The sequence below is a fragment of the Hemiscyllium ocellatum genome, chromosome 8, assembly GCF_020745735.1.
Source record: "Hemiscyllium ocellatum isolate sHemOce1 chromosome 8, sHemOce1.pat.X.cur, whole genome shotgun sequence".
NCBI classification, from domain to species: Eukaryota; Metazoa; Chordata; class Chondrichthyes; order Orectolobiformes; family Hemiscylliidae; genus Hemiscyllium; species Hemiscyllium ocellatum.
The window spans coordinates 45,074,597-45,146,685 of record NC_083408.1 but is presented as its reverse complement, the minus strand read 5'-3'; the positions used below and the strand labels follow the sequence as shown (position 1 = coordinate 45,146,685).

At 40.6% G+C, this 72,089-nt stretch overlaps 1 protein-coding gene across 1 annotated transcript; it reads right to left on the bottom strand.

Annotated features, from left to right (window-relative positions):
- Window positions 1-12,825: 12,825 nt before the first annotated feature.
- Window positions 12,826-59,571, bottom strand: gpr176 (G protein-coupled receptor 176). Its single transcript, XM_060828954.1, has 3 exons — window positions 59,367-59,571; window positions 40,392-40,644; window positions 12,826-13,936 (listed from the first exon to the last, which is right to left on the bottom strand). Exons 1-3 carry the CDS (start codon window positions 59,569-59,571, stop codon window positions 12,826-12,828), a joined length of 1,569 nt encoding a protein of 522 aa, XP_060684937.1.
- Between the last annotated feature and the right edge of the window lie 12,518 nt (window positions 59,572-72,089).

The following is a 72,089-nucleotide window of genomic DNA, read 5'->3' as shown; positions in this document are numbered from 1 at the left end:
AAAAGGCTTTGTCTATTTATCCTATCCATGCCCCTCATAATTTTGTAAACCTCTATACAGTCATCCTTCAGCCTCCGACGCTCCAGGGAACACAGCCCCAGCCTGTTCAGCCTCTCCCTGTAGCTCAAATTTCACAACATCTTTCCGATAGGAAGGTGACTAGAATTGCACTCAATATTCCATTACTTCTGGCAAATACTGTACAAAGATACCCATGTTTAATTACTACTCTCCCTTCCCAATCTATCGCCATTCAAATAATAATCTGCCTTCCTATTTTTGCAATCAAAGGCGATAACCTATATTTATTATTACATACTTCATCGGCCATTCATATGCCCATTTATCCAAATCACACTGAAGCATCTCTGCATCCTCGCAGTTCACCCTCCCACAACTTTGTGTTATCTGTAAATCTGGAGACATTATATTTCATTGTCTCACACAAATCATTGATAAATATTATGAATAACTAAGATCTTAGCACTGATCCTTGTGGTACCCACCAGTCATGTGCTGCCATTTGGAAAAAGATACATTTATTCCTCCTCTATTTTCTGTCTGCCAAACAGTTCTCTATCAATGTCTGCACACCACCCACAATCCCATATGCTTTAGTTTTATATGTTAATCTCTTATGGGAAATCTTATTGAAAATCTCCGAGAACTCCAAGTAAACCATTCCACTGGCTCCCCCTTATCAATGCTATTAGTTACATCCTCAAAACATTCCAATACATTTGTCAAGCATGATTTCCCTTTTATAAATTCATGAATTTCATAAATGCTGGCTCTGTTTAATCTTGTCACTGTTTGCCAACTTATTAAATAATGTATAATGGATTCTAGTCTTTTCCTCATTATCAATTTCAAGACAACCAGTCTATTATTCCTGTTTCCTCTTTACCAGCTTTTCTTTAAATAGAGGGGTTAAATTAGCTACCCTCTAAACCACAGGAACTGTTCCAGAGTATTTGATCCAATGACTTCCAATGCATTAAAACTTAATGTTTGCTGTTCCTGCCATATAAGTGCACCACTGTGAGTATGTTTTACTTTCAGCTAGAGGATTCCAGGTTCTACTTGTGTCACTGTTGAACTTTCAGCGGGACACTTATGCAGGTCCTACATTTGACCTTAATTACCTTGGGCAAAAAAACCCAATAATTCTTGCCCCAATACTTGTCAACTAGTGAAACGTGCATAAAGATACTTGCATGCAGACTACTGATAAATATAAGACTGGGTGCAGATTTCACATTGAGAATGGCCCCCTTGGTAATAATTAAGAAATCTGGCAGACCCTAATCCATTATCTCCGAAGGTGAATCAATCCTTTCAAAAAAGCAAAGACAAATACAAGAGAAATCTGGCAATGAGATGCTACTCCATTCAGTGGCAACTATATTATTCTTCTGAGTGAGACATCATTGTTCCTTTACTAGTTACTCTTATTAATAGTAAAAGCTGACATCCTGTAATTCAGGCCCAACACAGATCCTGGGCATGCTGAAAATTTGTTCCTCTCATCAATTTGTCCAAACTCAAACTCTAACCAGAAAGCAATGTCTGTTCGCTTTATTTTAAAAATCTACAGATTTACACCTACAGAGAGACTACTGACGTATGTGTCACAATGTGATGAAAGCAGAATGGTTTGTTGGTAAGCAGAGCTTATCTTGAATACTGAAGCTGCAAACACAAGATGTTACAACTGCCTTCACAGAGCATGAGGTAGTTGCCAAATCAGAGAAAGATTACGGAGATTATCTTTGACCTACATGTTTTCTCAGAGATGGGAATTAGCAGAGCAGATTTTTATAGAGTCCCGACATTGCAGAAAGAGGTCATGCAGCCCATCTAGTCTGCACAAACCCTCCAAAGAGCATCTCACCCAGACCCTCACCCTATTCCCGTAAACCCACATTTACCATGGCAATCCACCTAGCCTGCTCCCCCGAACTACAGATAATTTTGATTTGGTGATGCCGGTGTTGGACTAGGGTGTACAAAGTTAAAAATCACACAACACCAAGTTATAGTCCAACAGGAGCAGTGCTCCAAAAGCTAGTGCTTCCAAGTAAACCTGTTGGACTATAGCCTGGGGTTGTGTGATTTTTAACTTTGTTTAATTTAGCATGGCCAATCCACCTAACATATACATCTTTGGACAGTGAGAGGAAACCTGAGCACCTGGTGGAAACCGACGAAGAAGTTAGGAGAACATGCAAACTCGATACACATTGTCACTCAAAGTTGGAATCCAAACCTGGGTCCCTGGTGCTATGAGGCAGCAAAGCCACCATGCCACCCATTTTCACTGCATCAGAGTTATCTTCTAGCTTCAAGAATCACCAGCAACATCAATTTGCTTTTGGTCTGCATATAGACTTATAGACACTTATAGCATAGAAGGAAACCATTCAATCCAACCTGTCAATGCTGGTTAGCAAAGGTCTGACTACTCTATTCCCATTCTCTATCTCTAGGCCCATAGCCCAGGAAGCTGTGTAATACAAGTGAATATTGAATCACGTCTGAAATGTACATGAGTTTCCAATGCAAGCACTCTTTTAAGTAGTGAGTTCCAGATTCTCACCATCCTCGGTGAAAAAGATTCTCATCAACAGTCTACTTAGCCCATATTTTACTCTAAATCTATGTTCCCTGGTGCTGACTCCTCTACTAATGGAAAAAAATGCCTTCCTAACCATTCAGACTGTCCTGAAATTTCAACATCACACTAGGAATTCAAATTGGCCAAATTCATTCTGCATTATGATGTAACTGTTAACTTCATCTTTTACAAAATAGAATTGATTACATTTTCAGTGCTGTCATCAGGATATAATTAAAACATACATACTATTTAGCCAATATGATTCGTTATTTTGTTATTTCATGGGATGTGGACATTGCTGATAAAGTTCATTTTTGTTGCCCAAATGTAGTTGGCCTTGAGAAGGTGTTGGTGAGTTGAAATGCATGTGCCGTAGTTATACAGCGCTATTAATATTACGGACCAGACCAGACTCCCTCAAAACATTTCAAGAAAGTAGCCCAGACTCTGATTTTGCTCGTTGTTTTCGGCAGGTGTAGAGAAGATATTCCAGGAGTGGTGCAGCTTGCCCATTTCCTTCATTCTAAACAAAACAGAAGTTATTTGCAAAATTACTGAATGGAACACAAACAGAAGAGAACAGAATATAGAATCTGAACACGATCTGAAAATCCAACAGACTATTCCAACTTAAACAAGCTATTTCAAAGTCCTGCAACAATTCCCATAAACACCCCTTGGCAAAAAGGGTAAAATCAAATACAGAGTCCTACAGGAGAGAGAGACAGAGAGAGAGAGATGGCAGAGAGATTCAGCATGAAAAACCTTCTTCCAGGAAGCTGTTTCTTTTTATTCCCCAAGCTTAAACTGACCAGCAGCTCTGAACAGCAAGACTGCTAAAACCAAAACAAAAAGCTGAGTTGGGAGAACTGACCACCCCCCTTTCATTGTACAAGTATTTTTTTAACTTGAACACCTTTTCCCTGAGGCAGTATCTATTAGCTATAGTCAAATTGGCCCTAAAACTCATCCAAACCAGACACATCGGAAGCGATATGTTAATGACTCCTCTGATTAAAAAAAACAGGGACAACCTAACCTTATCAATGCAGCAGCATCGTCACATTAGAAAGGAGTTCGAAGATTTTCATGTGAAGACATAGTGATACCTGGAGTTTGGTGCCGCCAGGAACTTGCAGGTGGTGGCACTTCCATGCATCTACTGCCCTTATCAAGCTACATTCTAGAGGTTGCCAGTTTTGAAGATGATAACTTGCAGTGCATAACTTGCAGATGATACACTGCTGCCACAGTGGACAGCAGTGATGGATGGAGTAGCAATGGCGTGGGCTGCTTTACAGAAACGAAAGTGACTTTTCTTTCAGGTAACTGAGACAATTAGCTGAATCTAAGTGCATCAAATGTCTCTTTTTATACAACCGCTGTGTTTAGAAATAGAGGAACTGGTGAGTACGGGTTGCATCACTATTTTCTCAAAACAGAAGGGCAGAGAATTAACTTCAAACGTAAATTTAAAATTATGGAATATTTTGACAAGGTAGAGAGAGAAAATACTTCTGCTTAGAATCATACACTTTTATAGGAAAGAAAGAGGCCCTCTGGTCTGTCATGTGCATCAAACACTATCTAGTACAATTTCCCAACACTTGGTCCACAGCCTTTTATGCTATGGTACTTCAAATATTTATCCATATATTTCTTAAATGTTGGGATAGCTCCCACCTCTACCACTCTCTCAGGCAGTAAATTCCAAAAGTCCACCATCATGTGGGTGAAAGAAATCCTTCCTAATTCCCTTCCAAACCACACACTCTTTAACCTTAACTGTCTGATTACTGCCCCTCTGCTATGGGAAAAAGGTTTCTTCCTATCTACCTCTCCCCACCCCAACCACCTTCATAATTTTGTATACCTCAATCAAGTCACTGTTCAGCATCTTTTGCTGTAAAGATTTTGACCTCACCCTATTTAATATCTTTTCATAGCTGAAAAGATCAGTGCTTGGCAAATCCTGGTGAATTTTCTCAAGTTCAATCACATCTTTCTGATAGTGTGGCAACCAGAACTGGTGCAACAGATGTCTTATACAGTTCCATCATAAGCTCATGTGCTTGTATTCAATGCCTTGACTAATAAAGATAGGTTTGTCAAATGTCTTCTTAACATCTTGTCCACCTGCACTGATGCCTTCCCTACTTGTGAGGAAAAAATAAAACTAGAGACTATTGATAGACAAAGAAACCAAATATTAAAAATCAGAAGAAACCTCTATTGTCAGAGATTGGTGAGAATGCAGGACTCACCACCACAAGGAGTAATTAAATTGCATTTAAGGAGAACATAAATAAGCATATGAGGGAAAAGGGATTAGAGACAGAGCCCTGTTTACCAAGTTATATTGTCATAGAGTTGGATGAGTAACGATAGTGGAAGGTTCAAACAAAGCATGAGTTGGTCCAGTCAATCATATACTCCATGAAAATCTATGCAAACAAACGTGCACCTTCAAAATTTTTTCATATATTAGAAAATAAACAAAATGTTGAAAAGCTAACCCCCTGTTTGTCTTCCTTCCCACCTATCTGCTCCACCCTTCGCTCTGACCTATCACCACCACCCAAACCTTCATCTACCTATCACCTTCCTAGCGCCTACGCAATCTAAAAGAATAATCTAGCAACTTCAGTGTATTGAGTGGATTAGCCTTTTAAATAGTGCTGCAGAAGACTCCTTCCTTCCATTTGCACCACAAATTGTTTTTGGATGAGTTTACCAGATTGCACATAAGATCTTGAGGTGTCCAATGTCAGAAAAGAGTTGTACAATAACCCATAAAACCTTATTTAAATACTTTAGTCATTATTTAACAAGCTTCAGATGTGCAACTAAGAAGCAGCCTGATTTAATTTAGCATGGAGTACAGAATGACAGACTGCATGCCACTGGTATGTTGAATTCATAGGCACCCCTTGTGCACCTAATAAATGGTGGGATAGCTATAGTATTTTAATGAATAACATTGAGGTACTGGTTTAAAAAACAAAAATTACTTCTATTAAATGTTTTCAGATTAAAATAACCCTGATAACTTCAGTACCGCATTGAAAATGATCACAATCAGTTGATAATACATTAAAAAACACAGGCACTAATCAGGAATTATAATCACACTTGGGAAATTTTATGAAATAAGAAGAGATTTTTAAAAATTCAAATGCATATGATTTTATTTTCTTTATAATAGAAGTAAAATCCAGAGCTTTCATTCAGCTGAATTTCCATTCAGTTCATTTTTAATTTTAATTAGTCCTTGGAGATTCTGTATTATATTATGTTGAAATGACTTTGAATTCTATCTGAAAAAAAGCTTCTCAATTAAGAGTGTCTGATTAAAGAAGTGGATCTAAAGATATTTTTCACCCGAGCAATCTACATTAAATGAAATAAAACTCAAGATTTCAAGAAAGGATTGAATATGATGGCCAATTCAAAAGGGACAGCAAAAGTTAATGAAACATCTTTAGGCTTGTCTTAGCCATTATACACATAATGGAAAGAGGGATCTGGCATTGTGCCAAGTCAAAATCTTTAATCATGGCAATGATATGGGAAAGTAAAATTAAAGTACTGTGGATACCAAATAGACAACCATTAATGACTGAAAAATGTGTTACTGGAAAAGCGCAGCAGGTCAGGCAGCATCCAAGGAGCAGGAGAATCGACATTTCGGGCATAAGCCCTTTTTCATGACTGACAATTGTCGCCCTTGATTGTACTAAGGACTACTCTTTTAGACGTCTAGGTATGGCCATTTAGTTACACCACATGCAGAGTGATTGCCATGTAAGTTTCTGCCATATGCTGTGTAACATTGAAGTAATGCAATGCCATACACCAATATGTCCACTCGCTGATTGTTCAGAGCAGGTTGGATGAATAAAAGCAAAATACTGTGAATGCTGAAAATCTGAAACACATGGAGAAAATGCTGGAGAAACACAATCAGTCTGGCAGCATCTGTGAAAGAGAATCCGTTAACCTTTTGAGTCCAAAATGATTCTTTGGAACTGAAAATACGGTGAAGTGTGATGGATTTTATGTTGTTGAAAACGCGGGGGAGGGTTAGGTGGAACAAAAGAGAAGGTCCAGATAAAGCAGGAAAATTGCTGGATAGACTGCTGAAAAGGACAAACCAATGCTGAGTGATAGAAATAAAAGTAAACAAATGTTTCAAGTAAAGAATGACAGCCTCTACTGGCACAGGTAATAATTAACTATTTTATTTCTACAGATTTTGTTTTCAATTCCAAATAGTCTTGACTACTCAGGAAGGATTCTCAGGGGAGAATTTCTTGGGTTAAGACTGACGGACAGGAAATCTGAGGATGCGAAAACATCTGAATCAGTAGTAGTTTCCCATCAAAATGAACTAGGGCTTTATTTAAATTTTAATATTCTTTGAAATGAAACCAATTGTCCATCAGGCTGATGAATGGACTAGAGAGCGGGTAACAAACACTGATTTCACCTGCGATAACAAGATACTACTGAAGATTTCTTTTTAAAAAAACAAATGTGGATTTTTTTTTGCTATGGGAAAACACATAGAATAAATCTTTAATCAGAATTGGCTTCTTCGAAATTCAACCATTCAGGAACATAACCTAATCAGAGATATACAAGTAAAAACTACCAAAGTGCAGCAAAACCAAAATAGAAGTTCCTTCAGTATAGACTTCAACGGTTTAAATAGAATTTAAATGAAAAGATTTTTATTTAGCACAGCAACATATTCATTGTTCTTGAAAGTACTTTATTTACAAAATGCAAGTCAATGTGTTCATAAACATATGAAATACTTGATCGTATGTGCGTCATATGAATGAGATGATCCACATTGGGAATACAGAATCTTGACCAATTACTCCATAATCTGTGTAAACAAGTCATAAGTATCTCGTTCTCGAATTTCTCCTTAATACATCTTGCAGATATCTGATTAGTTGCAGCTTCAGGTGGCAAAAAACCTTTACCTGTCTACTCCAGTGTGGCACCTTTTTTAGATAGCTGACAATAACCTGTTTCGGTAAGTAGATCACTGATAATAAATGTTATCACCAATACTGTGGCCTAGATTTTCACAGAGTCGCAATGACACCACAGCCATTTAAAAATGGCAGGCAAGACCCAATTCTGGGGTTCCTGCTTCTGTTTCTCGTGCTCCCAGTTTTCACACTGGTATTTTATAACCATGTAGGATTCCTGTACAGGTTGTTCTACTATAGCGCAAAATCACTGTGATGCAATTGACGGATTGGGGACACTTCCTAAAACGTGAACTTTTAAGACATGTTGGTTGTAATGCAATTACATTGCCAACACTTTAAGCGCTGTTTCTAATGCGCGATTTTTCTATAACGCATAGTTGCACAAGAATGCAACCTACAGGTTACAGAAGAGCCACCTGTAATCCCAAACTGACCTCACCCCATTGTGAGGATCAGTATCTTCTAGCCCACAAAACTTTCATAAAATCCTGACCAATTACTCTGTAACCTGTGGGAACATTTTGAAAGGTAAGGTCAAATATTCTTACCCATGTCTTCCATTTCAACTCGAAGCCAATTCACGCCCTTTATAGCTCCATGCTAAGTCCGTATGGCCCTCTGTACCTATCCACCCAGTAAATACCATATAACAAGACAATGTAAAAATAGCATATGGAACTGCTCAAGAGTTAAAAAAAATCAACAATTCTAGCTGTTCATGCAATGTTATAAAAATGTGATTTTTATAAAGATATGCAGGTTACATGGATTGTCTGTGCCTAAATTGCCCTGTAGGATCTAGGGATGTGTAAGTTAGGTGTTAACCATGGAAAATGCAAGGTTACCGTGATAGAGTCGTGGGATCAGTTTGGGTGGGATGCTCTTCAGAGGGTAGGTGTGGATTTGATGGGCTGAATGGCATGTTTCTACATTGAATGATTTCTAATGAAACAAAATAACAAAAAGAACAGCCTATTATAAGTTCTTATAAAGACATCAATGGAATAAAATTTCCTCCAGTTGTCAAAACAGAATGCACTATTGTGATAGTCTGGAGACTTAGGCAAATCTTTTCAGTCTAATCAACCTGCCCCAACATTAGTCATACCTATGGGCATTTAGAATCCATTTCTGTGGTTGGCAGAGCTGACTACATTCAAGATCTGCCTTGGAGCAAAGTTCAAGACTCAGTGGGCCCTTCTATCAGGGCAGATCGAATGAGACAACAAATCTGTTGATACAAGCTTGATAAAAAGAAATTTTACCCTGTATATCCAGGATGCTCAGTGGTCTCTCAAGACAGACTCGTGTGTAACATTGGGGCAGATATTTGAGTTAGTTCTGGGATGCAGACTGCCATTGGGCAGGCATGGAGTTTAACATGACTGGGCTATGTTCTGGTTCACCATACCAGCCCAACTCCAAGCCATTTTCAAACGAACTAGGAATGACTGATAATTGCAGGACCATTCCTGGACTGTCTGAAAGCTCCATGATAAGGTATTAGGGGCTGCAGCAATCATGCAAGGGACACACAGCTTGTGCTAACTTCCCCTCCTTGCCAGCTCACTCCATTAATTAGTCATGTACTGGGTAGGTATGTCTGAAACATAGTGTGCGGATTAAGGACGTTAACTCACTTTACAGAGTTGCAATGAAAAATTTCCGAAAAGAATCTTGCCCATCAATCTAATCCTTTCCAATGGCAACTAAACATAATCAATGTTTTCTCTAGCAAAAACAAACTCCAGTGACTTACTAATAAATGAAACTTCTTTAAAACATGCACAGATATGAACGTGAACAGGAATTTAAACATGAATCTTATCAGACGTGAACTTAAACTTGACAACTTGCCACAAATTCTGATGAAGAGTCACTGGACTCAAGAGGTCAACTCTGCTTTCTGCCCACCTCCCTAGTTTCTCCACCAATTTCTGTTTTTGTTTCAGATCTCCAGCATCCACAGTTGGACTTCTAGTGGTTTGAAAGGATTCAAAGGTTTCAGGTTTGAGGCCCAACAGAGTTGGTACTGAAGGGTGGCACAGTGGCTCAATGGTTAGCATTGCTACCACATAACACCAGGGAGTCAGGTTCAATTCCAGCCTCAGGCAATTGTCTGTGTGGAGTTTGCCCATTGTCCCTGTGTCTGTGTGGGTTTCCTCCCACAGCCCGAGGATGTGCAAGTTAGATGAATTGGCCATGCTAAATTGCCCATAGTATTCAGAGGCGTGTAAGTTAGCTGCATTAGTCAGGGGTAAATATAGTGTACGGAGATGGGTTACTCTTTGGAGGGTCAATGTGGACTTGTTGGGCTGAAGGGCCTGTTTCCATACTGTAGGGATTCTATGATTCTTGTCATGAAATGCTTTGTTTTATGATGGATCAGAGTCCAAGTTCTCTCCCTTAAAATCACCTCCTCCACTTTGTGCCTTTGGAATTCTTCTTTCTTCCTGCCTTGTAATTTATTTCCAGTGCCATTTCACCATTCTAGAAGATGTGCCACACTTGGAAAAATCTTCCTGACAATTTACCCAAGAACAACGGTTCCCAATTAAAGAGACCGGTCCTGGAAGAAGTGAAAGTGCTGACAATTTGCATTTATAGAAGCACCATTAATGGAAACAAGAAAGACCCCTATTCCCTCACCTCCCTAGTGTTGCTGTAATAGTCACAATCAACTAATTTGTTTGAAAGGGTTCCATTTTGAAAGAAAACTTTTATCTCCTATAAACTCACATTAATATTTGCCTTGGCTTCAGATACTTGAAATTGTTTTTGGTAATACTGATCTTTGAATTGCTTGTCACTTACTGCATATTGAATAAGAATCAAACAAAAGCACATTGCAACAGCATAAACAGAAATCTCTTTAGACAGATCTACATTTTCAAACAGAAATGAACATAGTTCTACCTAAGCACACGATATTAAATAAATCGAACAAAGGTGGGATGCTCTTGCCATGAATGCTTATATTAAATCCAATGTGTTGTACTGAACTGTCACGTAAGGAATATTTGAAGAATAATCTGGAACACAGAGAATGGCACTGCATTAAAGTTAATAAAAATTTCTTACAGAACAGTCGATTGTCAGTCAATTTAAAGTTGTGCTTTGGCACATCCCCAAATGTTTCACCTTTCCCTTACACGAATTCAGCGATGTTGCACTCCTAGGGAGATCTGGGAAATTCTCCAGAAGAGTTGAATGTTTCCAATAACAATAAGGTATGTGTTTTATAATATGTGAAGTGTACTCATTTAAATGTATGTTTATATAAAAATAGATATGTTATCAAAGGAAGTGACACAATATTATGCCCACAAATCTGATATCACTCTAAAAATCAAACTATACAATGGTTTTAACGTAAAGCAATATACATTGATTCATCTTCAAAGTGTGACTTGCAAAGATACAACATCAGGACAACAACTTCTTTTAATACCACATCCATGAGGTTTATGGCAAGGACATGGAGTTATACGTGGCTGTTCCAGTAATGCGAATTGCAAATACACAGAAGGTAATAAACACATTCATGCTGCTTAAAAGCTGGCTAAAATCTCTGCCAGTCAACTGTTTCAGGCCAATAAAAAAAGGATAAAAATATTTTTACATTAGAAACTATTAACAACTTGAAATGTAGAGCACAACTATTTGTTTCACATTATTTTATCATAAAAATACTGACCACATAACATCATGACAATGACATTGTGGAAATTTTTATACCAAAGATGCAATACAGTAACTAGATTAATGAAAAACTGAAGTTTCTTTCATAAAACATAACACTGTAATACTAATAGTATTGAAAAATGATTGAAATAATTCAGCTGCTCAATACAGTTCAATCTGCACTCTCTTTTGGTTACGTTAGAGGTCACATACCAGACAGACATGTCACTTTACAGATAAATTTATGGTCAAGTTGGTCTGTCAGAAATGGTGCCTCAAAATAGAAAAGTGATGGCTTTGCAATGCATCAAAAAAACTACAATTTGGGGATAAAAAAAGTTGGCAGGAACTTGAAGAAAATATATTTGCATGGCTGTGTGGACAGTGCAAGGGAATGATACTGACCAGATTGGATTACTCTGTAAACAGCGAACATGGGCTTCTTCGGATGAATGGACTTTCCTGTGCTTTTCCGATGACCCTATAACTGGGTAAAGTACTGTGTTGGTTATGCTACTGGACTAGTACTCCAGAGCCTGGAGTAATAATGCAACTCGTGTGAGTTCAAATATCAGCCTGGCAATTTGAAAATTTGAGTTCAGTCACAAATAAAGCTAGAAATAAAACAGCTGCCTCAATAAAAGTGACCCCGAAGCTGTTGGATTGTCACAACAATCCTAATAGGCTCGGTAATGTCTTTGAGCAGGAAAACTTCCATCCTACTCAGACCTATGTGTGACTCCATCCCTACACCCGTGCCATTGATTCTGAACTGTCCTCTGGTGTCACTAGCTTGCAACAACCCACTCAAGAAGAATGGCCTCCACCGTTTTTGCAGGGAAATGGGTAATAAATGCCATTGATACCCACATTCAGGAGACAAATTTTAAAAACTGCTGCAAAGCTTTGAATGGTAAGAGAACCACAAATACTGCCCTCACATGAACTTTTAAATTCTACTTTAAATGATTACAAATTGAGTCTCTGTGTCATTACGGGCATGTTAATGATGATGTGATGATGGTTCGCAGGAAGGAGCTCAAATAAGATGCACGTTCAAATATTCCAGAGAATCCAAAAAAATTGCTGATTCTCCCACATTGTCACAACAAACGAAACACCAGTTTAAAAAAAAGGTTAAGCAATCCTCTATAAATTGTGTATGAAAATAAATATTTTTCAAACACTTGGTAGTTCATTCACTTTTGAAGTGTTACAGTTTAAACCAAAGTACTATCCACTTATTCTTTCATATCAAAATATGAAACATATGCACAATTTTGAAGGTGGTGAAGAGAATTCTTCAGCTGAAGTTGAACAACTTTAGAGACAAATCCTTCTAATAAGAATGCTCAAGAATGTTGCTTTCCATCGAAAGAAATATCTGGTATGAAGCTCGTTCTTTTCTTTATATATAATTTGTTTGACACACAACACATTACAATGACACTCTGTGCTGTGGTGTTCCAGGGCAGTGAGTTTCCAGAACGCCAGCTGGATTTATTCGAAGGACTAAGTGTCCACTTTCGGAAAAATGCTAACTTTGTTATTTCGACTTATTTTCCATTCGGTTCTGAACTTTGGTGGCTTTTCAGCCGTTTGAATCAGTTCCTCAGGTGTGTTGCCCAAGGGAGGCAACAGTCTTTTCTTGCTGTTCCGTGTCTCCGAAAGCCATTGCGGGGGCAGCTCGAATGGGCCAAAGCCGAACTGCAATGCATACTTGTCGGAGATTACATCTGAATCTAGAGGTGGTGCAGCTGCCGCTCCAGCTGCTGTAGGGGAGTCACTGGTGTGTGCAGTAAATTTTTCCACTACAGTCTGTTCAACAGAGGTGGCTATGTCTTTCTGCCGGCAGTCTGCCGACCCAAGTGACTTAATCTCGTTTTCGTCATCCTCCTCAGAGGGTTTGAAGATCTGCCGCTGTCCAATGTGGAACATTTCCAGCAACTGACTACCTGAACGGACGCCAGGTTCAAGAGTAGCGTCCGTGAGGCCACCAGAGTTGACAATGTTGCGTCTACTGTACCTGCGATGGAGCTGAACCACAGTGCCTACTAAACATTTCCGAACAGATTTGTTCACCGTCAGAAAGAGTAACGGGTTAGTCAGCAGGGAGACCTTCGGCAGCCAGACTGCGGTCAGCATCAAAAAGACAGAGATGTCAGCGATGTTCAGAATGGTTCGATAAATCACAAAAACCACATAAGGAACACTGCAAACAATGAAGATCAGCACCATCGAGAGAAGCATGGCATGCAGTTCAGCTTCCCGCTGGGAAACGTACGGAATAGAAATTGTGTTTTGCGGAGTTCGTAATGCAGCAATGATTACTTTCTTCTTCTGGCTGGCACTGAGAGCTCTCCGGATCAGAATCATAAACAAGAACACCACAGCAATGGGCAGGATCACTGTAGTGATGTTATACACAATTACATAAGCCAAGTGCCCAAAGGAATAGCTCCATGAACTACTGCATGTAGACATGGCATAGATGTCTGAGACATTGGTCACTGCAAAAACTGGAATGCTTGCCAAAATGGCATGAATCCAGATGTAGATCACCAAATCCCGGGATTTTGTCTCCGAGATCTTCCTTTCTAAAGGATACAAGACAGAGTAATACCTATAATTGAAACAAAAGACAATCAATGAATGCATAAATTTCTCCATCACTTTCATTCAAATTATATCGAAATGCAGTAAAAGTCCTGCTATATTTCAAACACCTTTAGCATCACTTGTAATTATAAAACTTACAGATCCAACATCATGATTTTCCACTGCACTATTGACCAGCTTGATAATTTATTAGCTATTATACTGGGCTGCCGACTTGACAACTGTTCCTCTGAGCTCAGTCATCCTACACCTTTTGTTATAATTATTCTAATTGGCTGATTCATGGCATGAAATTCACTCTCTAGCTGGTCCTCTGAATCACACCTGCCAGGTTTATTTTTGGCAGAATCAAAGCCCTTACCTTTGACAAATGATTTAGCCAATCAAAGAAGTCCCAGTAAGTGTTCTCCAGTACAATTTAGCTTCTGCTCTAGATTTTCGTCTGATAAAATTGATCACTTTCAAAATTAAAAATAAAATCCAAACAAACAGTGTCCTGTGTGAAAATACATAACTTGGTCTTTGAGTCAATTGGTAGAAAGTTGAATTTTATCTTTGCACAGAAACATAGTGACAAGAATTGAACATTCAACTCCTCTAAAACCTGTTTCTCTATGCAGTGAGTTTATAGTTGTTCACTGCTCTGTTGGCTAACTGCACCCAGCTGTCTTGGATCCATAACCTATTATGCCTTTATGTATCAAAAACCTATCACTCACAGATTTGAAATCATTGGTAGAGAGTGTAATTACGAATTCTAGTAAAGAATTCCACATTTCTCACGCACTCTATACAAAGAAGTGGATCTTTGACTTGCAAGGTTGCTCAATGTTACCTAACCAGCAAAGAATAAAAGCTCCAAATATCTCAAAACCTCCTCACAAAATGTCGCCTGAAAAAAACACTCAATCCATTCACCGTAAGCTAACTATAATGCAAGCATTTTATATTCATTCATGGACTCTGAGCATCATTTGCAAGGTCAGCATTCATTGCCCTTCCCTAAAGGCCCTTGAGATGACAAGTTTAGTCATTTCTCCTCTTAATCTATTCACTGATGGTCTGATAACCTTCCTGTGACCCAGAGCAGTGCTCTTACCAAAGTCAGTATAGAATTTTATAGGGGCCTGAGCATAGTGGGCTATGATAAGAATTCACGCAAGAAATTCAGCCTGAATCAACTTTAGGAACAACTCGCTGCTATTTTTAACTAGTTTCAGGCATCAAGCTGAGATTCTAGGCAGCAGCAAGGTGACTATCAAAAGCAAGATTGTTTGTTAACAGTCTTATTCACTGCACATAAAAACAAAATACTGCGAATGCTGGAAATCTCAAATAAGAAAATAAAGAAACTCTGACAGTATCTATAAAGAGAAAAACAGTTTAATGTTACAAGTCTGATATGACTCTTGTTCAGAACCCCAACCTTTTGTGTTTTCGTTTATTGCACACTCATTAATACACTGCTTCCTATCTTAACAACCACCACGAGCAAACTAGATGAACATATGAAAGTCAGAGTGGGTAGCTCATCACTTCATCTTCCTGCTGGCTGTGAGAATCTTCCATGTTGGTCATCACACAACAGATTATCAGGACACCCTCCATGGGTACGGATCACAGACATCAGAATCCATCATTTACCAGCCTCTAAGACCACTATGGCACATTTCTGAATCTTCTGCACTTCAATTATGCACCTCAGGCTGCACTGGCAACTATCATTGTAATGGTGCAGCAAGGTCACTTACCCAGCTCATGAACTGGTCCATGCTGCATTTGCAAGCAGTTCCCTTGCTCTGTTAGCACTCACTCACAATGAACCCCTTAGGATGCTCATAGCACTTCTCCTCATCCAAATACCAGGGCTCACACAACTAACTGACAATTGGCACAAACATAATTGTCAGTGTTGGGAAGCTTGTCATGGCTGGCAGCAGTCCTCAGTCAAATTAAGGTAAATAGCCTTCCGTCATGGGGTCCAGGCATAGTAACTCAAGGGCAGACTCTGATATCAGCCACTTGGGGTAGATAGAGTTAGAGCCTGTTCCACATGAAGGCTAAGGAAACAACTGTGAGAAAGGCCAATACCCACATTGATTCTATCTGCTCTATTGAAGCTGCTTTCCTCCTGGAACAAAAGAGAGACAAATATGAAGGGAGAAGAAAGTGGGTGGCATAGCTGTTACACCTGGTGCAGTTGGAGAATAGGCAGTGTGAAAGGTATGCAGGGTTAGTGGTGCCAGGGCTTTGGATGGGTGAGAGAGAGATGCAGAAAACGAGTAGTTGAGCATGTGGATATATAGCAGAGACAGAGTGAGTGAGTGTGAGGTATTGGAGAGAAGATAGTGGCACTCACACTGGCAGAGTGGGCAATGTCGTTGATCTTCTTTTGACATTGCAGGGCATCCCTTCAGACAGCTGAGACTGCACTGGCCCAGGTGGTAACGTTGGACTGGGCTTGCATGGTCTGGTGTTGTAGCCTCCTCTGCTGATCCTGAGAGAACAGAATGTCCCACCTCTGTCCATTCAGCAGGAGATCCAGGTCCTTGCCTGCAAAGCAAGGTGCCAATTTCCCCTTCTCGGCCATATCAGTGACCAATGTCTAAAACGGTTTAGGACAGCTCCGGACTGAAATGCTTATCTGAGAGGTGCACGATGGTGTTTTAAATGTATTGCTGGAAACAGGGATGCCAGTCCATTCCAGGATAATCTAGCAATAGCAAGCTGTACCAAGGATGTGGTGAGTAAAATGGAGCTTGAATCAGACAAGAGGGATGCCATAGAGGTGGAGGGATAGTTAGCGAGGTACAGTTGGTAAAATGGGGAGACAAAGCTCACTAGGCCTCACAGAGAGTAACTGTCCAGGACACTAGGAGGCTCAAAGGAACCGAAGAATCTTGGCGTGTTTCACCACAAATCCCTGAAGGCAGCAGGCCAGATTAATAGGGTACTTCAATTGGCATATGGGACACTTGCCTTTATCCTGATGAAGGTCTTATGCCCAAAATGTCGACGCTCCTGCTCCTCAGATGCTGCCTGACCTGCTGTGCTTTTCCAGCACCACACTTTTTGACGCTTGCCTTTAACAGTCATGGCATACATTATAAGAGCAGGGAGGTTATGTTGGATCTGCACAGGACTTTGGTTTGGCCACAGCTGGAGTAGTGTGTGCAGTTCTGGTCACCACACTCGAGGAAGGATGTGATTCCACTGGAGGGAGTACAGAGGAGATTCACCAAGAAGTAGCCTCGGTTGGAGCAATTTAGCTTGAGAAGAGGCTGGATAAGCTAAGTTTGCAGATGGCACAAAGATAGGTGAGGGGGGGGCATGTAGTATTGAGGAGGCAGGGATGCTGGAGAAAGATTTAGACAGGTTAGGAGAGTGGGCAAAGAAACGTTAGATGAAATGTGTGATGTCATGCACTTTGATAAGAAGAACAGAGGCATGGACTATTTTCTAAATGGAGAAAAAAATTTGTAAATCTGAAGTGCAAAGGAACTTGGAAGTCCTAGTTCAGGATTCTCTTCAGGTAAACTTGGAGGTTGAGCAGTAGTTAGGAAGGCAAATAAAATGTTGTCATTCATCTTGACAGGACTAGAATACAAAAGCAAGGATGTACTTCTGATGCCTTATAAGGCTCTGGTCAGACCACATTTAGAGTATTGTGAGCAATTTTGGGCCCCATACTTCAGGAAGGATGTTTTGGCTCTGGAGCCAGTCCAGAGGTGGTTCACAAGAATGATCCCAGGAATGAATGGCTTAACATATGAGGAATGATTGAGGATTCTGAGACTATACCCAATGGAGTTTAGAAAGATGAGGGGGATCTGAATGAAACATGCAGAATACTGAATGGCCTGAACATAGTGGACCTTGGAAAGATGCTTCCATTGGCAGGAGAGACAGGGCCCTGAAGGCACAGCCTTAGAGTAAAGGGAATACCTTTTAGAACAGAGATAAGGAGAATCTTCTTTATCTGAAGAGTGGTGTATCTGTGGAATTCATTGCTACAGAAGGCTGTGGAGGCCAGGTCATTGAGTATATTTAAAACAGAGATAAATAAGTTCTTGATTGTCAAGGGTATCAAAGGTTATGGGAAGAAAGAGGGAAAATGTGGTTGAAAAACCTATCAGCCTTGACTGAATAGCAGAGCAGACCTGATGGGCTGAATGACCTAATCTCTGCTCCTTTTTTGTGGTCTTATGGATTGGTTTCATTAGAAACACAGAAACATGGAAGATAGGAGCAGGAGGAGGCCATTTGGCCCTTTGTGCCTGGTCCACCATTCATCACGATCATGGCTGATTGTCTAACCCAATAGCCTAACCCTGCTTTCACCTCATAAACTTTGATTCTACTCGACGCAAGTGCTGTATCTAGCTGTCTCTTGAATACATTCAATATTTTGGTGTCAACTACTTGTTGTGGTAGTGAATTCCACAGGCTCACCATTCTTTAGATGAGTAAATGTCTCCTCATTTCCTTCCTAAATGGTCCACCCCAAATCCACAGACCGTGTCCCCTTGTTCTGGACGCAGCCACTATCAGGGACAGCCTCCCTGCATCTACCCTGTCTAGTCCTGTTAGAAAGTTATAAATCTCTATGACATCCCCCTCACTTGTCTGAACTCCAGTCAGAGATGAGGAGGCTGAGAGAGCACTTGATTGAGATGTACAAGATTATGATGCGTATGGTGGATGGTAAACAGCTGTTCCTCTTTGTTGAAGGATCAATAATGTTGAGGGGTAGGGGAAAGAGTTTTAGGGTGAAGGGCAGGAGATTTACAGGAGATTTAAGGAAAAGGTTTTGCAGCCAGAGGGAATCTGGAATAGTGTCTGGGAGGATAGTTGAGGGAGGAAACCTCAAAGTATTTGACAAGCACTTGAATGAGGACTTGAAATGTCATAACATTCAAGGCTATGTTGGAATGTGGCACTGGTGTAGATTTAGAATAGTTTTTTTTTGTCAGTGCAAACTCAGTAGGCTGAATGATTCTATCAAACTCAACAAAAAAAGAGTTGAAGGTTCAGCCTGCGCAGTGTTTGTAGGCAGACTGAAACCAGTTATCACGAGGTGGCATAATTTTAAGGTGATTGGAGGAAGGTTTGGGGAGATGTCAGAGGAACGTTCTTTATTGAGAGAATGGTGGGTGCGTGGAATGCACTGTCAGCAGAGTCAGACACATTAAGGACATTTAAGCGACTCTTGGATAGGCACATGGGTGATAGTACAATGTCGGGTATGTAGGTTAGTTTGATCTTAGTGTAGAATAAAAGGTTGGCACAACATCCAGGGCAAAAGGGGCTGTACTGTTCCATGTTCTATTTGGTCCAGCAACCTGCTATCACCACTTTGCAAAAATGATTTTCCTGCTCACATTCAAAAGAACTAGCCACCAAGTAAGCCCTAGATTTTTTTGATTTTTTTCACTCGTGGGGCATGGGCATCGCTGGCTGGTCAGCATTTATTGCCCATCGTTAGGTACCCTTGAAAAAATGGTGGTGAGCTTCCTTCTTGAACTGTTTCAGTCCACCTGCTGTACACTGAACCATAATGCCCTGAGGGATAGAATTTCATGATATTGACCCAGCAAAGGAACAGTGTGAGTTGACGTTGCAGAGAACCACTACAGACATAATGGTTTAAATGGCCTTCTTCTATGTTATAACTATTCTATGATGAGCAACAAAATAACCTGAACTGTCATTGTAGATTTATTTGAGAGGATAAACATGGAAGGAGCAATTTGATGACAATTAGCCCACATGATTTAAAGGAGTGCATCTGTCATTTTTATTTCTCCAGACAAATTATTACACCACCAACTTTTCCACAAGTATCACTGTGCATCCATGAGCTGCTGTGGAAAGAAATGGAGCTAGCTTTGGCCCCTTGTGTCATCGCTGATGGGAGAATTACATTGCTGTGGCTGCATTATCAATATTTCCTCACCTTCTGGCAAAGTGCATTGATATGATTATTCATAGACTGGCCATGAACCAATGCATCTTTGAAATGTACAACTGCAGCTATAGGAATTTCCAGCTACCTTTCAACAAAAGACCATAGAGTGGAAGTACTCCTCATTCAGCCCATCAAGTCCACTCCGCTATTTAATTGTGGCTGATGGGCATTTCAATTACTGAAGGGTCTGTTTCTGTTCTGTACATCTCTATAACTCTATGACTCTGTACTCACACTCACGCCGTAGCCCTTAGCTCCTTGCGAGATCAAGAATTTATCAATCTCTGCCTTGAAGACATTTAATGTCCCGGCCTCCGCTGTGCACCATGGCAATGAATTCCATAGGCCCACCACTCACTGACTGAAGAAATGTGTCCTCATTTCCATTCTACATTGACTCCCTCTAACTCTAAGGCTGTGCCCACCTGTCCTAGTCTCCCCGCTTAATGGAAACAAATTCCCAGCATCCACCCTTTCCAAGCCATATATTATCTTGTAAGTTTCTATCAGATCTCCTCTTAACCTTCTAAACTCTAATGATTACAATCCCAGGATCCTCAGCCATTCATCGTAGGTTAGGCCTACCATTCCAGGGATCATCCGTGTGAATCTCCACTGGACATGCTCCAGTGCCAGTATGACCTTCCTGAGGTTTGGGGTCCAAAAACTGGACACGGTATTCTAAATGGGGCCTAATAAAGTCTCAGAAGTACATCGCTGCTTTTATATTCCAACCCTCTTGAGATAAATGACATGACATTTGCTTTCTTAATCACGGACTCAACCTGCAAGTCAACCTTTAGAGAATCCTGGACTAGTACTCCCAGATCCCTTTGTACTTTGGCTTTATGAATTTTCCCACTGTTTAGTCCATGCCTGTATTCTTTCTTCCAAAGTGCAAGACCTCGCATTTGCTCGCATTGAATTTCATCAACCACTCTCCTAAACGGTCTAAATCTTTCTGCAGCCTCCCCATCTCCTCACTACTACCTGCTTGTCCACCTAATTTTGTATCATTGGCGAACTTTGCCAGAATGCCCCCAGTCCCTTCATCCCGATCATTAATATATAAAGTGAACAGCTGCGGCCCCAACACCAAACCCTGCGGGACACCATTTGTCACCAGCTGCCGTTCCATAAAAAACCTTTTATCCCAACTCTCTGCCTTTTGTCAGACAGCCAAACCTCAATCTATGCCAGTAACTTACCTCAAACACCATGGAACCTCACCTTACTCAGCAGCCTCCCTTGAGGCACCTTATCAAAGGCCTTTTGGAAGTCTAGATAGATAACATCCACTGGGTTTCCCTGGTCTAACCTACTTGTTACCTCTTCAAAGAATTCTAACAGGTTTGTCAGGCAGGACCTCCCCTTACTAAATCAATGCTGACTTGTTCTAATCTGACCCTGCACTAGAAGAATTTAGAAATCTCATCCTTAACGGTGGATTCTAGAATTTTACCGATAGCCGAGGTTAGGCTAATGGGTCTATAATTTTCCATCTTTTGTCTTCATCCTTTCTTGAACAAGGGGGTTACAACAGCGATTTTCCAATCATCTGGGACTTTCCCTGACTCCAGTGATTTTTGAAAGATTATAACCACCACCTTCGCTATTTCCTCAGCCACCTCCCTCAGAACTCTAGGATGTAGCCCATCAGGGCCTGGAAGTTTATCAATTTTTAGATCTTTTAGCTTTTCTCGCACTTTCTCTTTTGTAATGGCTACCATACTCAACTCTGCCCCTGACTCTCATTTATTGTTGATATATTACTCATGCCTTCCACTGTGAAGACTGACACAAAGTACTTATTAAGTTCTTCAGCTATTTCCTTATCTTCCATCACTAGCCTTTTTGCATCAATTTGGAGCAGCCCAATTCCTACTTTTGCCTCTTGTTTGTTTCTTATGTATTAAAATAAACTTTTACTATCATTTCTAATATTACTGGCTAGTTTACCTTCATATTTGATCCTCTCATTGCTCATTTCTCTCTTTGTTATCCTCTGCTTATTTTTGTGTTCTTCCCAATCTTCTGAATTCCCATACTCTTGGCCACATTATAGGCTCTCTCACTTTCTTTGATACATTTCCTGACTTCCTTTGTCAGCCATGGCTGTCTAACCACTTCCTCCCCCACCTTGGGTAATTTTTTTTTGCTTTGGGATGAACCTCTGTACTGTGTCCTCAATTACACTTCAATTATAAATTGCTAGTTATTTTGTCATGTGGTTCCCATCACTGTTCTCAAGATTGTCCCTGTGGAGAAGCAAAGGAAACTCAAGCACATCATGTTCTTGAGTCAAAAAGAATGCTTTCAATCAACCTGGTATGTAGCACCTCTGGGACTAGTACACTCGCTCAGTGATGGTGACACTGCCACTGTACCATAATGGTCTGTCAGTGTGAACTAGCCAGAATCTGTAGACCAATCATTTAAAAACAGACATCTTTCACTTGTGTCTTTGTTCAAATGATAAAAACAAGCATGTTGCATCCTATCATGGATTACGCTGTTGCTGTGGTCATCCTCCTGGACTAATACTGCAGAAGGATAGATTGATAAACCTCTCTTCCTCAAGAGCTTATTCACAAAACAAGCTGGGACAGGAGAAAAATCAGTTGGAAAGATAACCCATTTGAAGTCTCATTTTTGTACGAATGCCCTCAGCTCATAGTGTGTGCGCCAGCAGAAGCCACAGATCACTGTGAACCTCCTTAGCACAGCATAGGTTCGGAATCCCTTCCCTGGTGATCAGGACTTGGGGCTTCTCTCTCTAGTTTTGCTTCTTAAAGGATGTGGGAAAAAAGGTATTTAATTAGTTAGATCTGCTGCCTGGCACTTTCTTTGATGGCCATTTTTATTAATTACTCACTAATGCAAATTATCAGCTTGTTGCTTTGGAATTGTTATACAGTCAGATTTCATTTTACTATGATAGAATCCCTATGGGGTGAAAGCAGACCATTCAGCTCAGCGAGTCCACATCGACCCTTTGAACAGCATTCCCCCCCTCCCCATCCTGTATTTTCCATGGCTAATCCACACAGCTTGCACATCCGTGGACACTATGAGCAAGTTAGCTTGGCCAATCCACCTAACCTCCACATCTTTGAACTGTGGGAGGAAACCCACATATACAAACTCCACACAGTCACCTGAGGGTGGAATTGAACTGAGATCCCTGGCTCTGTGAGGCAGCAGTGTGAACTGCTGAATCACCCTGCTGTCTGGTATTGTTCTGAAATTTGATCATTGGTTGCTGAAGAAAGAAAAAAAACTTGAAATGGATCAATTCAAGGAGTCTGGACAAGCCTGTTTAAGTGTATTTTCTCCAAAATTTGATATTATCAGACTGATGTAATGCCAAGACCAGTGTACATGTGGCTACACTTCATAGAAAATCAGAAAGATATGGTTTCAAACATCTGAGGGGATTGGAGAGTGATTTTCTAGAGTATTAGTTTCCTTAATATGTCCTTTTATTGGAGATTTTGATGATCCCAGGACAGTTAAAAAAGGGGAAAAGTTATTAATAATGACCATTTAACTCAAAAGTTGTGTACCAGGCTCGATGGTCAAGTTGTCTTTGACTGCCCATCAGTTTGTCTATGCAAGCTCCACTGGAAAATAGTTTTAGCGCTTGAGGAATGATAGGCTATCTCAATTCATCAAGACTGTCCAGTAATTACTCACAATGTCACGGACTGCGTATTGAAATAATTCTCAATCTGTTTGCCTGCATTGTATGGCCAACAGGTCCTGAAGGAGTGATTCAACCTGGAGTTTCTGGCTCATGGTCAGGGCAGTTACTACTGAACCACCAGATATTGCCCAAGAGTAAAATACAACACTCAAATTTAAGTAAACAGAAATGTTACTTCTTCTCTTGAATATGTAACTTATGCTGTGAAAGCTGAGTAAAGCTAAGGAGTTTAAATATCCCCAAAGTCATTAGCAGGAAGCAAGAAACATCAACCAGAGTATTTTGAAAAGGGCTGGTTGCTGTTACAGACCTTAGAGAAACCTGCATATCTAGTATCCAATGCAGAAAGATATTTTAATGATTTTACCAGGATGTCAGATAAAAGAATTTTATTCCACTCCATTAATTCAGCATGCCAAGCACAACAATATTTACAATTATCTTCCATTGCACTATCTCGAATTGCATTCAGTGTTTGTTATGAATGCCCATTAAGCACATAGTACGATTAGCTCTCTAAAGGGTCTGATGGTGCAGAGGTAGCCTGAACCAGGAGGCATGGGTTCAAGTCCCACTTACTCCAGAGGTATGTAATATCATCTCTAAACAGGATGGTTATAAAGTAACTGCACTTAGCATCCTTTCACACAATCTTTACAGAGATGCAGGCTGCAATAATAATCCCTTTTAATGTAGATGAATGATGCAAGTAAATGTCAACACATCCATTATGAGCTGCAATGAAAACACTTGGTTATCACTCTCATTCAGAGGAATTCAGCCTGTTATTTCTGTTCTATTCACAGAAGGCAACTTATAACAACAAAGAAAGAATACACTCAGAAAGTGGACTCCCAGTAGTCAACTGCAAAGAGGAGAAAACCCAGAAAATGCTGGAAATAAAGAGCAATGAAAGGAGGGAAGTTGCCCAACATCGGGGTTCAAGCCAACTTCTCTCTATTACCCTCTTTGTTCATTTTAAATCCATCATTCATTCAACAGAAACAAACAATGCATGAGAGACTTCATCATAAAATCTTGGAATAGTTACAGCACAGGAAGCTGCCATTCAGTCTACTTTGATATGATAGCTTTCAGCAAGTGAAAAGTTGCTCCCCCAGTCCTATCCCATTGTATGTCATTTTCTCTCTTCAGATGTTAGCACAAATCCATTGAGTATATTTAAGACTATGACAGATATGTTCTTGAGATTCAAGGGGATCGAGGGTTATGGGGAGAAAGTGGGAGAATGGAGCTGAGAAACTTATCAGCTATGATTAAATGGCGAAGCGGCCATAAGTGAATGGTCTAATTTCTGCTCCTACGTATTCTGGTCCTATGATGGAATTTACCTTTCTCTTCCTCTCCGCGGCATTGTCAACAGGCGGTAATCTCATTCAGCATGCGCAAGGTGATGAGTGAGCAGATGCAAGTTGGAATAAGGACACCAGAGTTTTGGCTCAGCTGAAGTCAACGGAGGTGCATGATGGGAGATCAGCCAAGAATGTTTTGATGTATCCAATCTGAAGGTCCTGAAGATAGTTCTATCTCAATATTACATCAGGCATGGAAGGAGGAGCAAAAAACATTTTCAAGGGTGATTTCATAATGGGGAGGTCATAACTCTCAGGAAAGACTTAAATAAACTGCTTTTATTTCTTTTGGAAACAGAAGACTGAGAGGTGAACTGATAGAAATCTTTAAAATTTTCAAGAGACAAAATAGGGTGGATTGGAAAAGATGTTTCTCCTTATAAGTTAGCCATGATATCATCACTAATAACTCCAAGAATGAGTTGCAGAGAAACCCCTGTGACCAGACAGGTATGAGAATGTGGAGTCAACTACCAAATCAACAAGGATAAAGACTAGCCCATTCAGCCCTTCAATTTGCTCCATCTTTCAATAGGTTTGTGGCTGATCTGATTTTAACCTCAATTCTACATTCTTGCAAACCACTGGTAATCTTTCATCTCCCAGGTAATCAAGAATCTATATAAAAACTTAAAGAACTGCAAATGCTGTAAATCAGAAACAAAAACAGAAGTTGCTGAGAAACCGGATCAGGAATCCCACATGGAGTGTTGCCTGCCTGGTGCCAGGGTGCAGGACATCTCTGACTGGCATGAAAGGATACTGGAGTGGGAGAGGGAGGATCCAGTTGTTGTGGTCCATGTTGGGACTAACAACATAGGCAAGGAGGACATGTTTGGGGATTATCAAGCACTAGGAACAATATTAAGGGACAGGTCCTCAATGGTCATAATCGCCAGATTACTGCCCAAGCCACATGTAAATTGGCTTAGGGATAAGGAAATTAGAGAAGTAAACATGTGCCTAAGGGAGTGCTGTGGGAAAGAGGGGTTCCATTTCATGGGGCATTGGCATCAGATTTGGAACTGGGGCTGGGCGGGGGATGGAATCTGTACCGATGGGACAGTCTCCACCTCAACCGATCTGGAACCAGTGCTCTCGCAAAGCAGGTGGTCACTAGGACTTTAAACCTGTGAGTTGGGGGGGGAAGGGAAAGGGAAAACAACTGGGAATATGATGGTAAATAAAAAGGTAAGCAGCAGGTTAGCATGTGTGCAGGAGGGTTTAAGTACAAGGCAGAGTATGAAAGAAGCAAAAAGGGAGGATAACTCAGGAGATATTAGAGATGTTAAATATCCAGGGGTACCAGACTATTCAGAAGAACAGACAGCAAGGTAAGGGAGGTGGTGTAGCTCTGATATTCTAGGATGACATCAGGGTGGTGATGAGGGATGATATAGGATCTACAGAGAATGAGGGTGAATCCACTTGGATGGAAATTAGAAATTCTAAGAGGATAAAGTCACTAATAGTTGCTGTCTATAAGCCACCAAATAATAACAACACATTGGGGCAGGCAATAAACAAAGAAATAGCTAATGCCTGTTAAAATGGTATAGCAATTATCATAGGGGATTTTAATCTACATGTAGATGGTCCAACCAGTTCAGTCAGGGTAGCCTGGAGGTGGAGCGCATTGAATGTATCCATGATAGTTTTCCTGAACAGTATGTAATGGAACTGACGAGGGAGCAAGCTATCATAGATCTGGTCCTATGTAAATGAGCCAGGCTTAATTAATGTCCTCATAGTTAAGGATCCTCTTGGAAGGGGTGATCACAGATTGGTTGAGTTTAGAATACAGATGGAGAGTGTGAAGATAAAATCCAATACCAGGGTCCTGTGGTTGAACAAGGGAGACTACAATACAATGAGAGAGGACTTGGCTAAAGTAGACTGGAAACAAATATTTTATGGTGGGACAGTTAACGAGCAGTGGAGGACTTTCAAAGCATCTGCCATGGGTGTCTAAGAAAATAAGGGAGGCTATCAAATTTAAAGAGAAGACATACAAAGTGGCCAAAACAGCATGACACTAGAAGATTGAGAAAACTTTAAAGGTCAACAGAAAGCCACAAAACAAACTATAAAGAAAAGTGGCATGGAATATAAAGACAGATAGCAAAAGTTTCTATAAATATATAGAACAAAAAAAAGTGGCTAAAGTAAACATTGGCCCTTTAGAGGATGAGAAGGGGAATTTAGTTATAGGATATGATGAAATGGCTGAGACATTGAACAGGTATTTTGTATTGGTCTTCACAGTGGAGGACACTAATAACATTGTGCACTAATAACTTCTTAGCCTGCTTGGCTACTCTCTCTCATTCCTGATGAAGGGCTTATGCTCGAAACGTCGAATTCCCTATTCCTGAGATGCTGCCTGGCCTGCTGTGCTTTGACCAGCAACACATTTTCAGCTGTGATCTCCAGCATCTGCAGACCTCATTTTTTACTTTTGACACTAATAACATGCCAATAACTGACAAAGAGACGAACATAGGCGATGACCTAGAAACAATCATTATTACAAAAGAATTAGTGTTGGGCAAGCTAACAGAGCTAAGGATTGATAATTCTCCTGGGTCTAACGGAATGCACCCCAGGGTACTAAAAGAGATGGTGGGAGAAATAGCAGGTGCACAAGTGGTAATTTTCCAAAATTCACTGGACTCTGCAGAAGTCCTAGCAGATTGGAAAACAGCAAATGTGACGCCACTGTTTAAAAAGTGATGTAGACAAAAGATGGGAAATTATAGACCAGTGAGCTTAACCTCTGAAGTGGAGAAGATGCTTAAGTCTATTATCAAGGAAGAAATAGTATGGCATCTCGATAGAAATTGTCCCATTGGACAGAAGCAGCACGGGTTCATGAAGGGCAGGTCATGCTTGACAAATCTTTTGGAATTTTATGAAGGCATTATGAGCAAGGTGGACAATGAGGACCTAGTCGAAGTTGTGTATCTAGATTGCCAAAAGGCCTTCAACAAGATGCCACACATGAGGCTGTTGCATTATATAAGGATGCATGGCGTTAGGGGTAAAGTATTAGCATGTATAGAGGGTTGGTTGACTGACAGGAAGCAAAAAGTGGGGATAAATGAGTGCTATTCCGGCTGGCAAACAGTGACCAGTGGTGTGCCTCAGGGATCAGTGTTGGGACCACAATTATTTACAATTTATATAGATGATTTGGAGTTAGGGACCACGTGTAAGGTGTCAAAGTTTGCCAATTATACTAAGATGAGTAGCAGAGCAAAGTGTGCAGAGGTCTGTGAAACTTTGCAGAGGAACATAGATGCATTATGTGAGTGGGCAAAGGTCTGGCAGATGGAATATAATGTGAATTCATAATTTTGGTAGGAGTAAAAGTAAAAAGGATTATGAGTTTAATGGTAAGAAGTTACAGCATGCAGATATGCAGAGGCACCTGGAGTCCTTGTGCAATCACAGAAGGTTGGTTTGCAGGTCAACAACTGATTACAACAAATGGAATTTTGTCCTTCATTGCTAAAGGATTGAGTTTAAAAGCAGGGAGGTTATGTTGCAAATGTACAAGGTGCTGGTGAGGCCACACCTGAACTACTACAGGCAGATTTGGTCTCCTTAATTGAGAAAGGATGTACTGGCGCTAAAGGGGGTGCAAAAGAGGTTCACTAGGTTGATTCTGGAGTTGAGGGGGTTGGCCTATGAGGAAAGGCTGAGTAGACTCGGATTATATTCATTGGCATTCAGAAGAATGAGGGGGGGCATCTTATAGAAACATTTAAAATTATAAAGGGAATTGAAAAATAGACATAGAGAGGATGTTTCATCTGGCGGGTGAAACTAGGACAAGAGGGTATAGCCTCAAAATTAGATGGAGCAGATTTAGGACTAAATTGAGAAGGGACTTCTTCACCCAGAGAATTGTAAATCTATGAAATTCCTTGCCCAGTGAAGTAGTTGATACTACTTCAGTAAACACTTTTAATGCTAAGATAGGGTTTTTTTTAGCAGTAAAGGAATTAAGGGATATGGTGAGAGCACAGGTAAGTGGAACTGAATCCACAAAAGGGTCAGCCATGATCTTATTGAATGGCGAAGTAGGCTCGAAGGGCCAGACGGCCTACTCCTGCTCCTGGGGTCTTATGTTCTTAGAAGCTCAGCAAGCCTGGCAGCACCTGTGAGGAGAAATCAGAGTTAATGTTCCGGGTGAAGAATCTACCTTGTTTTGCATTAAAACTATCTAATGTTTCTCCATCCACTGTCTTTTGCAACCTCTCAACATTTTGATCTTTTTTTAAATTCTTTCTGCCAAAATGGACAATTTCACATTTCCATAGATTATACTCCATTTAGCAGATCCACTCAGGGTCTCGGAATAGACGGATGCAGTGTAACATATGGCCCTTCAACCTGCCTCCCTTGGGCAGACAGACGTGTTCCCTCAGCCAGGCCCCTTGTTCCATGCCTGTCACTCGGTAGCCTCCCTCCCTCAGTTATCCTTCATGCCCTGCTCAATGTAAGACTACCAACACCCATTCTCAATCAAGGCATGACAAAGACAAACTTTCCCAAAGCTGACCAAGTAGAGACTGCTCCCTTGAAAGGCCAGCCAGTATAGAACCTCACTTTCTGCACACTCCTTACAGATAACTCAGTTGGGAAGGGCAACTTAATTCCAGTAAGCTGGCCATTTTATTAATGAGCAAACCATACACAAGGACTTTCTCAAACTTGGTTGTTCGAAAGCTTGACTCACCTTTAAAATTCCAAGAGATTAATTGCAAATTTTCATCCTGCCTTGAGGATGGTTTTTTTTGACTCTTGTTCAGTCCCATCCCCCCCACCCTTGTTTCCCAACACAAGACTCCACCCTATGTATCTATTTAATTGCAGCTTATTCACTCTTTTACACAAAGCTGTGGATTTGTTATTTTAATCACATGCAACTTTTTTAAAGACGCAAGTACACAGGACCACAAGTACATTCAGCACTAGAGCTGCATTATTCAGATTTGATGACATGGACAAAGTTTTTACCTTGAACCCATCATAACAAACAACTTCAGTAAACCTGTCAGATCACAAGTGTTAGGTGTATGCCACTGTTATTAGGCTGCTCCAAAACAGAGAATTGGAACTCCAGCACAGCATGGTGGACCATAGCAAAACAGTGAAGTAACTATGGGGGCTTGGCAGGATTGAGACTGAGAAGATATTTCCTCTTGCGTGAGAATTTTGAACATGGGCGCACAGATTCAACATAAGGAGTTTTTCACTTCCGATACAGAGAAGGATGAATTTCTTCTCTCAGAGACTTATTATTGCTTGGAATTCTCTTCTATGGACAGAAATGGAGGTTGGGTTATTGAATTTATACGAGATTGAGTTTTGATTGACAAGGCAGTCACGGATAATGGGAGAGGAGAGCAAGGTTGAGGCTGCAATCAGATCAGCCATGATATGATTAAATGGGGTTCAGGCACAATGGCCTACTGCTCCTATTTCCCAGGATCTTACCATCATGTTTTTAATTATTAATGCATTGGTTTTTAAGTTGTTACTTGTACATTCTCATCAGCAGTAAAACCCTCAAAATTACACACAGCATAGACAATAATGAGATGATTCTAGTCACAGTAATGTAATTCTAATCCCAAACCCCAAATCTAATTTCAACACGACCTGCCACTTTTAAATATGGAATGCAAAGTTCCCCAGACGGTGGAGAGCTGAGTAAAAACAGAAAGAACTGGTGAAACTCAGCAGTTCTTGCAGAATTTATGGAGAGACAGAGAGAGAGAGAAATAGACTTAATGCTTCGAATCCAATATGACTCAGTGCATATGATTGGCTCAGCTTCAATAGCCACTTATTTTCGTACATTCTGGCTCTCATAATCTTCTGCATAAAGTTTTCATCTCAACTCCCCCTTTGTATTTCAAGTGTTAATCCTAAATACTTACCTCCTATTAACAGTTCAACAATGGAAATTATCTTCTGTTTTCTTTGTAATTCTGAGCACTTTAATTAGATTCCACCTCTAACCTTCTTAACTCAAGCGAGTGCATTTTGAGATTTTCAAGTATCATCTTCGTATCCTGGTACTATCAGAGTAGTATCAAACCTTTTCCAAGGCTGCAACATTTAAATCTCGAACGTGGCTGAGGCTTTCCAATGTGAACGTTGATATCTGGGCAAAGTTCTCTCGTGCAGTCACCTCCTTTTCCATTCATTCTCTAAGCAAGAGAAATGTTTGTTGGCAAATCACATGGTCATGCGAGCCAGAGGTTTTTACAGTGGGAGGGGCTTTCTGGCACTTGTCCATCACTTGTGAGGTGACTTATTATGATTGTTTTAATCTTGCCTCATTGTCAATGTTATCAATATTGACTAACGCCAACTGGACACCATTTCACTGGCTGCAAGCCAGGAACTTTCCTCAGGCCAAAGATGGTTGCCCCCCCCCAGAAGCCCAGAATATTATTTTCTTATTCATTCATGGGATGAGGGTGTTGCTGGCTAGGCCAGCACTTATTGCTCACCCCCAGTTGCCCAGAGAGTGTTAAGAGTCAACCACATTGCTGTGGGTCTGAAGTCATCAGCCAAGTGTGGAGGAGTACCCATTGTTGCCTGGCAACCATTACTGTGGGAAGGGCCTTTGAAAGAGGAGGGGCAGTTGTGAATGGCCCAGGATGTAAGAGTTTGGGCAGCTTCCTGGATGTCAAGTGCAAACCTGCTTTTTCAGATTGCTGTGGTCACAAATGATTTGAATGTTAAAGGGATGGAATCTTTTTTAACGCTTTATGAGAGAGTGCTCTAAATTGCCAAGTGAGTGCTATTGATGATATCCTGACCCTATGAGAAACCAGAGGTGCCTGAGAACCCTGGCTGCCTGACTCCCCGTATTGATGGGGCAATGGTAGTGATTTGGTGAGCACTTCTAAAGGGTTTGTCAGTGACATCGTGAGTGCAGTTAGGAGTTGATCCCGGTTAAGTCCCTGGTAGCTCCCTGAAATGATTGGCTGGCAAAGTGGTTACCCTTACGGCTTCAGGGATGGAATTGCCACCCAGTTTTTGACTGCAGGTCCACATCCAGCACCCGGTAAAGGTACAACATGATGGATGAGGAAATTCAGGGTCATCTTCTCCACTGGTTCTCACTCATTTCCAGTGAGTGGCTCCTAAGCCTGTAGATCGTTTTCACAGAAGGTGATACCCTGTTGCTTCTCCATCCACAGGAGAAGCAGGGTGGTGGACAGGGCTGCTGCTGAGGCTGCAATGTCTCTGACGTCTTCTGTGTCAGTCCCTTTGCATATCATATCACCCCATGAAGACCTCCTGGGTCAACCTCTGCCAGGTTCCTTTGCTTTCAGCAGATTGGAGTGAAAAGGAGATGAAAGCTCACACTCACACAGGCCACTTGAGCCCTGACACAAAGCTGCAGGTTATGCCCACAGTGAGGTTAGTCCCGGTCTTGGACAAGGCCTCAAACAGCAAGTGTTCTTTGTCATTCTATTTGGCTCTGGGTCATTACAGGTCAGCTCCTTGCAACCAGCACCACAGAGGTTTGGAAGCGTATATGACTGTTGGATTATCCTCTAGCCTGACAATACCCATCACACACTCAGCAGCCATCCTGGTCTCATGTCAGGTGGCCTAGCGAAAGTGTCTTTTCCTAGCACTTTTCATCCTGTGTGTGAGACTTTCTCAGTTACAAGTGATGTCTTGCAATCCTAGACACAGTGAGGAAGGTGAGACTTTTGGTGGATGTGCCTTATCCTACTGACTCCATTTGACCCAATAAATGAACCCCACCCCCCTGCCATTTATCTCTCAGTCCCCCTGGCCCACAAGCCTCATTCCTGATGAAAGGCTTATGACCGAAACATCCATTCCCCTGCTCATCAGACGCTGCCTGACTGGCTGTGCTTTTCCCGCACCACACTCTCAACTTTTATGGGCCAGAGCTGGGACACTAGCACAGTACCACAAGAATGAAGCATTCCTGGTTCCCTGTTGACCCTTCACCCTCACCTTTTGAGCCCCTTTATGTGACTATTAATGCCCCCTTTAACATCCCAGAGCCCACGACTATTGAGATCAGCACGTCTTTGTGGGCCATTTATCTTCCCCATGATGACTGAAAGTGACTTTGGCTTGTCTTGACCAACCCACATCAGGAGCAAAGCAGTGTATCTTGCAGCCTGGAGCCACCTGTATGGAGTCCAATTTGTCAGTGGCTTCTCTTATCAAAGGTTCCAGTAAGTCATGATGGCAAAACATTTTTCCAGTTACTACAAACTGAAAAGCAGAAAAAAAAATATGGTACAACATTTTTACATAATTCACTTACCCCCTCAGAATAAATAATTGCAGGCCACTCTATACCAGAGTGGTAAGTTCCCAGCTGCACAAAGATACAGGATATATTCACCAATGACATTTTCTTCAATCACCAGCAGACGATAATTAGAATTCATCAAAGGACTCGTGTGCTGATTATGTAATTGTGTGGGCCAAAAAGGCTGCTCTTCAAGTGATGTTGAATCACTTTGATTACAGGTTATAAATAGAATAATGCTGCTTAATTTAACTGTACGAGCATCCTGGTTTGATTTGCTTTGTTTGCAGCTTTGAAAGAAAACACAGAACCTGAAATTAGCCTTTTGACAAGGAGCAGCAATAATATTGTGAGCAGCTGTAGGAGTAAAACCCTGCGATTGTTTCTCATCAAACATCTGAGGCATGAAAACAAAGAAATAAACCTTCAGTACCAAAGAACAAATCTCGCTTGCAGTGAGATTTCCTGTCCCTGAATTAACAGCATAGTTATTCTAACCCTAGTTCAGTTAAGGTTTCATTTATTTCCATAGTGTCAGTCTGACTCTGTTTTCTTGACTTCATGCCTAGGGACTATGATGCTCATTACAAGAATATTTTGTTTATATACATAATTGTAATAACATTTCTCTTGTTACAACAGGACTTTCAACTAACATGAAGTGTATAACTTAGGCTAATACTTCATTGTGATCATAGGGAATACTACACTATCCGAGGTCCACATATTGGCAAATCACTAACTAGATTTAGTGTGTAGTTGGTAATGGTCATCCTGGATAACTTGAAGAAGACTGGGAGTTCTGTCCTACTTAACAATTGGCCCTCATTTCCGAGCCTTTGCTCTGCACACAAACTCCTACAATCTTCAAAAGAACAAAGACAATATGAAGGAATTTTTCTGAATATGAACCACTTCAAGAGTACGGGTAGCACGGTGGTTAGCACTGCTGCCTCACAGTGCCAGAAACCTGGGTTCAATTCCCGCCTCAGGTGTAGAGTTTGCACATTCTCCTTGTGACTGCGTGGGATTCTTACCACAGTCCAAAAATGTGCAGATTAGGTGAATTGGCCAGGCTAAATTGCCCGTAGTGTTAGGTGAAGGGGTAAATGTAGGGGAATGGGTCTGGGTGGGTTGCGCTTCGACGTGTTGGTGTGGACTTGTTGGGCCGAAGGGCCTGTTTCCACACTGTAAGTAATCTAATCTAATCTCCCAAATAATGTGAATGACACACTTTAGAAGTGCAGGTTTGCTCATTCTTTCTGGGTGAAAACAAACACACTACTTGCAGCGTTGGAGGTTCAAATATCACTCCACATATTTCAGGATAAAAGTTCATGCTAACACACCAGCATAGTACCAGGGCAATACCAATCGAATGAGATGATAAACCTTAGATGACCTGTCAGTTGGATGTAAATAATCTCATGGCTCTATCATGAATAGCAAGGATTTTACCCAGACTAATATTTATTTCCTCGACATACACCATGAAAACACATTATCTGGTAGTTATCAGATTGCCAATCTTACTGTGCGAGTTGATTGCTGCATGTCCTACATTACAACAGTGATTTCACATGAAAATTACATTATTAGCTTGAAACATCTATTGAGATGTCTGGTAGCCATGAAAAGGAATGTATACATGAAACCCATCACATAGAACATAGAATATTGCAGTGCAGTACAGGCCCCCTGGCCTTCGATGTTGTGCTGACCTGAGGGACCAATGTGAAGCCCATCTAACTTACACTATTATGCCTATCCAATGACCATTTAAATACCCTTAAAGTTGGCGAGTCTACAACTGCTGCAGGCACTCCGTGCCAGGCCCCTACTACTCTGAGTAAAGAAACTAGAGTCCTAGTGATGTACAGCATGGAAACGCACAATTGGTCCAACCCATCCATGCCAACCAGATATCCCAACCCAATCTCGTCCCACCTGTCAGCACCCAGCCCATATTCCTCCAAACCCTTCCTATTCATATACCCATCCAAATGCCTCTTATATGTTGTAATTGCATCAGCCTCCACCACTTCCTCTGGCAGCTCATTCCATACACGTACCACCCTCTATGTGAAACACTCACCCCTTAGGTCTCTTTTACATCTTTCCCCTCTCACCCTAAACCTATGCCCTCTCGTTCTGGACTCCCCCACCCCAGGGAAAAGACTTTGTCTATTTATCCTATCCATGTCCCTCATGATTTTGTAAACCTCTATAATGTCACCCCTCAACGTTCAACACTCCAGGGAAAACAGACCCAGCCTGTTCAGCCTCTCCCTATAGTTCAAATCCTCCAACCCTGGCAACATCCTTGTAAATCTTTTCTGAACCTTTTCAGGTTTCACAACGTCTTTCCAATAGGAAGGAGACCAGAATTGCACACAATATTCCAACAGTGGCCTAACCAATGTCCTGTACAGCTGCAACATGACCTCCCAACCCCTGTACTCAATACTCTGACCAATAAAGGAAAGCATGCCAAATGCCTTCTTCACTATCCTATCTACCTTCAACTCCATTTTCAAGGAGCTATGAACCTGCACTCCAAGGTCTCTTTGTTCAGCAACACTCCCTAGGACCTTAGTCCTGCTAAGATTTGCTTTCCCAAAATGCAGCACTTTGCATTTATCTGAATTAAAATCCATCTACCACTTCTCAGCCCATTGGCCCATCTGGTCCAGATCCTGTTGTAATCTGAGGTAACCTTCTTCACTGCCCACTACACCTCCAATTTTGGTGTAATCTGCAAACTTACTAACTATACCTCTTATGCTCACATCCAAATCATTTATGTAAATGACAAAAAGTAGAGGACCCATCACCGATCCTTGTGGCACTCCACTGGTCACAGGCCTCACAGTCTGAAAAACAACCTTCCACCACCACCCTCTGTCTTCTACCTTTGACCCAGTTCTGTATCCAAATGGCTAGTTCTCCCTGTATTCTGTGAGATCTAACCTTGCTAATCATTCTCCCATGGGGAACCTTGTTGAATGCCTTACTGAAGTCCATATAGATTACACCTACCGTCCTGCCCTCATCAATTCTCTTTGTTACTTCTTCAAAAACCTTATCAAATTTGTGAGACATGATTTTCCATGCACAAAGCCATGTTGACTATCCCGAATCAGTCCTTGCCTTTCCAAATACATGTACATCCTGTCCCTCAGGATTCCCTCCAACAACTTGCCCACCACCGACATCAGGCTCACTGGTCTGTAGTTCCCTGGCTTGTCCTTACTACCCTTCTTAAACAGTGGCATCACATTAGCCAACCTCCTGTCTTCCGGCACCTCACCTGTGACTATCAATGATACAAATATCTCAGCAAGAGGCCCAGCAATCACTTCTCTAGCTTCCCACAGAGTTCTAGGGTACACCTGATCAGGTCCTGAGGATTTATGTGTTTTAAGACATCCAGCACTTCCTCCTCTGTAATCTGGACATTTTGCAAGATGTCACCATCTGTTTCCCTACAGTCTATATCTTCCATATTCTTTTTCACAGTAAATACTGATGCAAAATTCTTGTTTAGTATCTCCCACTTTTTCTGCAGCTCCTCACAAAGGCTGCCTTGCTGATCTTTGAGGAGGCCTATTCTCTCCCTGGTTACCCTTTTGCCGTTAATGCATTTGTAAAAACCCTTTGGATTCTCTTTAATTCTATTTGCCAAAGCTATCTCGTGTCCCCTTTTTGCCCTCCTGATTTCTCTCTGAAGTATACTCCTCCTGCCTTTATACTCTTCTAATGATTCACTCGATCTATCCTGTCTATACTTTACATATGCTTCCTCCTTTTTCTCAACCAAACCCTCACTTTCTTCAGTCATCCAGCATTCCTTATACCTACCAGCCTTCCCTTTCACCATGACAGGAATATACTTTCTCTGGATTCTCGTTATCTCATTCCTGAAGGCTTCGCATTTTTCCAGCCGTTCCTTTACCTGCGAACATCTGCCACCAATCAGCTTTTGAAAATTCTTGCCTATTACCGTCAAAATTGGCCTTTCTCCAATTTAGAACTTCAACTTTTAGGTCTAGTCCATTGTTTTTGCATCACTGTTTTAAATCTAATTGAATTATGGTCGCTGGCCCCAAAGTGCTCCCCCACTAACACCTCAGTCACCTGCCCTGTCTTATTTCCCAAGAGTAGGTCAAGTTTTGCACCTTCTTTAGTAGGTACATCCACATACTGAATCAGAAAATTTTATTGTATACACTTAACAAATTCCTCTCCATCTAAACCCTTAACATTATGCCAGTCCCAGTCTAAGTTTGGAAAGTTAAAATCCCCTACCATAACCACCCAATTATTCTTACAGATAGTTGAGATCTCCTTACAAGTTTGTTTCTCAATTTCCCTCTGACTATTAGGTGGTCTATAATTCAATCCCAGTAAGGTGATCATCCCTTTCTTATTTCTCAGTTCCACCCAAATAATGTCCATGGATGTATTTCCAGGAATATCTACCGTTAGCTATCCCTTATCAAAAATGCCACTCCCCCTCCTCTTTTGCCTCCCTTTCCATCCTTCCTGTAGCATTGTAACCTGGAACATTAAGCTGCCCGCCCTATCCATCCCTGAGCCATGTTTCTGTAATTGCTATGATATCCCAGTCCCATGTTCTTACCCATGCCCTGAGTTCATCTGCCTTCTCCGTTAGGCCCTTTGCATTGAAGTAAATGCAGTTTAATTTATTAGTCCTACCTTGTCCCTGCCTGCCCTGACTGTTTGACTCGCTTCTGTTCTCAACTGTACCAGTCTCAGATTGATCTCTTTCCTCACTATCTCCTTGGGTCCCCCGCCCCACCCTCCCTTACTAGTTTAAATCCTCCCGTGCAACTCAAGCAAATCACCCTGCCAGTATATTAGCCTCCTTCCAATTTTGTTGCAATCTGTCCTTCTTGTACAGGTCACTTCTACCCCAAAAGAGATTCCAATGATCCAAAAATGTGAATCCTTCTCCCACACACCAGCTCCTGAGCCATGCATTCATCTGCTCTATCTTCCTATTCCTGCCCTCACTAGCTGGTAGCACCAGGAGTATTCCAGATATTACTACTCTTGAGGACTTCCTTTTTAAATTCCTGCCTAACTCTTCTGTAATCACCCTTCAGAATCTCAACCGTTTCCCCTCTTATGTCATTGGTTCCAATGTGGACAATGACCACTCTCCTGTGAGAACATTATGCTCCGTCTCTGAGACATGCTTGGTCCTGGCACCAGGGAAACAACACACCATTCTGATTTTTCGCAGTTGGCCACAGAAACGTCTGTCTGTACCTTAGACTAGAGAATCCCCGAACACAATTTTTGGAACTTTGGAAAACTACCTCTGACATCTGTCCTATATCTATCACCCCTCAATTTAAAGCTATTTCCCATCATTTCCTTTCAAACAAAAAAAAGGGCAAAACAATTATTATGAAAACACAAGAAATAATTCTGTATGTAAAGGCTTATACAGTGATGTAGTCAAGAGGGTTTACTTTGGTGGAGAAGCCTGGGGAATGTTGTTGTTATTGCTTTCTTATAGCACATAATCTTCTCAAACAAAAGAAGGTGTAAGGGACTCCTCAATAACTGCCACTTATGTTGTTCTCTGATAGCTCACGATCGTTTAGGTTTCTCAACAGTTTTGCCTTCCAGTGGAGAAATCCATGCCTCTGACATGCAATCTGCTTAAGGTGACTCTATCAATCAGAGCTGTGGCTGTCATTCGAATGACAGGAATTTGCATCAACCAAAATTAGGAGCAGGTCAACTCCCCTGAAAGAATGCAGCATTCTTATTGAATTAAGGAGCATCAACAATACAGCACGACAACACTGTGCTCAGGATGGCCAATCTGTCTGGCTCTGTTGAAAAGCGAACAATGTAATGGATGCACGGGTGACCTTCACAGAAAATGTCTCTGCATTATACCAGACAGGCAAACAAATTTCCAGGAAACAGCTTTAACTGTTATGCTGCTGCAAAGACAAACTGAAGATCTATTTTATATTTTTGTTTCCAATGAGTACCAAATTGAAGTGACAAAGTGTGGCACTGGAAAAAGCACAGCAGGTCAGGCAGCATCGAGCAGCAAGAGAGTCGACATTTCAGGCAGGACGCTTGAGGTACCAAGTAAAGAATAATAAAAGTCAAGGAGGGCTTACAAGATGACGTTGTGACTGAGGATGGTCAGGCAATTCTGTAATTTCCCTCATTTTTGATGCAATGGCCAAAGTATCGTATTCAGTTCTGCCGATTATGCTACAGGAGCAAAAAATTCAAAATCCGCATGAGGACTTGTAGTCAGAAATAATCAACTTTTGATTAATAATTACTTCCACCCAAAGTATTAATGTGATTCACTCACAATTTAATTCTTTACAACCTATTTGAGGATGTCTCGTGGCACAATGTGGAGGGTTTCAGCCTCTGAGGCAGAGGATGCTGATTTGAGTCACAGCCCAAGGCTTTACAACCAGAGGCACATTATAATCCAGCAAAGAAGTTCTAATCATTTCAACACACACCAGTGACAGGCAGTAACTGCAGAAGAGACTGGGTCAGCCATCTGATGAAATGAACACTAGAGTCTCCAACATCGTAACTGATAACATGACTACAGTTGCATGCTAAAATTGCACGGTGCCACTATACTTTGGCTCCGTGATGGAATGGTAAGACCTTCGCATCATCACATTATCTGACCAGGCTATTTTCCAGCATATTGATAATACCACAGACCAAAGCTGTCCATGATGTACCCTTTGTTTTTAGTCAGTTATAACAATAATGCATCAAAGAATATCACATCTATTTTAACAGCAATCAGAAACCACAATTAATGAGAAATCATTGTTTTTAAGAAACAGAATGAAGAACATATCAGGAAAGCCAGTTTGTAACTATAGAAGAATGTCTTTAAAATTCAATGTTTTAAGGATACCCTTATCAGAAAAGATCTGCCCATAGATATTGATTTGATCTCAGATATAGTATTGTGGTCATGCAACTAAAACGTACAACTGAGAATTGCTCAAAGTGTATGCTATAGCAGTCTAGTCATAAGATAGGACCTACCTGTCCAATGCAATGACAGTAAAGCTGAGAACAGTGACAGAACAGAAGACTTTGTGCAAGAATTTGATAATTTTACAGAAGAGCAGGGTGTAGATCCACCAGCAGCAGTGTGGACTGGCACTCAGGATGATATCGAAAGGCACACAAAAGACACTTGCACAGATTCCAGCACAGGCCAGGTTTTTGATGAAACGATTTGTGACAGACTTGAATACTGATGTGCGGCATGTGGACCATAATACCATCAGGTTCCCTGCATCAAATAAAATGGCAAACTGGTGAGCACATGCAGGAATAAAATGCAGTAAAGGCCAAATGGGGTTCTGTTTTAGTAGTCAGTGTCTTTTTCACATTACCAATGTCCCTTTAAGACATGGCATGCAACAAAAAACAATATTGATTTTACAGAAGTGACAACACATTTGAATGGATAATACAACAGGAAAAAATGCCTTTAACTTATTTGCTTTCTGTACATCACTCTTCTCCCTAGCTCTCCAGGAAATACTAAGTCATGCACTATTCCAGAGGTAGCAGTAGCCTTCTGCTAGGTCATTTGTAGCTATTCCTTTTTGTCAGTGCACATTATTGGGCTATTTGGCCATCTGCAGAGTTACAAGCACATAATAACATGCCTAATCCTCTAAAAAAGGGTTACAATCCATAATCAGCATTGGCTGACTTAATTTTTCTTTTGCATCTGAAGGGTTTTGTTACATTTCTAGTCCAACTGTTATCCCAGTCGAAATCAGATCATAGTCATAGATGTGTACAGCACGGAAACAGACTCTTCAGTCCAACTCATTCATGCCGACCAGATATCCTAAACTTATCTAGTCCCATTTGCCAGCACTTGGCCCATATCCCTCTGAACCCTTCCCTATTCATATACCCATCCAGATGCCTTTGAAATGTCATAACTGTACCAGCCTCCACCATTTCTTCTGGCAGTTCATTCCATATATGCACCACACTTTGCATGAGAAGTTGCCCCATAGATCCCTTTTAAATCTTTCCCCTCTCACCCTAAACCTATGCCCTCTAGTTCTGGTCTCCCTCACCCTAGGGGAAAGACCAAATCTATTTACCCTATCCATGTGCCTCATGACTTTTTCAACCTCTGCAAGGTAACCCCTCAGCCTCCGACGCTCCAGGTAAAACAGTCCCAGCCGATTCAGCCTCTCCCTATAGCTCAAACCCTCCAACCCTGGCAACATCCTAGTAAATCTTTTCTGACCCCTTTCAAATTTCACAACATCATTCTAGTATGAGGGAGACCAGAACTATACACATTATTCCAAAAGTGGCCTAACTGATATCCTGTACAGCTGCAACATGACCTCCCAACTTAATGCTCTGACCAATAAAGGAAAGCATACCAAACGCCTTCTTCACTATCCTATCTACCTGCAACTCCACCTTCAAGGAACTATGAACCTGCACTCCAAGGTCTCTTACCATTCCCTAGGACCTTACCATTAAGTGGAGAGTCCTGCCATGATTTGCCTTTCCAGGGTTAAATCCAGAGTTTAAAGCCATAAGTCATGATTTAGTTGCACAACAGATGGTGCTTTGGATTGAATTAAATGGGAAAGTGTCTGACATCTACTTGCAAAACAACTTAACATCGACTTTTCTGGGTTGGCTATTAAAAGGCTATTAACAGACTCATTGGCTGTTTTTTTGTCTCCATAATGAGTGTACTTACCCTAAGTATTTCTAATCTGACTACAATAAAGGAACAAGGCTGAAGGAGAGGAATAACAGGTCCTGAAAAATACTGAATTTAAGAGGTGACTTTGTCAAAACAGACTTTGAACCTTGTGAGGAACTGGTACAGGACTTTGAAGAGGCAACTCAGAGGCAACTCAGCAATTCCAACCAGATTCTAGTTTATAATATTAGTTCCTTGAAATTCACTTCCATAGGTGATTGTTGGGACCTGTTGAGGTTTTTAGATATTGATTAGCTCTAAAGGTGTGGCTCAATTCTGTTTGCTTGTTTTTAGAACATTAAGTTGCTCACTTCAAACTCAATCCCACAATCTCTGGAGGACAGGAATGACATGTTGATGCAGCAAGGAATAATCCTGTTGGTGTCCAACAATGTAGGTTATTCTCATTTTTGCTACAAAATGATATTTAGTTTGGAACAAGTTGAACTCAGGAAGACATTTAACCATATACTACTGTCAAACTGTTTGCAACAATGGTACTAGGAATAATAGCAACAGACTCCTACAAACATTTCAAAGTTCTGAATATAAAACGTTACCATAAGGGTCTTATGCTAATTGTCGATCATTGATCACATGGAGCTCAAACCTGAGGGAGAAAGGTTCTGATGAAGGTCTGCAACTGTCTATTTTACAATTCGTGCAAACCCTCCATAGATATTTATTAAATTATGTTAGAATGCTTTCTGGCTCTCTTCTAGTGAAGACGTGCAGACGACAATCTGTGCTATTAATGCAAAAAGTAGAACCCATTGGAATTGATTTTAAAGTACTCCTGGAGCATTTATTTTCATGCCAAGTTTTATGAATCAGTTCAAAAAATGTTTAAAATCAAAATGCTTTGCTGGATGAAACAGAACTGAAGAACAATGTAAAGAGAATAACAGAAAACCGATACCAACAGCATTAATTCCATTATGATAAGTACATTTTTTTTCAATCCGAGAAATTTATAACCACTGTCTGAACTTCAGAGCAATTATGCAGGCTTGAAGTTGCCTAGCTTTGGTGTAATAGATATGCTGCAGAGTTCAAGGATGTTTTACTCAGGTTTTACTTTTTTGTAAGCTTTTTGACTGCCTGTCATGAGCAGATGCTGATGGGTACTATATTCTGAAGAACTGACTTACGAAAATCATTCACATTGCAGAATTAATGATTATGTCTGTGTCACTGCAGGTTTATCTAGTAATAATGCATCAGTGATTGCTAAAAAATAACATAGTCTATAACTATACCTTTTAATTTCTAATGTCACAAGTGCAGCTGCATTTTTCTAAGTAACACAACTTACAGTAGGCATTAGAATTATTGGTAATATATCCAAAATAAACTTGTACAAACCAAAGTATCAAAATCCCAGTAGGAGATCAGCTGGATATTACTGTCTTTTAACACATTTAAAATTCTCCGCATTTTTCCAAGGTTGCTATAAAATAGCTCTACTGAGGTGCATAATCTGCAAAACTATGTTTATCAATCCTTAAATAAAAGTCACAATTTAATTTCAGATCAGATACAGAAAGAAATTTTCATGCTGCACAGTTGAAATGGATTTTTTTTAATACTCTGCAAAAGATCGTTGAGCACAGTGACCCTGCAATAAATTTGGTCACAATTGAAGTTAGCATGGAACAATGAATTATATCTCTGGCTGCTACTCATTCCTTTACTTAGATGAAACTGATTAAGAAGCTTTTCAAATGTGCAAAGCACACTTCACCATCTAATCTTTAATTGTTATCAAATGATTATTGAATTTTTGGCTGAGTAAGTCTTTTGTAAAATGCACCATAGCCTATCAAACCTGATTTAATTTGTTCTGCGCCACTTTAATCGTTGTTTTAAATTATTGATGGAATGAGGGTGTTGCTGGACAGGCCAGCACTTATTGCCCATCCCTAATTGCCCAGATGACCATTAAGGGTCAACAACATTACCGTGAGTTTGGAGTTACATGTAGACCAAGCCAGGTAAGAATGGCAGTTTCCTTCCCGAAAGGATATTAGTGAACAAAATGAGTTTTCCAACAATGGTTTTGTGGTCATCATTAGACTCTGAAATCCAGTTTATTTTATTGAATTCAAATTCCACCATCAGCCATGATGGGATTTGAACCTCAGGGTTCCCAGGTCTCTGAGTTATCAATCCAGGGATAATACCACAAGGCCATCACCTACCCCAGTGTGAAAATGGGATTGAGTTACCTGAAAGTTTGTACACTTTCAGCAATCAATAAATCATGGCATCAAGCAAAACCAGAGTCAAAGGGAGTTGGAGGAAACTGTCTGCTGATTGGAGTCATACACAGCACAGAGGGAGTTGTCAGAAGTCAGTCATCACAGTTCCAGGATATCTCTGCAGGAGTTTGAAAGTTGTAAAACGTTTGAACTTGAATACTACAGTATTTGCAATACAATTCAACTTGTTCTTATACAGCATATTCCACTCAATACATCCTTTTGTTTAACATTTACAAGATGTATTCCACATCAACTGACAGTAAAAACATTCAAATTGGAAATTACAGCAAGTGCAATCAACATAAAACACTACACACAGTGTTGCATTCTGAAACAAAAACAGAAATTGCTGGAAAAACTCAGCAGGTCTAGCAGTATCTGTGGAGAGAAAGCAGAGTTAACCTTTCTTCACTGCACCTGAAATGTTAACTCTGTTTTCTCTCCACAGATGCTGCCAGACCTGAGTTTCTCCAGCAATTTCTGTTTTGTTTCTTGATTTCTGCAGTTCTTTGTGTGTATGGGTGTTTCATTCCTAGATTGCTTAATACACTTGCAGCTCTCTTGATTCACAACATACACTGTTTGTAAGATATAGAGCCCAAGGGGTTCTCCAGTTCCTGATACCTCAACATATTGTGGCACTGTTCTGCCCTTTGCCCATCTGCCCCAACATCTAGTGTGTCCCTCAGTTAATAGTTCTGGACCTTGAAATGTACCAGCATACAACTTCTTGCACTACAAGGCCAGTGTGTTTTGGGCATGCCCAATAATTCTTTTTTCATTGAGTTGTGATCCTCCAAGGTTTGTCTTGGTGTGCACCTCTGGGAACACAGACTCCTACATCACAGAGCTGCTCGAGGTGAACCCCAACGCGTTCCAACATATCTCTCCCTCTCTCTCTGTGTCTCTCTTGGTCTTCTTTGCTAAGGCACATCCCAGAATTCCCTTATGCACTCATGGACAGACACAATCAATGTGGCATATTACTGAAGACAGTCCCTTCTATAGAGTAAGTGGCAGACTAATCATCATAAGTTCAACAAATGAGGAAGCTATCTCTGGCTTTTGGTTTTGAATTTGCTCAATAGGAAGTAATACTCCTGACAATATCACAGCTTCTCACTCGAGATTAAAATATGTTGAAGCTTTGGATCAGGGATTGCAATCTAAACTCTCTAACCCAGACACAAGAGCGTGAGTATGAAGCCAATGTTTTATCAGTCAAAGCACCAGCTGCAACAATGTCAGAAAATAACATTTAAGAAAGTAAAAACTTCATCCATCCTGTAGTTTTTGAGTTGGTTTACACAGAAGAACTTAATTTAATATGATTTAATCATACTACACCAGTGACAACTATACGACCTGCTAAACCAAAGTGAGATAATTCAACTGGTTTTCAGGCTTGGAATAGTCATTGACTTCACTTTGCAAAGTATGATACATATCATTTATCTCATAACCTCATAATACAAACTAACCACATGTCTGTCAGAATGATCATACACTATCATTCTGAATCTTTACAAAATAATGAGTAAATCTCCGTCAGATCCACAAACAGCTTATTCATGCAATCAGCCACAATTGTTGTAGAATATTAGTCATTAATTAAACTTTTTTTTCAATCTGTTGGATAATTTAACAGTGCACAGTAAATTGATGTTGAAAGGCATTCAGTAAGAAGATGCTGTATAAATCTGAGTGAGTCAGAACTCTGCAATTTCTGTTTGAATCCATTCAAGCTACACAGGATGACATCGCTAATACGTTAAAGAGGCTCTTGTTGGCTTGATGAAAGATCATTGAAATGTTAGCTCTGTACCACTCTCTCTCTTCAGATGCTCCACCTACTGAATGACTTCACTATTTTATATTTTGTTTCAGCAGCTGTGACATTTTGCTTTTATCTCATTGACTTGAGTTGTGGCAGCCACAGCACGGAAAATCTACAGGACAATGCAATTCAGAATTTGGAACCATGAAGAGCAATAGGGATATGAAAGGCTGGAAACATAATTCTGAAACAGTGATTGACTGGTGTTCAGGAACATTGCTGGAATCCATCATAAGAGGAGATGATCTGTGCATCCCACAAGTTCCAGTTTTAATGTAAATAAGATAACGGTTCCATTTAGTTAATTCCTTGTGAAGCCGGGTATTATGGGAACTAGCAATCAAAGCTAGTGTTATGGTGCATGCTGGGATACTTGGTCAAACTTGTTTTGCTGACCGCTTGCAAGAGCCTGAACAAAGTTCTGCTCAGTCTCCCAAATGCTTTTGTTCTAATAAACGGCTTCTGATTCACTTAAATTTGTTTTTTTTTTGGTATTATTTTACCTACAACACTTTGCCTTGATAAGATGACAGTTTTTTTTGGAGATGATAACTTTTGTGTTCACTTTTTTAAATTTGGGATCATTTTCCACTGAAAACCAAAAGACTCAAAGGCTTAGAAATTGATACAATATTCGGAATTAATAGACTAGGATGCTGGCTGAGGGCAAATATCCCACATTGCAGCGTACATTTTGGGAATTGAAACTAATTCCACTTGATCACCATATTCTACTTTCATTTATCAAGTGATGTACCTTTAATTAGTAAGAGGCAGGACATCTATCCAAATCCAGGAGGAAATCACAACTCATAGAGCTGCTAAGCAGTCAGAGACTAGCCCTAGTAGCCCTGCCAGTAAAGCTTGGGTGCTGGGTGAAAGAGGAAATGCTGGACGTCTAGAAATCCAGGAACATCCAGGATTTCACTGAGGTCAGGTTGGTTGGCTTCAGCAAAGGCAGGTCAGAGGGCATGCTGCACAGGACTCCGTGGGACAGGTAGATACAGGAAGGGGATGGGAGTGCTACCATTGGCACAGGGGACTGGGATGGAGGCAACCCAGCTTTCAATGACCAACAAGGCTGCATGCTGGGCACAGACTTCTCCCACCACCCAATAAACTGGAGCAGTGATGGGTTGAGGCCTTTAACTGGGCATTAACAACCCACTTAAGGATCAATTGGTCCAGAGTAGTTGGTCCACACAACATCTCCCCTCCTGCCCAGAAAATTATAATGGGACAGGGCATGGGCAGGTAAGCTGTCAATGGTCCTAATTTATGGTCTACCTTCTTGTGTTCCAACTCATGGGTGGCAGTGCCCCTCCTATCGTATTAGCTTAAAATAAAAAAGACTGAAGATTTATGAAAATAAATAGAAAATTTGTATATGCAGTCCTTCATGTTTTATTCAATGTCTTTCTCTGGTATAGTTCTTGCCAGTGACTATGATTAAATTAGCAAATCCTGACACAGTTTAAAGCCAGGTTAGACTTAAAATGTTTCAAGATTTGACCTTAAGCTTGAGTCCAGTGTTTCCAGTCCAGTTTCAATGTTGCCACGTCTGATACCTGCACTGGTCAATCACTAACACTGCAGTAAAATCCTGCAGATGCTGGAAATTTGCACTAAAATACTGGAGACTCAGCAAGGCAGGCAGCATCTGTGGAGGCAGAAACAGAGTGAATGTTTCAGGTCATCATTAATAAGACCCTGTTTTATAGGCCATAATTACAGCATTCAGCTTCTTTTTTGTTCAGTTCTCTGCTGTAAGACAAGTCCTTGGTGTTTATTCAATTATTCACCTAACCAAGGCTAAGTGTCTTTTTTAGATTAAAGGCAAGGTGTGCCACAAGCCTTTCTCAACTGCAATAGGTATTGAACCCTATGCTGTCAACATTATTCTGGTCTGCATAGTGGCCATCTTAAGCTCACCAGTGCCTCATATTAATGCAGCATCACATTAAAGGCACCTTACTTCCATGTAATGTGCTTGAATATAGCAGAGCTAAACTTAATCAGCTACTGAAATATTTTTCACACAGTACACATAGTGTTGATCAATTATTTAAAATAAATGGGAAAACATAACTTTGAAAGAGCTCCTTTCATGACTGACAAAATGTCAAAGTGAAAGCGTTTGCCATGAGTCTTTGGAACTCTCGTCAGTACTCTCTTCATTAAAAGGTGGCAGAGACAGTCTCCTTGAATATTGTCAAGGCAGAGGTAGATAGATTCTTGTTGGTAAGTCAAGTCATCGTATTCTTAATAGACCATAGATTTGCTCTCTCATTAGAGAGAGGCAACTGTAGGAGGTTTAACCTGAGTGCCACCATGCCTCAGGCAAGGGGAGAGATTAAGAAGGTGGGGTTTTCATCCTAATCTCAGCCAATATTGAACAAGGGGGTGAAGGGTTAGTGGGAGATGCAGGAATATGGCTTTAAGATTTCAGTTAGCTCCGCCATGATCATATTGAATAGCAGAGTACTTCTCATGGGCTAAATGGCCTACATTTGTCAGTCCAATATATCCTGTACACAAAAAGCAGGACAAATCCACCCCGGCCAATTACCACCTCATCAATCTACTCTCAACCATCAGTAAAGTGATGCAAGGTGTCATTAACAATGTTACCAAGCAGAACTTGCTCAGCAATAACCTGCTCAGCAACACCCAGTTTGGGATCTACTAGGGCCACTCAGCTCCTGGCTTCATTATAATTATGGCTCAAACAAGGACAAAGAGCTGAATTCCAGAGTTGAAGTGAGAGTGACAGCCTTTAACATCAACAGCATTTTTGACTGAGTGTGGCATCAAGGAGTGCTAGTAAAACCGGAATCAATGGGAAAATATGGTTCGAGTCATACCGAGTAGATTGGAAGTTGTAGTGTTTGGAGGACAGTCATCTCAGCTCCAGAGCAACTCTGCAGGAGTTCCTTAGGGTAGTGTCCTAGATTCAACCATCTTCAGCTGCTTCATCAATGACCTTCTCCCCATCGTAAGGTCAGAAGTATGGAATGCTCACCGATGACTGTACAATATTCTGCACCATTCACAACTCTTCAGATACTGAAGCAGTCTATGACCAAAAATAGCAAGATCTGTACCATGTCCAGGCTTGGGCTGAAAAGTGGCTTGTAACATTGCATCCCGCAAATACCAGGCAATTATCTTCTCCAGTCAGGGGCAATCCAACCATCAACTCGGGACATTCAATGACATTATCATCACTAAATCCATTATCCACATTCTGGGGATTACCACTGACTCGCCATATAAATATGGTGTCTACAAGAGCATGTCAGAAGCTAGAAATACTGCAACGAGCAACTCACCTCCTGATTTCCCAAAGCCTGCCATCATTTAGAAGGTACAAGTCAAGAGTGTGAAAGAATACTCCCCAATTGCCTGATGACTGCAGCCCCAAAAACACTTGAGAAATTTGATTTTGATCCCATCCAGGACAAATCGAGCCACTTGATTGGCATCACATCGACAAAAATTCAGTCACTCTATCAGAGATGCTTAGTATCAGCAGTGTAAAATGTACCCTGTTAAATTGTGTGGCCGTACAGGGGTTCTGTGTACACCAATTGGTGTTAGCACACCGATCACAGCACTGACTTCCAATTTGGAAGTCACTGCCTCACCGGGGTGGCACGGTGGCTCAGTGGTTAGCACTGCTGCCTCACAGCACCAGGGACCGGGTTCAATGGCCGCCTCGGGTGACTGTGTGGAGTTTGCATATTCTTCCTGTGTCTGTGTGGGTTTTCCCTGACTGCTCCGGTTTCCTCCCACAATCCAAAGAGGTGCAGGTCAGGTGAATTGGCCATGCTAAATTGCCCACAGTGTTAGGTGCATTAGTCAGGGGTACATATAAGGAGGTGGGTTACTCTTCAGACGGTCAATGTGGACTTGTTGGGCCAAATGTCCTGTCTCCACACTGTAGGGAATCTAATCTAATGGTCTTTGAGGACCTGTGTAGCTACAAGAAAACATGAGAGAATCCTGGCAGCGTGTGCCATCCACAAGATGTGCTGCAGAAATTCACCAAGGCTCCTCGGACAGCACCCTTCAAACCAACAACCACTACCATCGAGAAGGACAAGGACTGCAGACACATGGGAACATCACCACTTACAAGTTCCTCTCCAAACCACTCACCATCCTGACTTGGAAATATATCGCTAATCATTCAGTGTCACTGGAACAAACTTATAGCATTCCATTCCTAACAGCATTGCCAAGTACAGCACATGGGCTGCAGCAGTTCAAGAAGGCAGCTCACCACCATCACCTCAAGGGTAACTAGGGACGGATAGTAAATGCTGACCCAGCTAGCAATTCCCGCATCCCATGAATGAATTTTAAAAAACACTGGCCATGTAAACTGTCCAGATTGGACTAAGCTTTAAATTTTACTGTCAGTCCTTTAGTTTTAAAGGTCTTCAAAACTATTTTAATTTTGCAAATTCTCCAATTCGTCTTTGAATTTTTTAATACATAATTAGTAGTTTGGTTTGAATAACAGTAAGAAGGAGTGGCATTAACATGCACTGTAGCAACAATCCACTGAAGCACTTTAAGTTAATTGCTGTTTCACTTCTGATGATAATCCATCTCCTTCACACTCTATGTTAAACAGGAGAATAAATTGCCAGCAAACCACACAATACAAAAATAGCACAAGATTACTGCTCTTCAGCTTTACAAAACCAACTAAATTAAATGCAAAGTCTAAATTTAGCATTTGAGTCAATACCCGTGTGTAATTATGATGCTCATTCTATACAAACAAGAAGCCACAAGGAAAGCTATCATTAGCCGTGACCAGCACAATGTAGGAATCTAAAGCCTCCATCAAAAAAGACAGCATAAAATAAGAGATCTAAAATAAAGCTGAGATGGGATATTGCAGGAGGAATAAGAATGATCCAGTGTCAAAAATCCAATTATTCCCAATAGCTGCAATTAAGGGCAGCTACTTATCTATGTCAGCATTGCAAGAGGGACAACAGCATGAACAGCAACAATACAGAGCCTCAGCCCTATGAAACGCCATGAGAGAAGCCTCTTTAACTGTGCCATCTGTTCTTTACAGTCAATTAAAGGCAGGAACAGGACAGCTTATGCAGATTCTCTTAAAAGTTGCCATTCCTCACACAAATCAGCATTTTTCATTGTTAGAATTGCCCAATTAGGTGGTTGTAGATGACAGGTGTAACTATAAATGGAGTGAACAGATGGAGTTGCAACCAGCATTTCAAGAGGTGCAAGTGTCACATATTGACGTCAATCCCTAGTCTTTATTGCTTTTCCCAATTAATTCCCCTATTCCCTGTGGATAATGACTTTATGCAATATCCATGAGCATCAGCAAAGCTCTATGATCTTTGAATCCGACAACCATGTGCATTTATATAGCACTTTACACACAGAAAAAAATTTCAAGACCCTTTATTTTATGAGGAGAATATGGTGGTCATTGTAGAAAGGTTAGGAGCAAAAGTTTAGTCAAACAGGTTTTTGAAGATGGAGAAGATGGAGATAAACAGAATGGCTTAGGGAAGAGGTTCTAGGGAGTATCTCAAGTAGACAAAGAGTGCTAAGTTGCTGAGTTGGCTGCACTTATGTCAGGATTTACAGAAAAGCTATCTAATTTACAGCAAAGACACTTTAAAAAGAACTTCCTTAAATGAGAAAGAACTCATGACCAAAACTGCAGTAACTACTCCTGATAAAAGCCAGGTAATTTCTCCAGCAAAATGCAGGAAGCAGAGGACAATAACATAATACACACTGAGTGTGTACAATTAATCCCAACCATTTGCAGTTGTGTAGTCTCACAGTATGATTAATGGGGAGTCATCCACTCATGGATGATCATCTCCCCAAGACTAGTAGTGTCACTAGTGGAAGTAATGGCATAGTGGTAATGTCACTGAGCTAGTAATTCACAAATGTTATCTATTCAAGCCAAACAGATAGCGAAATCTGGATTCAATAAAAATCTTGAGGAATTTACTCCTGCCTAATGCTGACTGTACAACTATTGTTGATGATTGTAAAAAAAAAACTGAACTGGCTCACTGTGCCCCTTTAGGAAAAGAAATGTGCCATCTTTATCTGGTCTGACCAACATCCTGGGCAATTAAATGTAGGCAATAGAAGTTGGCCTAGAAAGTGACACCCCCATCTCCTGAACAAGTAAATATGGTCATTTCTGAGCTGTCATTGGGAAATGATCATGAAAGCAACTGAAATGTTCGAAAAACATAACTCATTCACTCATCATAGAGCCAATCATAAAAACAGGAAGGTACTCGATCTATTAGGTCTGTGTTCGAGCTAAACAATTAGTTCCACTCCCCAATTCTTTCACCCTAGACTCAAAAGTCTTTCTGTATCAAATATATCTCCAAAGATGTGCAGGTTAGGTGGATTGGCCATGCCAAATTGCCCATAGCGTTTAGGGATGTATAGGTTAAGTATGTTAGTCATGGGAAATGTATGGTTACAGAGAAAGGGTAGGGAGACGGCTCTGGGTGGGATGCTCTTCAGAGGGCCGGTTAGACCGACTGGCCTGTTTCCACACTGTAGGGATTCTATGATTCTGCGAACTTCTTCTTTGAAATTACAGAGTGAATCTGCTTCCACCATTCCTTTGGGCCGTTTATTCCAGATTATGACTACTCATTACATGTAAATAACTGTCATCTTGCTTTTGCCTCATATATAATTTGTCTTACGTCTACATTGGTGTTACCAACACTTTTGCCAATGGAAAAAATTCTCCTCACTCAATCAATAAAAAACAAATTGTGCACAGATGGAAAATCATTAGCTCTACCAAATAAACACTAAAAGAACTGCAGATGTTGTAAATCAGAAACAAAAACAGAAACTGCTAACAAAAAGTATCAGGTCTGGCAGCATCTGTGAAGAGGAATCAGAGTTAACTTTTCAGGTCTGGTTCTGAGGAAGGGTGACTGGATCTAAAATGTTAACCCTGGTTTCTCTTCACAGACGCTGCTAGATCTGCTGAGCTTTTCCAGAAACTTGTGTTTGAGTTAGCTCTGCCAAACTTGGTCTCTCTGTCACTCCAGTCCTACCTCAGGATAAATTGAGATTGACAGTGTCACCCAATCTCAAAAGAACACATTTTAAAATCATCAAGAAAACGGACCTACTAGTCTCTATGAAGCTTTACCAAAGAAGGACTCACTTGTTTCAGAAGAGTGTTTTAAATGCCAGAGCTATCTAACATCCATCAATTTGAAGAAAACGTATGAATAGCAGTAACACTAAAAATCAACAGGCACCTTATAAAGAGTTAGAAATGATCGGAAGTAAATTATATTTATATACAATCTTCACAGGGAAAATACACAACAATGGATAACAGTCAGATGAGGAGCCAGATCAACACTTCTTACACTATCCAATTTTTCCGCTGCTCCTGTATTTATTCAGGGACAGAATCTGGGTGGCTTCCAAGTTGGGCTAAAATCAATGGAAGACTGATAAACAATTTATAAGGTGTCTCCTTAATTCTGGTGCAAGATCAGAGTCAACTCTATTTATATATACTTTAAAAAAATTTGATTCTCTCAATCTTCCGCCAATTACAACGGATGTTCAGGAAAGCATCAGAGTAAATTAGAGGGATTAATTTTCCTTCTATGCCTGAGCAAACATAATGTGGTTACCAGATGCCTCAATGTCCTGTAGACTTGGTTCATTTTGAGCAGTAGACTATGGTAGGAGATAGCCAGCAGCTCCAGCAGCCTTTAATGCTGCAACATTGGAAGATCATTCTCCAGGCTCAACAAAATAATGTTGTGAAAGAAAGGCTCTAATCTGTGAGGGCTGGAAGGGTTGGCTGGCAGGTAGAAAGCAGTCAGCACAGTAGTAATCAAGACTGAATTTGTGGTTCACTCTTGTTCCTCCTCCCAGCCATACAGACAGAGACGGGAGTTTAACTTTAAAATCACTCCAACTGGAAAGTACAGTAAATCCAAACATGGCAAAAAAACTAAATGGTTATTAGGGAAAAATAAATACTATGGGCATCAAAAGGCCATGATTTGCTTCCAAAATTGGCTGACAGCCTGGCTCAGAAGACATTCCATCCACTCAGTAATACCCTGGTGAACAATGCCATTGGAACAACTCCAGTATTGTGCCAATGCCTCCCATTTGCAATGACGTACTGTCCCATTTCTAAGTGAGCAGTTCATCAATATCTTTCAATAGCTTCACCTAATTTTTATAATGTAAATGCTAAAACAAAGGCTTTCTGCGAAAGATATATATTTCTTTATTAAATCTGTACCTGTACAAGTTTGAAGTACATAGAGTCATAGTCATAGAGATGTACAGCATGGGAACAGACCCTTCAGTCTAACCCGTCCAAGCCGACCAGATATCCCAACCCAATCTAGTCCCACCTGCCAGCACCTGGCCCATAACCCTCCAAATCTTTCCTATTCAATACCTATCAAGATGCCTTTTAAATGTAGCAATTGTACCAGCCTCCACCACTTCCTCTGGCAGCTCATTCCATACACGTACCACTCTCTGCATGAAAAGATTGCCTTTTAGGTCTCTTTTATATCTTTCCCCTCTCACCCCAAACCTATGCTCTTTAGATCTGGACTCCCCCATCACAGGGAAAAGACTGTCTATTTATCCCATCCATGTCCCTCATGATTTTATAAATAAACCTCTATAAGGTCACCCCTCAGCCTCTGATGCTCCAGGGAAAACAGCCCTAGACTATTCAACCTTTCCCTATAGCTCAAATCCTCCAACCCTGGCAACATCCTTGTAAATCTTTTCTGAACCCTTTCAAGTTTCACAACATCTTTCAGATAGGAAGGAGACCAGAATTGTCCACAATATTCCAAAAGTGGCCTAACCAATGTCCTGTACAGCCGCAACATGACCTCCCAACTCCTGTATTCAATACTCTGGCCAATCAAGGAAAGCATACCAAACACCTTCTTCACTATCCTATCTACCTGTGACTCCACTTTCAAGGAGCTATGAACCTGCACTCCAAGATCTCTTTGTTCAGCATCATTCCCTAGGACCATACCATTAAGTGTATAAGTCCTGCTAAGATTTGCTTTCCCAAAATGCAGCACCATGATGACAAATTAGTTGCTGCTTTATTGATGAGTCACATCCAGGTTCAATGTTAGCCTCTTACAACAAATCATGTCACTCTTAGCTTCAGAAAACATAGAAAGGCTCCATAAAGAGTGTTCAAAGGTAACCTTTGAACCAAATTGATTATGCACTGAACAGGCTTAAATTAAAGTCATATATAAGTCCACAAGAGTCAGTTACAGATCCCTAATTAATAAAGCTTTACATCACTGTTATAATGTTAATACTTGTTCAATCACGTGGCTGATAGTTAATTTTAAGATCCTCTCAGAGACAGATAACTTTTTAAAAAGTGGCAAGTGAAAATTTCAGGTTTTAAGATGTTAATTATAACAAGTTACCAATATCACTCTTCGGCAATTCCTACTTCAAACTGCAGAGCAGAAGTAGAAGCACATAACAATCTTTAAAACTTATAACTGTAAAGTTAAGACTGGATATGCCTATTATCCTTCCATCGACACCACTGAAAGATCCAATTTTATTTATTGTTCATTTTGAAGCTTTTTCTCCCCTGCCTGTTCAGCAATTAGGTAATATCCCATCTACTAAAAACTGCTTCCTCAATATGTGTATTTAGGTGTCTGTATATTAGATATTTTCCAGTCAGATTAGGAAACTTACAGTGGAAAAGATCATTGTTGTGGTATCATGGACCAAGGATTTCTGCTTTTAGCACCATGATCCAGCTATCAGTTGTACTCATTTACAAAAGCATTTTTCTCAAGTATTAGCTGAAGTTCCTCTGCAAATCAGAAAATGTAAAATTTGCCATGAACCATGCATCATTTTACTGGAAAAATACTTTTTTTTAAACATTAAAAAACATTCTTTAATATATTTGAGAGTGGTTCCTTGATACAGCTGTTTTCATTGAACCAGAATGGAATTTTCACAATAATTCAATATTTTAAATTAGTATTTAATCCAGCATCTGTGAGAAACCTAATTTTAAATACCCAAAAATGTGCAAACAATGTACAGAGTCTTTTATTACAGAATTACAGAATCATTTCAGTACAGAAAGTGGCCTTCAGCCTGTCACGGCTGCACTGACTCTGCAAATAATCAATACATCTCATGCCATTCCTGTCTTTGTCCTGTAGCCCTGTACATTCATTCTTTTCAGATAATAATCCATTTCCCACCTGAATGCCTTAATACATCCACCAGTCTCTCAGACAATGAACTCCACATATTTACCACTTGGTGCCTGAATAGATTTCTCCTCATGTCTCTACTGTTTCTTTTGTCAATTGCCTTAAAGCTGTGCCCTCAAGTTTTCCAACCTTCCACCCAGTGGGAACAGTTTATCCAATTCCCTCTGCCCAGGCCTCTCATCATGATTTTGAATACCTTGATCAAATGTGGTCTCAAACTTTTCTTTGTCAAGGAGGCAGTCTAAATTTTTCCAATCTATTTATGTAACTGAATTTCCACACCCCTGGAATGATTCTCATTAACATTTTCCGCACACTCTCAATTATCTTCAAACCTCTTGTAAAGTATGGCATTAAGATCTAACTAGTCAAATATTCCTGTTGACATCAAGCCAGTGTTTTATAAAAATTTAACATAGATTCCTTGCCGTTATAGTCAGTGCCATAAGTCACATTCGACACATTAGTTTCTGAGTAAATTAAGAAAATTTATTCAGAGGTCTTTTTTTATTAATGTGTGTGTATTAGTGCATTTACACTCTAAAGGAGCTCGATTGTAAAATTCTACTCGATGTTTCACAAATGGGCACTGGGAGCAGAATCTCGTTACAGTGATGAATTAAATTTGAGGATATGGTCAGTTCGGTAGAGGTACCAGCTCCAAATTCAATTTGCAGTGTTCCATCTTGCTGTAAAATATACATGGTTCATGAGTGTATTGTGAGATGTCTCGATGAGTAAATGGATGTCATTTCAATGAGTACACTTCAAAAAAAATGAAGAGCTTTGGGATGTATTGAAAGATACTTTATAAATGCAAATCTTTCTTCAACAATAGATAACACCAATTGAAATTATGGTTAAATGGACAAAGTACAGAGATGTCTAGTTGTGCCAAGAGACTTAGCTGTAGCTCAGTGGGCTTTGCAGCATTTATAGCAGATTCCCATCAGTAAAAACATAGGTTTTGCCAAAGTGTTAGATTCAGCATCAAATAGCAGGGCAATAGGCCACCTTTTCCATTGGTTTAGCCATTTTCAGGCAAAAAGTGCTCTGGAACAAAAATAGAGGAATCAAAAGAGAAACTCCAGACCATGGTATTATTTCATCTCCTGCTTTATCTCAAATTTGAGGGTCTTTGCTGATGATTCCCAATCAAGCAGATTCTCAAACTGACTTTTCACTGCACAAAGCTGAACTGCTTATAAGTAGACAGTCAACATTGGGCAATGGATTTATGAGAGAGTTATCCTTGATGGCATGCATGATACCTATCTTTCAAACAACATCACTGGAAGTAAAATGAGAATTAGATTTATTGTCACGTGCTCAAGTATAGGAAAGCAGGAGTACAGTGACAAGTGTAAAAGGTCGCCATTCACCAGCACTATCTTGGTCACAAAATGACAATTAAACAAAACAACAAAATAACAATAATTGCTTTTAAAATAAAACAAAAAAAGCCAAAAGGAAAAAAAATTCCAGATCTTACAGCTTATCTGTCCATTAGCTCAATACTGTTTCATTGAGCTTCCTGTGTACAAATTGGTTGTTAAACTTTCAACATCATAATTAAAACCATATTTCATTGGCTGTTAAATGTTTTGGATGTTCTGATGTGATAAACTGAATCTTTAAAATGAAAACTCTTCTTTCTGCATAGAATACTTCTGTTTTGTTACTATTCTTGTCTGATCTTGAGCATACTTGAACAGAGCAATTATGATGAGGATTAATTTTAAAGTATCACACACTTTGTTTTTCTAGGAACAAAGAAAAAATGTACTGTGCACGTACAAAAGAATAATAAAAATCAGAAGAACTGCAGATGCAGTCACCGAAACTGAAATTGTTGGAAAAGCTCAGCAGGTCTGACAGCATCTGCTGAGAGAAATCAGAGTTAACGTTTCAAGTGACCCCAACCATTAATTCTGATTTCTCTCCACATATGCTGCCAGATCTGCTGAGCTTTTTCACAAATTTCTGTTTTTGTTCAAAAAAGGTTGTTGTTTTTTTCCAAGTGACCACACTGCAAATGAATTTATTTCGTTTATATAAAATTATTTGGAAGACACTATATAAATGCAAGTTTTAACTAACATTAAAGCGGGGGGACGGGAGCGGTGAATAGAACAGGGTAAGGGTAAATGTGGTGCAATAAATCAGCCTTGGTATTATTGAATGGGACAGCAAACTCGAGGGGGCCTGAGTGGCCTATTCTTGTTCCTAATTCATAACTAACTTGTATTTTCCAGCAGTAACTGTGCCTTTCTACAGGAGAGGCCTGCTCACTGTAAATGGAGGTGTGTGGTGGTGGGAAGGAGGTGGGTCAAGCGGGCAGGGGATTGTCCTGCGCCTTTTGATGCTGGAATTAACACCTTGACAAGAGGTTAGTTGGAAGTGGGGTGGGTCTGCTGGACTGAACTGCAGTACCCGAACAGCTGACACTTTCTGTGCAACTCACAGTCTGCACAATAACAAAATGCACCCGAAAGCGCGCAGACACGGGGCACCAGCAGGATCTGCATGCATCACCAGTTTTGTTCATCCCATTTCAACCGGCGACAAGCGTACACAGGCAACTCCCAGAGATTCAACATTCCCAATTGAGGCATGCGTTTCTGCATAATGTCGACCTCCTATCACCATCCATCAAATCCACACATTTTAGGGGGTGGGGGGGGGGAGGATTTAAAACAAAAGACAAATGAGTTGCATGAAATTTAAACAGATGGAGTGTGTGGCTCGTCTAGTCCTGGGCTCCATGTGTAAGCTTGGGTGCTGGGTCAGCGTGCGTGCGGGGGCGGGGGGGGGGCAGCGGCCACTTACCCAGGACCGAGCCGATGAAGATGAGGACTTGCACCCAGGTTGTGAAGTCTCGGTAGCTCTGCACCTCGGTGTGCTGCCGCAGGCTGGCGGGGGGCTGGCTCCCTCCCGCGGTGCTGCTGCTGCTGCCGCCGTCACTGAGGTTCCCGAGCTCGGCTGCCCTGGTGTCTGAGCTCCAGCTCACAGCGGAGCTCGCGTTCTGCTCCATGGTCCTTGCAGCTTCCGTGTGTGACATTGTCCAACTTCACCCCCACCCGAACATCTCGCAGAGATGGGGGGGGGCACCAAAACAGAGATTCTCCCCACCCACAACAAAAAAACACCTAATATCCCTCCCTCTTTTACTATTCTCACCAAGAGAGATGAACCAATTCTAAAGCAGCGTCCAGTAGTTCCCTAGTTCCAGTTGCAATTCGCCCCAAACTGGTTACTGTACCATCCACAAGCCCACTGCACAGGCGGGAATAAAATTCGTCAGAAATCGGTTGCCTGGTGACGACAGTGTAAAAGGAGACAGAAAAGGGGAGAGAGAGAAACTACTTTCATTTCACCCATTCCATCCCTCTCCTTTCACTCCTGCTGCACCTTTCTCTGGAGGTTTGTCCACCTCTAGTCGTTTACTGCGAATTCTCCCTTCACCCACGGTGAATATCTCCTCACGCTGTTTCTACTTGGGCTCCCCTGCTCACCCAGAACAGCACCGATTTATTATTTGACTGCATTACTGGAACACGGCGCCAGCAAAACAGCTTCTCCTCTCCAGTGACTCTATTCAAAAGCACTTTTTTTTTCTCTTCCAGAGCAATATTTAAGAAAACCTGGTAGCAAAACAGCGGCTTTTTTTTTCTGAAAGGGGCGTTGCCTCCGTCTAATTTTATTCGCCAACGCCAGCCTATGTAACTCCATCATAATTCTTCATCAGGTCAAAAAAGGACGCTGTTCAAACTCCAAACCCCAGAGGCACTATTTTATCCAAGAAAGGAAGTATTCGAACATTCATCGAGATTTACTGAGATGTTTTTTTAATTTCAGAATCTGTTCAGCCATGGAGAGACCTTCCCATTATTACCTGCATTATCTTAACTTAGACATGCAGTTGTGGACATTAAATCAACGGATCCTCCTTGAATAAATATCTAGAGAACAACAAAATCTAACATCAATCATTAAACAGATATGTGTGGAAATTTAATATTTCTGTTACTTTCTGGAGAACATATTTGTACTGTTTGCAGAGATTCACTCCTCCTGAAAGCAAGACTCAGCAATATTTATGGGTTTTGTGCTATATTCTAGCTGAAAGTTGTAGATCAAGGTTTTAAGATTGGCCACGCCTCCAGCAACACTGTTGGAATACAGCACCGGCATCTACCCATTGATTCTGGATTAGTGGTGCTGGAAGAGCACAGCATTTACAAACACCAGCAATGGTTCTCCTTCAAGATCCTCCGCTCTACGCTTGCAGCAATGCACCGGCACCTAACCTCTCTACCGTCAGCCCTGCCTCAGCTGAGGGCCACACTCTCTCAGAATTGCAAAGGACCCACTCTGTACTCCCACTCTGCTGAGGACATGGAGGTCCTGGGCCTCCATCACCGCCGCTCCCTCACCACGAGGTGCCTGGAGGAAGAACGCCTCATCTTCCACCTCGGAACACTTCAATCCCACGGCATCAATGTGGACTTCAACAGTTTCCTCATTTCACCTCACCCTAGTTCCAAACTTCCAGCTCAGCACTGTCCCCATGACTTGTCCGACCTGCCTAGCTTCTTTTCCACCTATCCACTCCACCATCTTCCCTGACCTATCACCTTCATCCCCTCCCCCACTCACCTATTGTACTCTATGCTACTTTCTCCCCACCCCCACCCTCCTCTAGCTTATTTGTCCACCCTTCAGGCTCTCCGCCTGTATTCTTGATGAAGGGCTTTTGCCCGAAACATTGATTTTACTGCTCCTCGGATGCTGCCTGAACTGCTGTGCTCTTCCAGCACCACTCATCCAGAATCTGGTTGCAGTCATTGTTTTTATCTACCCATTGATCCCGAAAATTGTCCAAAGAAATTTTACCCATTTAAGAATGATAAAAAAAACCAACAAAAACAGAAATGTTTTACCCATTCAACCCAGGAGAAATCCAATCCTGTCAATCACTTGCCTGATGTGTCTACACTTGGTTATCAGCAAAGTGATTAAAGGAATCATAGAAAGTACACTTGCAGCAATGATCTATAATCAGCTCACCAACGCTCACTTGGGTTCTGTCAGAACCATTAGGTGCCAGATCTCATTGCAATTTTGATCTCAACAAGGACACTAGGTGAATTCCAAATGTGAAACCAAGGTCCCCAAATAAAACAGGTCAACAGCGATAAGGATGAAATTTCTTATAGTGCTTGGGAGCCGTACCTGCCGCAATGGAAGAAATTTGTGACTGAGGTCAAACACTTCAGCTCCTGGACACCTTGACAGGAAATTCCTGATGAAGGGCTTTTGCGCAAAACGTCGATTTTCCTGCTCCTCAGATGCTGCCTGACCTGCTGTGCTTTTCCCGCACCACTCTAACCTTGGCTCTGATTTCTAGCATCTGCAGTCCCCACTTTCACCTAGGAAATGCTCAGGGTAGTGTCCTAGGCTTAATCATCTTCAACTGCTTCATCAGTGACTCTGGCATTGGGTCAGAATGAGGATGTTCACTGATGATTTCACAGTGTTCAGTTCCCATTCACATATCCTAGATATCAAAGTAGCTCATGCCTGCTTGTTTCAAGGGTAACCTATATCCAACCTTTAATTGGTAAGTGACAAGTAGAATGCATGCCTCATAATTGCCAAGCAATAGTGCCAATGAGAGATTCCGACCTTCCGCCTCCCACTTAAGATTCAGTGGCATCATTATCATCCTTTGGAAAATACAAATGAAAAGTGTGACTTCACCAGTCACATCACTAGCATGGATACTAAAGCTACTCAAAGGCAGGGTATGCTACAGAGATGGCCTTTCTTCTGACATGTTTCCAGCAACTATGGGTCTCAACTCAGCAGTTTGGTGAAACAATAGCCACTTGCTGGGATGTGTACAGCTTCAAGATTGCAAAAGTTCAACACTGTCTAGAAAAAAGTCAAAGGTAAGAACACATCTCCTAGTTCCTTTTCCATACGCTCATACAGTTGGGACCTTTTGCTAAAGCATAGACCTTGAAGAGACTTGATTGAAGATGATGAAGGAGCAGGACTTGTAGATATAGAATTAGCTCGAATTTACAACTCAGAAACAAACTATTCAGCCAAATCAGCCTAAAGCAGCATTTTTGCTCCATTCAAACCTCCTCCCACCCATTTTCATAAAAACCTATCAATGTATCCTTCTAGTCCTTTATTCTTCAAGTGTTTATCTTCCTTCCCTTTAACTATGTTGCTTCCCTGCAGCTAAGCTATTCACCTCAACGACTAGGTGTGTTATTGGTTCCACATTATCACCTGTGGGACAGAGTTGATGTAACTCACGTTTTTCACTTTGCCGTCTTTGCGTGTTTACAAACTAACATTGCAGGTTGTCTGCATTTTTACGCTATAAACAAATACTTCAAATGATCCAATCTGTTAATCAACACCAGATTTAGCTACTTAATGAATATGATACAGACAGATTGTGAACATTGTGCCAGAAAAGTCAATACTTCGCCAAACAGCCATTGCTCAGCAAATAAAGAATGGTAAAATAATGCCTAACTTCTGTGTTTGCTCACAGTGATGTCATATAACCTGTAACACAAAACAAAGATGCATTGGATTAGCTGGGGAGATGATAAAAAAAACTCTTGCTAATAATAAACACTTAAGCACAATAGTTTTATCATTCTTATTGAGCAAATTAATTTTATATTGATCATCACTTTAAATTTGAAATTAAACCAAATTTAGGAGAAAAAAATTCAAGGTACATCAATCTTGAATACTATCATCAACATGTTGCTTGGAGTAATAAATGGAGTCAGACAGTGCTATAGATTTATCACATAAAGTAAAAGCACCTTAGACGTAGCTTTTTATAAACCACAGGATGTTCCTGCTAAATCCGTACAACGGAAAGATCCTCACAATCATATTAAACAGATACTACCTGCATCATTTATCCTATAGCCATGGAAACAGAAAGAGCAAAAAGAAATGCTTGAACTGCATCTTGATTCTAATTTGGCACACAATTAAAAAAATAATTGTTCTTGTGGATTGGTGCCCAGAAATTTGAAAACCTGTATATCTACTGTGTATTTTATGATGTTTTACACCCTTGAAGAGAAGAGTGGGAGATATTCCAGTGCATGAAGAAGTTTAGAAAAAAATTGTGATGTGTTCAGGACACAAGAATATCAAAATAATCCAAAAAGTCAGTCAGGTCAGCATGGACAAGTTGGACCGAAGGGCCTGTTTCCGTATGGTACACCTCTATGACACATGACCCTCTATGAGATGCTGCATGGGTGTGCAAGGGAGTAAAGGCTGAAGTATAAAACAGTCTAATAAGAAATCCAGCAAAAATAATTGCTGGAAACTGAGTTTCGGGAACCCATGTGTTTGATCTCCAGCATCTGCAGTCCTCACTGAGCCAGCTGAGCTAACTGACCACCAAAGAAGAACAATACCATGTATTGAATGTGCAGAAATTCACCAAAAAAGAAACCAGTTACAGCCATGCCGTTCTAAGAGAGAAGTCTTAGTGTGGAGATAGTGTGACTCTTTGCAATTTGGTGTTTTTAAGGATATTGCACAGATAAATGGAATAGAATGAATTCAGCCTTTTATTGATTTTTGTAATTAAGCTTTTCCAACTTTTTAATTAAGGGTAACATAGTTCATTTTTTTCTTCTTGTGTAATAACTATTTTATTGTTTTTATGATAGTATGCTGACAGCATCTTATAAATGTGCACAGTAAATTACCTCCACATTAAACGAAAACTAGGATCCAACAAGCCAGCTTTCACTTTGAAATCTAACGTGTCCATCAGCTGAGACCAATACAGTATGGCCTTACTGTGTATGTTTTTTTCTGTTACGTTTTCCACATTAAAACAGTGATTGCATTTCAAAACCATTTCGTTGTTTGTGCCTTGGTGTATCCTGGGATGATATAAAGTGATATGTAAATGAAAGTCATTTTCCTAGCATTGTATGCACAATCAAAATTCTCTAAAGTAGTGTTCACACCCAATAAATTACTTTTGAAGTGCAGTGAATTCAATTACGGAGATATAACAAGAATTCTCGAGCTGACTGAGTAGCTGTTTGTTCAATATTTTCAGTTAAGGTTGTTGAATTTTGATTTCCGTCTGTTACATGTTGAAGGTAATATAGTTCCTTACTACTACTGTAAATATCACATACTTTAGCTGCAATGATGCAGGAAGCTCAGAATGATCTCTTGGGAGAAATTTCAATAAAATAATTAATATCCAGAAGCCTATTTAATATATGAGTTTTGAAACTGTTGCCTTCAGCTCAATAAACCTACTTATTATGCTAACAGACAGCAAAATATTTTAAAAACTTGCGATTGAAATAAGAGAGATAAAAACAGAACTTCAGAACCACACAGAATATATTCTTTTTTTAAAAAAATGTATTTCCAAAATATTTTTCATCTCTAAATGCCATAAGCACTTTACAATCAATTAAAAGACATCTGGATGGGTACACAAATGGGAAGGGTTTAGAGGGATATGGGCCAGGTGTTGGCAAATGGGATTAGATTAATTTAGGATATCTGGTCAACATGGACGAGTTGGACCGAAGGGTCTGTTTCCATGCTGTATAACTCTATGATATTAAGTACATTTGAAGTGTAGTCACCTTTGTAATATTGGAAACATGGCAAAAAGATATGGGTTCAGTGAACATCATAAATATCAATGCAATAATTGGCTGAATGATCTGTTTTAGGCACTGACTAAACAGTTTACTTGAATGATCTGGCAATTGAGGCGACATTAAAAGAATGCTTTGAAAGCTTTGGATACATGTAAAAATATAATTTTACCTGTTGTAGTTTTTTTAAAAATTCATTCATATAATTTTGGCATCACTGGCTATGCCAGCATTTATTGCTCTTCCCTAATTGCTTTTGAGAAGGTGGCAATGTGCTCCCTTCTTGAACTTCTGCAGTCCACTTGGTGTAGGTAGCAACCACAATGGTGTTTGTGAGCAAGTTCCAGGGTTTCAACCCAGTCAGACTGAAGGATCAGCAATACATTTCCAAGCCAGGATTCTGAGTGACTTGGAGGGGAACTTACATCTGGTGGTGTTCCCATCTACCTGACGCTTTGTCCTTCTAGGTGGTAGTGGTCACAGATTTGGCAGGTTGTCCACGGAACCTTGATAGCTTTCTGTTGTGAATCTTGTTAACCTCTGTGATAAAAGTTCTTTTCTTTTTTAATATGACTTTTATGCAATTGTGGGCAACAGCATTGAAACGTGCAGTAATTGAATGGACAGTAATTGAATGTTAAGGTGAGATGGTTAAACAATCTAATTTTGGAGGCAGTCAATGTTTGAACTGTGTTGCACAAATGAAACTTGCATCTCGTCAACTCAAACCTTGGTGTTGTCCAGGAATTGTTTTATAGAGACATGAAATATTCTATTGTCTATCTCCCACCTTTGTATAAGAAAATAATTACCAAACTCTATGGCTCAGTTTAAATGGTGTTGTCAATTCTTGTGATGCCATGATCAATATTAGCAGGTAGCACCTAGAATAGATAATACAGGTAGTTCTTCTATATCACAATGGTTGTGTTCTTGTGCAACGCTGCATTATAGAAAAATCACGCTTTAGAAACAGTGCTTAAAGTGTTGGCACTGTAATCGCTGTTACAGACAACACATGTTTTAAAAGTTCATACTTTAGAAACAGCGTTCTCAGTTCGTCAATCGCGTTGCAGCAAATTCGCATTAAAGGAATGCGCATTAAATCAGAACAACCTGTAGCTTGAAGATCTGAAATCAACTGCAATGTTGTCAACATTTAAACCAAAAAAATCTTCCTGGATAAGAATGACATCAGGTCAATTTGTGAATATTAAAAAAGCTTCATAGCACTAATGGATGTAATTGTTACAGAAGATCAATCATGCTGTCATCAGTTAACCTTAGAAGGCACACATTTGAGTCCAATTACTCTAAATCTATCTTTCTGCCCACTGCATTACGATTTTACGCATAACTCTGTGTGATATTTGTGTATCCATAGCAACACAAGTAGTCTAAATCTCCTGGATTTTCTGAAGAGTGATGATCTGCATCTTTTCACAGTTGGACACATGGTAGGAATATTGGACTTCATCAATTCACAGCCTCAAGATTAAATCCAACACACGTCGAACACATGTCAAAAGACAGAATTTACTACACTCTACCATAAAGAATGAGTTTCTTCACAAAATATACTCCGTTAGTATGTGACTATGAACAAATTATCTCTTTTAAAATTCTGCTGTCCTTTTCACTGATGTTACTACACACAGTATCTGAGGACAAAAGACGTTACAACCTGACGACTGACTCGAGAGACTGTGTACAGCATGTTGACTCAGCATGATGGAACAGCCTAAAGGTCATCTAACACCAGTCTTTTAGATTTGACATTATCATGAAAGAATCATTACTCACCGAGCAAAAAAATCCATACTTCAAGGAAAAATATTATTTCCTATTAACAAGTAAATGTGACACTCAATTCCAGTTCTCCTCTGAAAAGAAGCAGTTGTAATGTTGGGAAAGGAGTAAATATTTGTTCAAAGAATGGGAATGCTTTGTAAGAGTTGATGGATTATGCAACTTTGTGCTTCTGAATTCTCCAATTTGTTGGAGAAATAATTTCTTATTTTATCAGAGGTCCATATTGAACATGTCCAAAATGTTCAACACATTTGTGGCTAATTATAAGCAGAGACATTTTCTGTCCAAACTTTAACTACTAACAAAATATGAGAATTGTTATCAAACATATGTTAGTAGTCGTTGTAGATAAAGATTGTAGAACAGGTCACCTTAAGCAAAAATAAAAATCAGGAGAGCCAAGAAGGACCACAAAATTAAATTATTGAGGAATAAAAGAGACAAGCATTGGACAAAATCTTACCAAAAAGCATCTAAGTGTCAATTTTGTGAGTTTCAGTGAGTTTCTTTCTGTGAACCCAAAAGAGTTTTCTTGTGCTATATTCCCAAGCCCACCTTATTATCTATGCACCACGCTCCATGTGCATCGTGAATCACATTCTCCCACTCGCCACAGGTAAAGATACTGATCACCACTGGGACCTCTCATGATTCCTGGCACCAGCGCCATCTTTAACATCTTCCCTGCACCTGCTCAAGCACTGCAGCCTGTAAATGCCCTGAAGTTTCTTTAAATTGTTCTGGGAAACGTCGGACAGAGAGTAGTTGGCATCCTGCATCTTTACTTTGTACGTACAGGCGCCGACTGTGAGAGTATACCCCTAGATATCTGTGACTGATGGAGGTTTAAAAGTGCAAACAGTAAGCTGGAATCACTGGTTACCGCTTTGACTTTCATGTTAGGAACTGTTGGCATCTGGTTCCTATTCAGCAGGAGAGAGATGGGAGGCTGCAAGTCAGTGAGGCAAGATGATGTAATAATGAGAATGTTAGTGCATGTTAGTGGATGCAAGTAGGCCATGTGCAGCTCACCAGCCATTCAACACTTAGAACATTTTATTCTCAACAGCGAGAAGCACATCACTATCAAATCTCACGTAATTCTGCCAACTTTGTCACCAATGTCCACATAATTCAGGGGATGGGAAGATTCAGTCCATTGTCATGTTGTGTATTCTGGGCCCAAGACAGGTCCTGTGGTAATGTTCATCCTAAGCTATCTTTTGACAATATTTTAAGTAGTGGTGGTTCCTCACCGTCTTACACTCCCAGCTGTCTAACTACCTCAGCCAAAACAAGAGTCAAATCCATGCTGTTGACACTATACTGAAGCACACACTAATCATCAACTAACTAAACAAACTGCCCCCCCCCCCACCACCAAATAGTTTATAGGCACTTGGATAAAAAAAAGGCATGATAGGAACAGGGCGGACAGGGTTAAATGACAAAGTAGTCATAGAGAAATGACAAAAGTGTAACTTATTTTTCTTTCACGGGATGTAGGCATTGCTGTTAGACAGGCGTGTATAAGCCAACCGTAATTGCCCTTAGCAACCACTGAAATTCTTGATGTGTAGGTACAAACATAGAAATTTTGACTGGGAGTTCAGGAATTTGACCCAGCAACAGTGAAGGAATGGTGATATAACCCCAAGTCAGGATAGTGTGCAATTTGGAGGGATACCTGCAGGTGGTGTAATTTCTCTGCTGCTCTCATGATGGGCATTAGGTTGCATCTTGGTTCTGTCAAAGGACCCTTGGTAAGTTGTTGCAATGTATCTTGTAAAGTGTGGATACACAATACAGCGACGCAGTGGCTTAGTGGTTAGCACTGCTTGCCCCACAGCGCCAGGGACCCAGGTTTGATTCCAGCCTTGGGCAACTGTCTGTGTGGAGTTTGCACATTCTCCCTGTGTCTGAGTGGGTTTCCTCCAGGCGCCCCAGTTTCCTCCTACAGTCCAAAGGTGTGCAGGTTAGGTGGATTGGCCATGCCAAATTGTTTGTAGTGTTAGGTGCATTAGTCAGGGGTAAATGTAGGGGAATGGGTCTGAGTGAGTTACTCTTCGGAGGGTGTGTGTGGACATGTTGGGCTAAATAGCCTGTTTCCACACTGTAGGGATTCTAATCAACAACTATACCATATTCCAACTGTGTAAGGAGTGAGTATTTAAGGTGGCGAATGAGGGTCAAACTAATGAGCTGCTTGGTCCTAGATGATGTCAAGCTTCTTGAGTGTTGTTGGAGCTGCACCCATCCAGGCAGGGGAGTATTCTATTCCACTCCTTACTTGTGATTGGTAGCGTATAGGTAGATTTTGGGGAGAGTGGGGCTGAGTTACTTGTTGCAAAATTCCTATCCTCTGATCTCCACAGTGTTTATATACTAAGTACTTCTTTTCAGGTAGTGATACAGTTTTGATGCATTTAGCAAAGGCAATTTAAACAAAGATGTGCAGTTTGTTTATCTGGTGAGAGACCATAACCTAGGCCAGTGAAACTGATCTGAAGGATATGAGAAGATACAGTCTCATTTATGAGAATCATCTCCAATAGAACAAAGAAAGTATCCAGAATGAGAAGGACAAAATTGACTAAAAACTAAAACAATGCATCCCAATTGTTTGAATGATAATAGAATCAAATTGCATCAACAAAGTCTTTGATTTTCTCTCTTGTTACTGGCACAGTCATACAAACATATGAATTAGGAGTGCAATGATTGTAATGAAGTCAACCAGGTGCACCTTTTAGAATATGAGTTCCCCAACTGGGACTGTTAACCTGGTTCAATCAGGGAGCCCTGGCTGACAGATATAAACAGGAGTGTCAGAGGTTCTGAGAGCTGGCTCTGAGGAAACTGGACCAGTGTTGTGTACTGTGCACATGTAAATAAAGGGTGACTTGGTGACAGAATACTGGCCTCTGTGGAGTTATTTCAGTGAGAGAATGAAGTAAGCACCTGAAGAAACTTGCTCACAATGGTCATCTTTGAGTTGGATTAAGCATTTCTGGCATCATGCCGTTATTTGGCAAGCTTGTCTCATTCCATCCTGTTGTCGAAGACTGGGCCCAGTATGTGGAAATAATGCATTATTTTTTCCAGGAAAATGGTATTAGAATAGCAACAAGTAATTCTCCTAACAGCTCATGGACCTGCAGCTTTTTTCAATTATTAGGAGCCTATCATTTCCTGAGGCACCAGATACTAAAACCTTTCAAAATTTGATGGATTTAGTAAAGGAATATTATGATCCCAAGCTGTCTCTAATTCTGTGATGCTATGGGTTTTTCTCAGCAGTTTGAGACCCAGGGGAATCCATGTCAGGATTTTTGATGAGATTAAGATGATTGGCAAAGGAATGTGACTTTGGTTGTAATCTTAGTGAGATACTGAGAGACTGTTTGGTATGTGGAATTAATGATTTAGCCATGCAAATACGCCTATTAGCTGAAGCTCAACTGGGCTTCAAACAAGCACTACAACTGGCTTCACCATTAGAAAATGTGGGTTACAGGGTGTGTCGATTGAAGTGGATCCCCTCATCAGTGCGACTGAACTTGAGGAACACCACTTGGGCGAGGACAACTGCATAGCCTCACTCAGGGCATATCCTGAACAGAGGGACTCTAGGTCAGTGCACAGCAAAACCCTAAAACAAAACCAAGCCTCGGCTAAATACTTAAGATTTTCTTCAGGATTCAGGCTGGCGAGCCATCGTAGTTGCTGCCGGTATGTGGACTTGATTCAGCAAAAGAGTCTCAAAACAATGCATTCCAGTCGGTTGAATGATAATAGGATCAAATTGAATCAACGGAGTCTTTGATTTTATCTTTTGTTACTGGTACAGTCATACACACATGTGAATTAGGAGTGTAATGATTGTAATGAGGTCCGCCAGGGGAGTAGTATCCAGGAAAGTACACACCCTGGAAAGCCCATCTACATCTGGCTTGGAACAGTAAATTACTTATCAACATCCAAACCAGAACCAATCAAAACAAATGTCCTACATTGTAATTACTGTTAGAGGTCCTATAGACTACTCTCAACAGTGACTTCTTTCTTCCACTATACTTCATCTCCTCTCAAACCAATTCTACATCCTAATATCCATTATCAAGGTCTCAACCTAATGCACAAATACCGTCTCTAATTAACAGTGCAAACCTTCCTTTCACCAAGCTTCTATTTTCCTTCAATGGCATACATCCCTCAATATTATTGACCTTATCATGTCTCCATGAGATCACATTTATCTATTTCAATGCAAGCTATCATTTATGAAAGCATTTATTTTTGATTTTCCATTGCCTTTATAACATTCAGTCTTGATTATTTATTTATGCATTCCTAGTTGTTTTTCTGCCCACTCCTGCCATTTTTGGACCTCATTTCTTGTTACTAATTGCCTGTCTTATCTCTACATTTTAATATAGCACATATTTTTATATTTAATTTGTTGACCTCACTGCTTAGTTTAGAACCCTATCTTCCCTAGTTAAGCAGGTCATAAGAATGCTGGTCACAGCATGGCTCACTCATGGCTGTCCCAATGGTACAGTCCCTAATTTCTCCATAATTGGTGAAAGTGGTCCACAAACCAGAACTAACTTTAACCCCTACCAGGCTTTCAGCTACATATACATCAATCTAATCACACTATAATATTTGACATCTGCTTTTCAACTTAGTGCTTAGCTCCTCAAACATTCTACGCAGAACATCTTTCTTGTCAATTTATTTATCAGGTCTGCATTTGAATTTTATTCACACAATCATTTGCGGTATGCTATTACAACTACTAATTTCTGAAACCATAAAACATAGAACCAACTGAATCTGCTCCATGTCAGAGAGCTTGTGACTGATCAGGTAATCCCTAATTCCAATTTCCTACCGAATTCCCAATAACCCTTGATTCCCTTACTGATTAAAAAGCTCTCTATCTCAGCCTTGGATATACTTAACAATCCAGCCTCAACGACCATGTGTAGTAAAGAATTGCATAAATTCAGTACCCTCTAAGAGAATAAATTCCTTCTCA

Bases quoted from the DNA above. Each gene is read 5' to 3' on its own strand.
- gpr176 (XM_060828954.1), bottom strand. From the start codon at position 59,571: ATGGAGCAGAACGCGAGCTCCGCTGTGAGCTGGAGCTCAGACACCAGG. The intron at 40,645-59,366 runs GTAAGTGGCCGC...TATTTGATGCAG, and splicing joins CTTCATCGGCTCGGTCCTGG to GGAACCTGATGGTATTATGG. The intron at 13,937-40,391 runs GTAGGTCCTATC...TTTCAATTATAG, and splicing joins ACTGTCATTGCATTGGACAG to GTATTACTCTGTCTTGTATC.